The sequence below is a fragment of the Alosa alosa genome, chromosome 3 (assembly GCF_017589495.1).
Source record: "Alosa alosa isolate M-15738 ecotype Scorff River chromosome 3, AALO_Geno_1.1, whole genome shotgun sequence".
Classification (NCBI taxonomy): Eukaryota; Metazoa; Chordata; class Actinopteri; order Clupeiformes; family Clupeidae; genus Alosa; species Alosa alosa.
The window spans coordinates 31,499,282-31,560,230 of NC_063191.1; the positions used below are offsets into that span (position 1 = coordinate 31,499,282).

Sequence of the window (60,949 nt, forward strand, 5' to 3'; positions counted from 1 at the left end):
AAAACACTTCATTACTGTAGACATCAGGGCTACTGTGCGGTAGTCATTTAGACATGATGGACTTTTGTTTTTCGGTACTGGAACAATAACAGACTACTTGAGGCAAGTAGGAACTGTCTCTTGAGCCAATGATGTGTTAAAGATATAAGTGAACACAGGAGCTAACTGAGTAGCGCAGGATTTCAAAACCCTGTTAGAAATTCCATCTGGTCCAGCAGCTTTTCTACAATTAACCCTCCTAAAGGCATTGCTTACATCGACCTCAGAGACACAGAAAGGTGCATCCTCATTTGCTTCACATGCTGCAGCTAGTGCATCAGGGAGGGCTTTACTCACATTCATCATAGGAGGGGACTTTCTTTCAAAGCCAGCGATGGTTCGGAGTCCTTTCCACACTCGTGCTGGATCACCCTCCAAGGAATCAGCTTCAACTTTGTCTCTATAGCGCCGCTTAGCATCTTTAATAGCTCTACGTAAACTATATGATGCTGCTTTGTAATCCGTCATATCCCCTGAAATAAGCCCAGCATCAAGTGATGGTGCGCGACTTTAACCCTCTAGGCGCCACGGTCGAGTTTACTCGACAAGATGCGATACTGAATAAAACGGCCGATTTAGTCAAATAGGGTGTCATATTTCGTTCAACCTCCACTCCACTAGATGGCAGACATGTCATACGTCATCCCTGAGTCCAAAAAAGGTCATGCTTTAAACAAAACTTTCGAGCTACAGCGCATTGAATCAGTGCGTGCAATACCGGAGCTAGTGTGCGTGCAGGGCTCTCAAGTTTTGAAGTTTGCAAGGAGTGAGAGTGGCATTGGCAGAGTACCACGCCCCCTCCCCCCTGATCGAAGTACATGAAAGTCCTACGTCTGCTTGAACTACTCGTGGCGCCACGCCCCCTCCCCCCGATCAACAGAGACCCACCCTCCCCATGTCCCATAGACCCAGCTTCATGAGAGAGCACAAATTCCATTATTTCAAACACACTGTTTTATTTATTTTAGAACCCTATAGTAAATAATAATAAATAATAATAACATAAATTATAATAATAATTTCACCCAAATGGGCCCTTTGAACAGCAGTGACTCATTCTGCTCTAAACAAACAGAAAACAACCAAATGAGAAAAAGCACATTTAGCCCCAAAATGTTCTCTTGAACAGTGGTGGTTCTGTCCGTGTGTGTGTGTGTGTTTATGAGTGATGTTGTGTGTTGTAAGTGTTTGTGGCAGATTTTGATGACTGATACTGGGGGCTCCCATTTAAAGCACTGTGGTTCAATGTCAGCCATTTTCACAGTCATGAGGCCATCCTTAAAAATATTCTTGTTTGCAGAAACAGCCAAAAAAATTAAAAAAAAAAAAAATGGGTCGGTAGATAGGTTTTTCAAGATTCAAAGAAAAAAAAAAAGTACAATTTTGGTCATGGTGATTACGTAGGTATGAATTTAAACAAATGTGCATATTGTGACGTAACTGACTGAGTCCTCAACCCGTGCCTTCAGGCGCATCACTGCAAACCTCAATCTGATGCAGGTTATGTAGACCAGCCTTTCTCAAACGTCTTTGACCTGAGGCCCAGTCATGGCAGACTTTGGGGTCATAGGGCGCATCTACACGTACCCAACCCCACTCCCTCCAAATCAAATTGTCATTATCACAATCATTATTATGCCTACATTGTTATACATGCACTTTCACTTAAATGTTTTGTGACATGCACATCAGAGGACTGCTTTACTAATGTAAGATATAATTAGTTTCATTGCTTTTGCATGGTTGCATGATTCTTGCATAAGAAAAGAAATACTTCTCAAAACAGCAAGTATTATATGGGTGCTATTGTTTTGGGATGTTTCCCTCATGCAAGCATCATACATTGGTAGGAAATGGAGAAAAACAATACATGTTTTGTTAATGAAGTTTAATTTGAATGCCTGAATGTAAGGATTCAGGAAACACAATACCAGCTTTTTTGGCGAGCAGATAGGCGTAAATCACTGATCTGTTGATCTTGAACAGATAGAAAGAAGGCTACAATAGCTTTTGGCCACTTTATATTCAAATTTGACTATACAATACTCAGTGCTATAGCCTACAGTCAGAGGTGGAAAAAGTATGAAAATATTGTACTCAAGTAAAAGTACCAATACCTTGATGAAATATTACTCAAGTACAAGTTAAAATACCGATCTGAAAATTTACTCAAGTAAAAGTAAAAAGTAGTTCATTTAAAATGTACTTTAAAGTAAAAGTTACTTAGTTACTTTTTTGGGGGGGGGGAGATACCAGAACAACCAGTTTTACCAGAGACTTTCTAATGAGGAGATACAGCACTCAAAAAATCCTCCATAGTAATGCATGGGGTTAGTTTGTATGCGTAATATGCCAGTTGTCTACACATATCACAACCCTTCCGCGGCAAAACGTTGACATGTGAATACATTGAGCCAATCATGTGGTGTGTTGTAAAATACATTGAGCCAATCATATGGTGTGCTGTGAAGACATCGTGCCAATCATCTGTTGTGATCTCGCTGCTGGAGCAAGATTGGTGTCGTGAAGCCTTACCCACACGCATTTCTGCCGAAATAGATGCACGATAAGTGCCCAAAAAGTGTTGCAATATGGCCGCCGAGTGGAGGTACTTGCCTGATAAGGATGTTGAGAAATGGAGATCTATGTGAAAAATCACGGAGTTCTCCTTTAAGTTTGAGCAGTAGTTGATTTTCAAAGTTAGTTGCACTCATCCTTGGGTCGCTTTGCAGTGAACAGTCATCCAGCACAACTGAAAAGCCCCTCACAAGCAGCTGAGGCAGGTAGGCCAATGTTGAGTTGCAGAGAGTTTTATATTTGGAAACGAGCAGAAGGTTCAGCAGATTAAAGGGCGTCGAACTGGGGGGGGAAAGTGGGAAGTATAGGGCAATGGAGGAAAGGGCCCTTGAAAAGTGGAATACAGGGGGCACAACACTTTCATCAGTCATGTGTAATGAAGTGGAATAACACAGGGACACATGCTACACGCTAAGAAAAAGCACTAAGGCAAGGAAAGGGAAGGAACGAGCTGGAAGTAGTTAGAGAGTAGTTATCCTTTCTATCTGTGCAAATTAATATAAGCTTGGTTAGTAGCTTACATATTGATGGGCTATAAAAGGTTTTTTCATTACCAAGGTGTCACACAAGAAACATTTCATGATGGATAAAAGCAAAAAGCTCTCCCAAGACCTTTGCAACCTTATTGTTGCAAAACATATCAATGAAACTGGTTACAGATGCATTTCAAAACGTCAGAATCTTCCAGTAAGCAGCATGGGAGCCATTATCTCCAAGTGGAAGAAACATCACTGCATCATCAACCGGCACATGGCACAGGATCTCCTTGCAATATTTCTGACCAGTCAGAAGGATAGTCAATTCTAAGAGCCAAGGACCACTCGGAGAAGGCTCCAGAAAGACTTGAAGGCAGCCAATTCAATTCAATTCAATTAAACAGTTCTGGAAGTAATCTGGAACTAAAGATTAGGATTCACAAGAGGGACCCCTGGAATCTGTTTAGAACAATGGACCAAAATCACACCTAATACTGCGACTAATAGGTTTTGTCATACAGGAAATGTCTTGAAGCTGTCTTTACAAACAAAGGCTTCCACAAAGTATTGAAGAAATTTCAGTAGGCACGTTCAATACTTTTTTCCTGTGTCATTTCACTTTAATACACAAAACTCTTTATGTTTGGATTTTTTTATATGTGTGTTAATATATGTGTGGTGAAAATTTCAAATAGACTCACTGGAAGTTTAGGCTAATTACTGGAAAAAAATTAAGCGTTCAATACTCATTTCCACCATATATTTATTTTAACTGAATATTTTAACTTCCAAATTAAATGTAAAAATGAATGTCAGACGAAATGTAAAGTTTGACTGATTGGATTTTGTATACAAAACATAGTGAAAACTGTCTAAGGTCACTCTCACTCTCCCTTGCTAAAGAGCTAAATGGTTTAGTCCGCCTGCACGATTAAGGTAGTCTATCTTTTGTTTATTTAGTTGCGTAAGCTAGTAGTGGACCGCTAATTGTTGTGCTGCTGGTGCAATGTCTTTCTCCAAGAAAGCCAAGTCAAGTTACTAAAAACAAAAGCCAAAACAGAAAAAAGAGACATCAAAATGAGGGGAAACAACTGCTAATAAACTTCTTTCCAAAGAAAGGTGAGCACAAACGTCAAAACACGAAATCCCATGGTGTTTGCTTGAATATCTCCAATAATAATAATAATCATTGGTGATAAAATGAACTGAGACAACCCATTGGAATAGCGGAAAATACACTTTCATAGGTTAGGCTAATCTGATGCATCTCGTGATCCAGCTCTGTTTCAGTTAGTCTTAACTTTTTTTTTTTTTTACTCAAGTAACCGATGGGATTTTTGATGTAGCGAAGTACAATACTTCACTCAAAAAGTAATCAAGTAAAATTTAAAATACCGATTTTATAGACTACTTAAAAAATACAAAATACACAGAAAAACTACTCAATACAGTAACGTGAGTAAATGTATTTCGTTACTTTCCACCTCTGCCTACAGTGTATTATACAGTCTCTGCTCTGTTTCTATGGAAGTTCCAGTGTCGTTAAACAATTAAATAGCATTCAACAGGTTGAAGCGGGCTTTGATACCAACTTTATCGATTAGTTTCAGTTTCTCTCGGCGCAGACGCCTGCATTGAATGAACGCTCATAGCCTACCACCACTTTATTGTATGGCTCCATGTTTAATGACATCGATAGCAGAAACGTTTGTTTTCTTTTTTGTCGGTCCGCGGTATCTTGATGAACTGCGCAGCAAATTATCAGACGAAGCACCAGGCCTAATTTCACTCCACGACTCCGCTGACCAGCAGTCTCCACGTTGCGGACCCACATCAAAACAAAACGATTTCCTGATTGGTTAAAAATCCTATTTTCTGATTGGCCGATAGGTTAGTAACTGAACAGCAGCTCTCTGAACTGAATGAGCTGAACAGACAGCGTTGTGTGACACGTTTGTAAAATATAGCCCTTAGACATTTCTGTGCGGGCAAGTAATTAACTTGCCCGCACAGAAATGTCTAAGGGCTATATTTTACAAACGTGTCACATTTCGGAGTGAGAAATGCCATGTGTGGCGTGAGCGTGTGAAGTCATTGAAATGCGTGTGTCTCACGCTCAATGCGTGAGACTTGAGAGGTCTGTGTGCGTGTGAGCCACGTTATCAGAGCGATATTGTCAACGTCAGCGATTATTTGCATTAGATTATCGTCTAATGGCATCAAAAAAGTTTACCCAAAATGAAGTGTTGGGTCTTCTATTCGCGGACCCTGATTCTGAAGGGGAATATCTGCCTTCAGAAAATGACAGTGATTCGTTTAGTGAGGCTTCAGATGCGTCCCTGCCTTGCAATGTTGCAGCTGGACAAAGTGAGAGTTTAGCTTACACCAAGCACAAACGTTGAATCGTTTGCCCAATGTCAGTGGTGGGAATAATGTTTCACAGGGTCGGAGTGTTAATCGGGAAGTTAGCAGGGTGTTAGTGGTGTGGCAAACGAGGCTGGAGGTAAATGTCCATGTAGCGCTAGCTTCTGTCTTCTGACCGTGTGCCTCTCCGCAATCGCGGCGACAGTAACGTGGTGGAGCCTTTGTCTAATGCCACTGGGTATGTTAGACGAGGTCGAAGTGCTCATAGGACAGTTAGGGGGGGAACGTAGAGGCAGTGTGGGGAGTCGCAATGAGAATGACAGTAGGCCTAGTCAGAGCTGCGCAAATTCTCTCCACTCGGCGCGCGCGCTAGGCAGATCTGGCCATGCTGCTCGCAGCAGGAGCAGAGGTGGTGACACGGGGCAGGGGAGCCATTAGGCCATGCATAGTCTATCACAAGATGATAGGAAATTCCTATTAGGAATGCCGGCCCTGTATGGATAGGGATAGGGAGTCATTATCTCTACAGCAAAAGGCCTGCTACATAAAAAAAAAAAAATTTGTCAGCCATTTATTAGTAATGATTTACACTGTTGATTTGCTACCTATTTCCCTGACCATTTAGGACATACACTTACATCTACATACATATACATCTTTTTTGTGTGTTCATATCCTTGTGATGTGTGTGTCTTTGTCAGCTAAGAAAAAAACAACAAAAAAACATCAACAAAAACAACAAAAAGAAAAAAAATACTAACATTGTCTCTCGTCTTGTCTCGTCATCTCACTCCTGATCTGTGCCTTACCATGGCAAGTGAGCTTTTGAACTAAACAGGTCTTGTCTACTTGTGTTTGTGTGTCATCTGAATAATATATATGTGCCCCATACATGGAATCAGAGTGCCTACTGTATGTAGTAAATGGAAAAGGCCAGCCTACCGCTACATGCATTTGGTTTGTTTCTGCCATTTATTAGTAATTATTTACACAGTTTGTTTACTACTTACTATTTACCTGAGTATTCAGTATTGTGCAATATAGCATACAGAAGGTGAGGGACATTTTTGGGGTGAAAGAAGTGGTGCATTTTATCATTCAAACATGCAACTTTTCATGAAAATTCTATAATCCAAGATGGCCGCGACCATATGACCTCATAATATGCAAATTCGATACAAACATTTAATCTCCACATAAACTTTGGGTCATCCTTAATATTTCTCTAATTTACAGAAAGTCTCTATCTCTTATCACTTTTAAGATATAGCCTTTTGAAATGAAGATGTCAAAATCGAAGTTTCGAAAAAAAAAACCTCTGCCGCCTAAAGGGTTAATGCCGTTCTCACTTCTCTATCCACCCATGGCTTCTGGTTAGGGAAGCTTTGGATCTTTACAGTTGGGATGATGGAATCAGTTAGCATATTGATGTAACTCAATGCTACTTCCGCGAACTCATTAATGTCAGCAGAGGTCGTCTTGAACATCTCCCAGTCAACGTCTGCTAAGGGCGTCCTGTAGCCTGGCTTCCGATTGGTCAGTCCAGCGCTTGACCTCCTTCGTCACTGGGGGTTCCCTCTGACTTCTCTGTTTGTACATAGGCAGTAGGAAAACAGCGGCATGATCTGATTTTCCGAAAGCTGGTAGAGACTTAACTTTGTAACTGTTCTTGAACTGTGTGTAGCAGTGATCCAGTGTGTTCCCCGGCTCGTTTTCCTCTGTGTTTTTTCCTTCTGCGCCGAGATGCGTCTCCATGGTACCATGATGCATCTCGGAGAATCTCAGTCGGCCAGGTAGAATCGCCGATTAAAACATCACGAAACAAAAAAGGCAATTCATTTCCGATGTTTCTGAGTGTAACGCCATCATACGTACACTGTAAAAAATGACACAGTAGGAATGCATGAAAAAAAATGAGGCAACTTATTACACGTGAAAATATTAGGGAAAAATATAACCCTATTATTTTTAAGAATATAGATTTTAACAAATCATGGAAATTTACTTAAATTATTCATGTATACAAAAACAAATTGTGTAAAATATCTCAATGCAATTAAGCACATTCAAAATAAATCAAGGAAATTTCCCTGATTTTTTTTCTGGTTAATATCGCATGATAAAATCACGTGCAATATAGTTGCCTCACTTATTTTGAGCAGTTATGCATGTTTTAAATAAGTCTATTACTATACATTTTAAAGGATGTGGTGTATATACACAATTAGAGAGTCAGTATTTCATTTAACAGCATTTATTCAGTGTAAATTAAACCTGACGTTGAGAAAAAAAAAATAACAATAGCTTGGGCATTTAAAAAAAACATTTAAAAATATTCAGACGACTGACAGAGATATAACAAACATATCATCTTCATCAACATCTACACAAAATCCTCCAACTCTCCGCAAAAATGCAAGCCAAACTGAGTAATCCTGGGACAAAGGGGCCTTGGTCAGACAGGTAACCAAGGACCCAATGCTGACTATGAATGAGATCCAGAGTTCCTTTAAGAAGATGAGAAGTGTAAAGAAGGACAAACATCAGTTCAAAATTGTTTTTACACAACAATTCTACTACCAAATTTAGGTTTTTCTTGTCACGCTGCAGGCAAGTTGTGTGAGCGGCTATATGTGCACAATAATGCTTCTACTTTGTTTTTTCACATTACAAAACGTCTTGTGCAGTGTGTCAAGGTGCTCAATCTCTTATACTCCTCCATTGTTTCCTCTCCTCCTGAACTCTTCTCCAGAACCTCCTGGACCATCTATGGGTAAAAGAGAAACAATAACGGTGATACACTTGTAAAGAGAAAACTTACCTGCACCCTCTAAAAACACAGGAAATGTATTAAAGTGTAACTCAAGAGCACAAACAACCTAGGGTATATTTATGGTAGTGTGGTAGCAAAATTGTGTTAATTGGTGGAGTTTTGAGCAAGACTGCAACACAGACAGCAGCATAGGCTACAGTGAAAGTTAAGGGGGCAGCAAGCATGTTGAAAAAACAAACACTATTTTAAACCACTGGCAGTGCTCAAAATATGATTACACTTGGTAGTGTGGTGAGGGTCTCTACAGACAAACTAAAGTGTTATAAACTTTTGAAAGTGTACAGGGAGATTATAACAAGACCTGTATCTGAAGGAAGAAAATTGCCTAAATTCGTGTTCCGTTAACGCCAAATGAGCGGGCGCGTTCAATCTTGCAGCACTGGATCTGCAAGCAGATCTGGCTGAATCTAAAAAACATGCCTTACGTTCAGCCAGATCTGTAGTGCTGCAAGATTGAACGTGCCCGTTGATTTGACACTACCGGAACACGAAGCCAGGCTTCCACATTTGGAGGACAGACAAGGATTTTTCCTAGTGAGATTTTAATTTTAAATGCTCACCCATTTGGCCTTTTCTGCTGCATCCCCTATGGCAGAGGTGTTCTCTCCTGCACCAGGAGATTGATGCCCCTTGTTTGAAGAGGACCTCTCCATATCACTTCAGAAAAGTGAAGAATTTAGAGTAGAAGAACCTGCTGGCACAAATTCTGCAAAAACACAAAATTGGAATCTTAAAGGGTTGCTTTAAGAATTTAAGAAATTCAGTTTCCAATTTTAGTTAATTTAATTCAACTAAAGGGTAACAAAATCTTTTTTTACCTTACCCACTGGCCAAGTGATCTGATATCAGATGCATGCAAACATGGATTTTAAATTTATTAGCTAAGCTCACATAAAACCTTACCTTCTTCAATGAAACTTTCATAAGAAAAACCAGGCTGCAGTTTGAGGTACTTTTTTAGTCCACGGTACTGGACCTTGATGAGCATTTTGCCAACCCTGTTAAAACAAACAAAATCCATAATTATATAAACACAAGAACCACAATTGACTATCAGCAGTATATCAACTAACTTAACTAGCAAAGGACTTCCAAAATTCATCCTGACATCATTTACCATGTAGGCTACCAAATGTTTTAACCGCAGACAAACAGAAGTGTTTGTGTTCAAATATGTTAACATAATCGCTAAATAACCCAAATAAAACCAACAGACACTTAACTAATATCAATACTATTACTGAGAATGGACAATGCACCTAACCTTAACCAACAACACTAACAGTTACCTTACACCACGTGTATGCTACAAATGCCTAAAAGAATGCCCTGGTGGTCTCAGCTAACGTTATTAGTCAGTCAACAGATCCCTTAGTGCCAGACAAGCATTTGACACCACACTAGATCGCTTAGAACAGTGGAGTCCTGGCTAACTAATGTTAACCAGCTACGTTAGCATGTTAGCTATTCCCTCAGTGGCTATTAAAATTCCAACCAACCATTTTCAAATTCGTTACAAAAAGATTAAGACATCGTCGACTCCAATAATATATTAATGTCAGTTTAGAGTGTCCCAAGTATTACAAATGATTATAAACTTGGCCATTTGAAATTGATAAGGTTATAATATAACCTACCGAAGTTAAGGTTAGCTTGCTGGTTAGTTTACCAACCATCTGAGTAGCAGCTAGCTTCTACAGCTAACGTTAGCGACCTTGCTACTGTTAAGCTAACTTCACCAATATTTCCTAGTAGGTCAAAACGTTGGTATGAAAATATATACCTGTGATGTGACATTACTTAATTGTATATTTGTAGTAGGTTTCATGCTAGCTTTCACAAGTAGCAGGAACAAAATACTTTACCTTTTACTATTCCATGCTGAACTTCAATGGCGTCCGTCTTCGAGGCATTCTTTTCAAAATCTCAACTGAAGGACGTTTTTCAGATGTTCAAAATATTTGAGGAAAAGGCTGCACATTTATCAGCGAGAAATTGTGCAATTTCCCACAATTCTTTTAGGGAACATTTTCTCTGAATATATTTCTCGCAAATGTAGTTGATTTATTTGGGGGAAAACATAATAGTTATTTTTTTAAGGCGACTGCTTCAAGAAATTAAGCCATACTTGATTTTTTGTGTGTAATTTCCTTGGCACCAGGATTCATTTTGTACAGTGTAATCAGTGCAGTGGAAAAGTGGAAACAATTAGGGGTTAATAAAAGGTAAAAGAGTAAATATAAGCACAAGTTAGGTGGAGCAACCAAAAAGGCGTCCGAACGCGGCGGCGCCATGGCAACGAAAAAACGGGCAACCTATAGAGAGAGTCATAGTTTTAAATACCTTGGTGTCCACATTACTGAAGATTTAACATGGACTGTTAACACCCAATATGTTCTGAAGAAGTCCAGACAACGACTCTACTTCCTTCGTCAGCAATTCAAAGTTTCTACATCCATCATGAAGGCCTTCTACACTTCAGCGGTTGAGTGTGTTCTAACTGGTATCATCATCACCTGGTATGGGAACTCCACAGTTAGAGATTGTAGTACTCTGCAGAGAGTAGTGCGCTCAGCTGAACGTACTATAAGAACTCAACTCCCTGCTCTACAAGATATCTATTCCAGAACAGTACTCCTAAGAGCCCAAAAGATTCTGAAGGACTCTTCTCATCCTAACAATGGATTATTCCTACCGCTGAAATCAAGAAGACGCCTATGTAGTCACAAAGCCAGAACTGAGAGACTCAGGAGAAGTTTTTATCCCCAGGCCATCCGAACTCTGAACTCACACTATGCTGACTTTGCACTCATTCACTCCTCAGCACTCATGACCCCCCACACACACACACACACACACTTACATGACTTTTAGAACTTTTACATCCCTCTCCCTATGCTACAGACCTTTTATTTATTTTCTTATTTCATCACACGTCAAAACACACACACACACACATCTGACTTTCTCCAACTTTTGCACAGCTCCATAGAACCTCACATACATACAGCACTCTGCTTGCTACAGTAAGCCTCCTCTACATACTTGCTGCACACTGGCCCCCCCCTCCACTCCCCTCCCGCCCACACACACACACACATCTTCACTGTCATCACTCACATACATCATACATACAGTACTCTGCTTGCAATAGTAAGTCCCTTCACCATACTTGCAGCACACCCCCCCCTTTGCACACTGCCCTCTCCCCACATACACAGCACACTATCCCATCTCCCTTGTCATCCCCCCAACACACACACCAAGACCCCTGGCAGTTGGGTTAGCCCCTTGAGCCGTGGATCTGCCCAAGGTTTCTTCCTTAGTAAGGGAGTTTTTCCTTGCCCCTGTTGCTCTTGGGTGCTCCTTGTTGGTGCCCCCCCCCCCCCCAATCCCAATCCTCCCCCACCTTTCTTATGCAGCCCTTGCCACTACTTAATCTACTAAACCCCTCTTCTACTGCACTTTACCACCACCCCCCATAAATGCACAAATAGGCTGACACCAGACATAATTTCACTGCATTTCTTACATCCAGTAACTATATGCATGTGACAATAAACTTCCTTGTATCCTTGTTAACATGTTTAGCAAAACTGCTAAAAAACATTAGCTAAGTAGCATGGTTAGCATTGTCAACATTTTTAACAAAACTGCTAGAAAACATTAGCTAAGTTAGCTAAGTAACATGTTTAACATAGTTAACATTGTTAGCATAGTTAAAATTGTTAGCAAAACTGCTAGCAAACATTAGAGCCATTTCAACTTTATCGTCAAATATCTACCTGTACACAGCCATTAAACTATTTGAATATCAACATTCATTAAACTTTCAGTCTGTCAACAACTTTTAAACTATTTACATTAAACTTTTAAATGGTCTACTTTTAAACTATCTATCTATTAAACTATCTACATTCAACTTTAAACGGTCTACTTTTAATCTATCAACTTTTATTAAACTATGCAACCACCATGTCTATCCTAGCATCATCGAGGTAACCATCTCTGTATTATCTATTTTAACTATACATGATATTTTACATCACAACTTTTGCATTTTCATGCACTGGAACCTGATAGGACTAAGGCGATAATTCGTGAATTTATTTTATTTGTATGTCTTTCTCTCCAACTCATTTTGTATTTATCTCCAATTATCGTGATGCACAATAGCTGCACTTTAGCGTCTGTATTTGTGTCACTAATATTTTGCATGTTCTAGTGGAATATGATCTGTCTTATTCAGAGGCCACCATGAAGCACTTCCCAGGCCAGGCACTCGCTCCAGATTGCTGGGCCAGGCAATAAATGCCAAAGTGATAGAACTGAGGTTCCATAACAAAAACAAAGATTTTCAATAAAATAGAATAAAAGATAACAGAAGTGTTGTGTTTCTTCCTCTTTATACTGATACTATGGTTGATTTTTAAGTAAATACAATAGTAAAATATTTATTGATCAATGCTGAAAATATCAAACCATAGTAGAATATGAGCTATATTAGAGAAATATATGTCAACAACAACAACAACAACAACAACAACAACAAGACTGCATTTCCGGCGGGAACTGCGAAAGTGTGCTTGCCCTGGTCCGGTCACCAACGTGAGCAGACTGTGGCATACGCTATGCTGAACCTGGCTTGATCCAGGCATTGCAACAGTGCCTTTCAGTGTTGGAGCAGTGGCAATATCTCAAAAGCTCTAGGAGGGCTATTCATCTATTAGCTTGCGGGTTGAATGCGGTTCGTTGGATTTTACCTGTGGCCTGCCTTCGAATTTAGCTTCTATGACTGAGATCAAATCAATTAAATAAAATGACCGCAGTGATTGGCTGCAAAAATAAATAATGTCACGCGTCTTCATTCGCGCTTACCGTGATTCACACAGCAGCATTATTAAATTAATCTGTCACCATATGCCTATGCCTACGTTTGCAAAGAAAACATTTAAATTTTATTCACATGAAACGTTACATTTAATGTATATGTTGACAATGAGTAGGCTAGTTTTGGTTGTTGGTGGTGTTATTGCATCCCTTAGTTATGCCTACAAGGCAAGTTCCCACTTCTTTTAAGCTGTCACAGACTTAGGTGCTACTTTTAGGGCTAAAGTGCTTCGTGAATTACTGTTAGTAAAAAAATAGCAGTCCTAAAGTTACAAGTGACGAAGTTACGAGTGCAAGCATCTCATATCAAATGACCATGGCATTACGCTAAACAACATAAATCCCAATTAGCAACATAGCACAAGAAATGAATGATACTAAGGCTACGTTTATATGGTGACGATGAAAAGAGAAGACGCAGAAGTGGCGTCGCGTCTTCATTTTTTTTTATTCGCGTTTAGACGAGCATTCTCAGGGGGAAATCTTTGTTTATATGAAGACGCAAGAGTATGTGATATTCGATTGGATATGCATTCTAGACCGCTGGGTGGTGGTGTGATAGAACCCCGCACGTCACGCCAGACATTCTAATTTGACAGTTTAGCCAGAGAGGTAATCAAGGATCTTTGGTTTAGCCGTTTAGGACGGAGACGCAACCCGGTCGTCTTCAAAACTCTACACTCTGGAAGGAGTCTTCAGATTTTTCGCCTTCAAGCCCGATGGCGGGGTCGCCGTGTAAACGAAAGGCACTTATGATCAAATATTTTGTCGTCTTCCTTCGCAATCGTTCTCGTATAAACGGCCCCTAAATCTCTGCTTAGCATGCTTCTCCGCTTAGCATTCTAATAACAGAAGGGGCACATTTATGTTGACCACTACATAACTCATTATGTCTGTAACGTTAACTGTAAAAAACACTTACTTTCATAAAGGACGCACACCATCCAGCACATACACATGGAAACCGATATTTTAGGTTCTTGGCCACAAACTCAAAACGTGTCTCTCTGAAGCCCTGTTCTAGAATCTTTGCTCTAAAGGCTGCGTTGCTAGGCAACATCAAATAAACAAAATGAGAGTCTTTTCAAGGTATTAAAAGTAAATGTGTGATTACGAATGGATGTGTGTGGTTTGCAATTAGAATGAACAAGAATAATAATTATTATTTCCAATAATTTCCCATGATAAATGACATAATATTTGCACCTTCCTTACTTGTGAAGCTCACACCGTATTTCAAGTACACTAGTGAAATGTAATACAACGTTGCCACCTAGCGTTCAGATGTTAAATATGTGACATTGCTTGCTTATTCTTTCGTCTTTTAGGAAAACAATCTTTTTATCATAGTTCCCTCTTCAATGAGCGATTACCAGCTCGTTTTTGTAACAGAGATAGCTGTTTATTGTCCCTAGGTTTACAGAAACACCTATTCATATTAATACGTAGCCTATGGAGTGCTGCCGACCACTGTTCATTACGGCCCAGAATGCCTTGCATGTCTTTACAACAAAACAACACCGTAAAACCTAAATGCCCGTAAACATATGCATTTGCATACTTGTAACATTTTTAATAATACTCTCCCATCATGATATTTAACAATAATGAAACATTTAATTTGAATACCGTCAATGTGAAAATAACTGTACTACGTCAGCACTAAATAGCTAATGTTCTCCTTACCATTTCAGTTCGTAAGTCCATACTATCCCATGGCAGAGCAAGGATTTCATGATTGGGCAAGGTTGCCTGGAGACATTGAGGCTGCATTATGCATACTTGGAAGGCATTGTGATAGATGTAAAAGTACAACTGCAAATGTGGAAGGTGATAGTAACCAAATACGGGTGGGTGGTTTGCCAAATGCTGGAAACTTGGAATGTTTTCTTTTTTTATTTAGCTTATGCACCCTCACATTGGAGTCCCGAGTTCAAATACAAAATTTGGTATCGATATGTGACAGTGTTCCTGAGATATGGACGACTTCCTGTTTCGAGCTTCCGGGCCGCCCGATTTCGTTTGACTGTGACGGGCAAACGCTTTTGAAAATCAAAAATCCTTCTGGTAACTTTTGTGAGGCTTGGTCCAAGGATAATGTACATCAAGTTTCGTGGCGTTCGGACCAAATTTGTGACCTGTGAAAATTTAGTTTCGCTTTCGGTTCAATCCAATATGGCGGACGAACGACACGCCCACCTGATGTCATCTTCGCAAACAACTTACACCGGTACTGACCGGACCAAGTTGGAATGGTGTCTCAGTCTCAAAGGGCCTAGGCGCTAGAGCTGACAAAAAATTAGGGAGACGGGAAAAATGAAACTTAAGAACAAGTGCTGCTTTGCAAGCACACTTAATAATACATTTTATTTATAAAGCACCTTTCAAGACAATCGAAATATAAGAAATATATAGATCATGTGATCAGAATCTTCATCAAGGGTTATGTGATCATGCTTCTTAGTGTCATATATTTAAATATATGCATAAAATATAACGTGGCCAATATTGAATATTTACTTATATTTTGAAATATATTGATACATACATGGACATATATGCATTTAACATAGATATATTTATTTAACATAGATGTGCTTATACTGGAATATGTTCAAGCTGCATATATGTGAATGTTATTTTTCTGTATGGGTCGTCTTCCCTGCACACGAGATTGTGTCAGAGCCGTGCCACTGAAGGAAGGGCCACTCATATAGCCTACTCCCCTTAATTATTGCAAATAAACTTGGTTGCAACTTCCAAACAGTTTTTGTAAGTGCTACTTTGTTAATATTTGGGAAACTGCGAGTAAGGGGCTGCGATCACACAGCATAGGCTGCTGAAGTGCCGCCCGCAAGGGCACAGCAAATGAACTTCAGAAACAATATATTTAAGCTCACGATATTCAGACCGGCCCAAAATGTTAACGGCCCACCGGGTAATCATAGGTAAAATGAAAACCAAAATGTTCCCACACACCAGGCTTAAGCGACACTGTCGTATCCTCCAACTCCGGGCAGCCTTCGTTATCTCTCCCACTTGCCATTTCTATACGTGACTCACAGCAATCCCTATATGACGCTACCAGTGGTCATAATGAGTCACTAACTAGCTTTGCTACATGGTCCCTAAATACAGAAGGTAGAAACCAGGCTTCGAATTTCATAATTTTAGGGGCAGTTGGGCATATTTGGTGGGGGTCACAATTGTCACATGTCAGGGCACCAAGGCCAAAGGTAACTATACCGTAGTAGGCTATAAAAATTATCAAAATTGTATTTAGCCTATTCACAGCAGTAGACCTGCTATACTGTATGAAACATTACAAAACATGAAACATGACATTACATAGAACTGTAAATCATCTGATCTAATATTTACAGATATCTAGGCTAGGCCTATATTTAACATTTAAAATAAGTAATTCAACTGAGAAGAACGGGTGAATTTGGACGCACTTTCTTTCTTGCCGTGCGCGGTCACTTTCTCCACTGCGTAAAAGACTAAATTAATTTGCGCTGTGAATGCTAAGATTATGTTGACAGGTCAAAGGCTAAATAAAAATCGCTATTAGTCGGACACAAAGCAAAATATTGAAAGAAGGGGGCACTGTAAACCTCTGATTTTCAAAGGGGCATCACGGCCAACGCAAGGGGCAATGATGGCCATGGCCGATGTGGCCACCGTGAAATTCCTACCCTGGTAGAAAATTATTACATTACAGGGTTCAGAAAAAATAAGGGTATACACAAATATACTCCCATTAATGCAATAAGACATTTGATTACATTATTGGGAGTTATTACATTATCGGGAAGTTATTACATTATTGGCCATTATCTACAAGGCCTCCACGGTTTTCTGTCAAGTATATCTCAACACATACATTTTCAACACAGCTTTAGTATGCCCTGCGGATACATTAAATACCTCTAGGGTTACTGTCTGACCCTTTGTACAGACACGTGTGGAAACTCATAAGAAGCCCATTGGGCAGCCGTGGCCTACTGGTTAGCGCTTCGGACTTGTAACCGGAGGGTAGTGAAGTGCTCTTGAGCAAGGCACCGAACCCCTCACTGCTCCCCGAGCGCTGCTGTTGTTGCAGGCAGCTCACTGCGCCGGGATTAGTGTGTGCTTCACCTCACTGTGTGCTGAGTGTGTTTCACTAATTCATGGATTGGGATAAATGCAGAGGCCAAATTTCCCTCACGGGATCAAAAGAGTACTTATACGTACTTACGAAAAGCCAACAAATGAAGCATTTATTTATTTAAAAAATTTGCTGAATACAATAAACACAGATGGAAAAGAAATAGATTTGAAGACAATTTATTTACACATTTCTGTCACAACTCTTTACCTGTGGATCTACGTACAGTGTATAACAGTATGGGGAACAGTGAGATGCACTTAAACCAGATTATGGCACAGTTGTTTTACAACAGAGTCTTCCCAATAGTCCAGCCATCTGCAGCAGAGAATTTACTCCCTCTGCCACCTTCATGTGTGTGTAACCAATTTCCTGCAACATTGAAACAAACAAACAAAAAAAACATTTTGTTGACATCCTATCATTTTCTTATACAGATAAACTAAAGCACATTGCTTTAAGTATTGAAAATAACATTTTCATAAAATCCTGGATATGTACCTTTATAAATTCCAGTTTCAGATACTCTGGCATTGGAAATGTCTTACACACTCTGAAGACATTTCCGATAATGTCTTCTGGAGAGTAACCAAGAGACCAAAGCTGTTCTATGATCTAGAGGGCAGATGGGCAAGTCATTATCATTGGAAGAGACAAAAGTAAGTTATAATAAAATGGTATCTACCATCAGCTTTAAACAAAATACCTTATAAGCGTCATCAATGTTTGCATTAACACAATGCTCCAGCATACTTTTAACAAGTAGAGGGTGAGGTTCATCACAGACCTGTACAACGCAATCAATGTATTTTTTATTATTATTATTATTCACATTTTGTGACAGGAAAAATAGTTTAACATTAACAAAACAAATGAAAGGTACCTTGAAAACATTTTCACTGTTGATAAAACCAAATCCTGAATTTGTTGACTGGATATTGTTAAGTGCCTGGTCGAAGAAATAAGAACAGAAATTTCAGTTTAATATGAAAACTATAATAAGTGTAATCAAAGTAAAAACAACAACAACAACAACACGGGAGTCGTGACTTGAGAGGGACAGGATTCAGGAACTAAAGACAGGCCCATCTTCTGTCTGCCTCACGTCACGTTAACCCATGCATTAAACCACAGTTCACGTTGACAATAGAGAAAACGCTTAGCCTACTTGGTTTATGACAGAAATTAAGTTTTGTGCCAACATGCTGTAGAAACACAACTCACAACACAGCCTTTATTTGGTGCAAATCTCCTTTACTTTCTTTGGCTATAGTCCGCGACTCACATAACTAGGCTATCACCGCAAGTGCATACAAAATGTTTTTGGCAAAGCTTTGTGCCTTTGTGTTACATAACAAACATTTAGTGATGGCTATAAGCAAAGAGCTCTCCCAAGACCTTTGCAACCTTATTGTTGCAAAACATATCAATGGAACTGGTTACAGATGCACTTCAAAACTTCAGAATCATCCAGCAAGCAGTATTGGAGCCATTATCTGCAAGTTGAAGGAACATCACTGCATCATCAACTGGCCATGCACAGGATCTGCTTGCAAGATTACAATTGTTACAGAGAAAATCCATAGGTAATGCACTTTACTGCCATGGCCTCTATGCACGCTCATCCCACATGACACTATTGCTGAAGAGAAACATGGCAAAGCTCGTTGAAAGTTTGCTACACAACATTTGGACAATCCTATGAAATACTGTGAGAATGTATTCTGGTCAGGTGAGAGCAAACCTGAACTTTTCGCATGTCATACTACACACTACACACTATATTTGGAGGAGAAATGGCACTGCGCATCACCCTAAATATACCCTACCAACAGTGAGGTTTGGAGGTGGTGGCATCATGGTGTGGGCTGTTTCTCATCTCATGGTACTGGCAGACTTCATACAGGAAGGAATGATGAATGGAGTCATTTTTTGAAACCATTCAGCAAAGGAAACTCTCAATTGGTTTCAGAGAAAGGAAATCAAGCCCCTGACTTCAATCCAATTGAACAGTTTTGGAAGTTAACTAAAGATCAGATTCACAAGCCCTGGAACCCTGGAATCTTCAATATTAAAGGACTATCTGTTTAAAAGAATGGGCCAAAATCACACCAGAATACTGTGACTGATTAGTTTCGTCATACAGGAAATGCCTTGAAGCGGTCATTACGAATAAAGGCTCTTCCACAAAGTATTTAAGAAATTTCTATACTTTTTTCCTGTGTCATTTCACTTTATTACACATAACTTTACCTATGGACTTTATATATGGGTGGATTATCAGAGTTAATACTAATGTCTGGTGAAAATTTCATGCAAATAGCCTCATTGGAAGTATACTTACTGAAAAAATTTTTTGACATGTTCTATACTTATTTTCCCTGCTGTATGTATGGAATAAAACTAGACAGGTACCTCGGATTAGCATTGCTGTTTATTGTTAAAACAGCAATTTTCTGCAGCCAGAGGAGGGCATTTAGCCTACTATGAGTCTGCTCTAATTCTGAAGCAGTGGCACCGCTACAAAATTAAGAGGAAACACTGAGAAGAAAGTTAATGTTTTAAATAGGTTACACCAATACAATATATCATAGGCCTATGTAAAGTGAAACTGGACGAGCCATAATAACCTCTGACTAGTTTTATTCATTGTTAGGGGGAGGATATGTCGGCAGGATTATTTAAAAAGCAACCTCAACTACATTGTGCGTCTGCCCTGATTCTGATACCGTAGTGGTATTAATTCTGCCGTGGCGGGCCGCCATGCTAAAATCAACGTAGAGGAAACACTGCATTGGTAAGTGAACTCAATTGACTCGAACTTGATAAACTGCATCGACAATAAGTTCCAAAATGTATTGACTTCATTTCCCCCATCAGCCATACACCGCATACCAGAGATCTAGCTTGATGCCGGAGAACTTTAAACCCTTACGGTGTGTTTCCACACACCGAAATTTCGCGTCACTGTCATTGATGTTGAATGGAGACTAAATTCGCCCTGGTTGGGCGAAATGAGAGTGAATCGCAGAGGCAGGCGAAACAAAGTTGGCGAAAGTTTAACTTTATTTAAATGAGGACCATTCGAGAACCAATCAGGTCCGCGTCTTTGTCTTTGGAGGCGGGAGTTACAAAAAAGTCTGACCAAGATGGCGGAAACTACCGGAGCTGTAACACGAAAATTTGCATGTGATTAAAATGTTTCTACACTAACATTGCCACTTGTATCAACACGAATTGTGGTTTATATGCCACACAAACTTAGTCAGAGCACATACACCACTAAATAGACCACTATATATGCTAGTTTAAACACTCAAATTTTTTAGCTAGCCGACAGGCGAAATGCTAGTATTTTCGGACATTGGATTGCATTGTAAACCTAGCTAGACAGCTAGGCTACATGCTGCAACACAGGTATGAAATATACTATGTCTTATTGACCTTGTTGTTTCTATGAACATGAATTGTTGTTTATAGGCAACATCAACTTAGTCGAGGCATAAAGACCCCTGGATATCTTCATTAAGTACTTAGACGTTTGAACTAGCTGATTAGCCTAATTAGCTCGCTTGCCACCACTGGCTAGACACTGCAGTCAAAAGGTTAGCGGTTTGGCCGTCACGCCCCCCGAGGCGAAATGTCTCTGGCCGAAAATCGCGAGGTGTTTCGCTGTGTGGAAACCCATCGTTAGGTATGTTTAGCTGTTTTCTTAGTCAGAATCGCAGTCAGACTCAAAAAAAAAAAAACACACACACACACACACACACACACCGCGCACACAAGCTTTGTAAACAATAAATCGTAAATAGCAGTATCGCTAAATTCCAATCCAAACCTGTCTCATATCTCCTTGTGCTGTAAAGATGATTGCCTCCAGACCATCATTGGTGACAGTAAGTCTTTCCTTCTCCACCACCTCCATCAAACGCATCATGATCTGGTCATCCCGTAGCTTTGTGTAGCGAAGCACTGCACAACGTGACTGAATGGGCTCTGGTGAAAATAATATCAATCATCCTTGCAAGATTAGCGTATTGAAGCATGTATGGGAACAGTGAACAATACAATTCATCACTACAATAGCAAGACCAAAGGCTGACCTATAATCTTGTCTGATGCATTGCAGGCAAGAGCGAAGCGTGTAGTTTTGGAATAGATCTCCATGGTGCGCCTCAGTGCTTGCTGAGCTCCATCAGTCATGCTTTAGAAAAACAGGTGAATAAAAAAGAAAATTCCTCTACATTACAACATAAACACAAACACACTGTCTGGGCTCAATTAAAGGAAAAACACTAAAGAAATATGGTGCCATTACATCAATTACAAAAAAAAATATATATATATATATATATATATATATATATATATTACACATAAGTTAGGAATAACTGCTGCGGACTGGAGTGGTAAATTAATTAATACAAAGTGTCAGTAGAGGGCAGTAAAATCTAACAGCAATACAAACTTCAAGAGCAACTTGTAGGTTAACTTTGTCACTACATTAATGTACAAAGGTGTTCATGAATGAATAGTTTTAAGTTTGTAGTGCTCAACCAGTTTAAGTAATCCCATCAGTTTTTGTAATCCCGCCACTTTCCTGCGTTTATCTGTGGGTGGGGCAAAGTGAGCCATAGGGATATGTAATATGCCCGAGATGATTCCTTTGGTTCCCTTTGATTAGTTTTGATTTGGTTCCTTTTGATTCCTGATGGTTCCTTTTCGGTTTCTCCCGTGATGGAATTAGGAGGCTAACCGTTGGGTCGGTGCGTTTGGATGATACAGGTATCCGAAACGAACATAGATAATTTTCCAACGAATCCACGAATGAAGACGAGGCAGACGATTCACGGATTCTAACGAGAGGTAAATACTAACTCGACTTGAAACCGCTTGTTAACATTAAGCACAATACTTATTTCTTCAGGCTCGCCACATTCCACAACTCTGTTGTTCACGTCTCCGTGTTCACGTCTACTAAATACTACAGATACGCCCCCAATTAAGGTGACGTCACGGTTCAATCATTCAATTAGGCCTAGGTCAAAATAGCATTGCTGGCAGAGCAGTTCGCTACACTACCCACCTCATCTATCCAAGACCAGCGCCATTTATTCTTTATACCTTTATCGACAAGTTTGGTGTCTTCCCCCAGCTTCATAAAGTTGCACTCTATGACTTTGGCTATGTTTCGTGTTGCCAGTGTGGGAAACGCAAAAGAAATTTGCATGTGAGATCACGCGAAAGCGAACCTGATTCTTTTCCCTGCAGACACGTCGTTATGCCGTAAATCCTGTGTATTATATTATATTGTAATCCTCTGGTGTTCTACCCCCAAAATAAAATAAAAAAAATCGAGGTTTGTAACGAACCGTGGGTCAAAAATCGTGATACAAACCGAATCGTGAGGTTGGTGTATCGTTACAGCCCTAATATGTTAATAAATAAGACTTTTACAGGGGATTGTTGATAATATTCCTAGCCCGATTTGACATTTTATTCCTAAAAACATGGCAAAAATCATTTTTTTAAGGCTATTGACAGTATATTCTGATTTACAGGATAACAAAAGTAGATATCCATAAATCCCTCTAATTTTTTTCTTATCTAATGTGTGAACACAATGAAATAATAATTTTGAACCTGGCTTTATCCAAAGCTCAGATTTTGTGTTTTAAAATGTATGTAATTAAGTTACAGAATACATTTTCTTCTCATATTAAAGGGACACCAGACAAGCCTGATGCTTTTCTCTACGAAACTCCCCCTAGCGTCTGTACATGTCGATACGTGTGCGAGCCCTTGCTTGGTCTGAAGCCCTTTTCCTTTTCTTTGCATCATCAAGGGTTTTCGCTGCTTCTTCGCCGGCTCTGCCATTATACACACACGTTTGCAACAATCACTAGCGCTTCGTTAGCCTGCCTCTGTGCTGTTGATGCAGGATGTAAACCGATCCCGTTTCTCGCGATGTCTGAGACTTTGTGAGACTGAAGGTCGGCGGGTATGATTCATTTAACCATATAATCGACTTACGAAGATGATTAATGAACACGAGTTTACTATTGTTGGTTTACATCTTAGGCCTACTGTTAATTTGTTTACTACTACTACTACTACTACGCTTTATTTGTATAGCTCTCATACACAGAATGCAGCTCAAAGTGCTTTACATTTGGAGCATGTAACACAATAGTAGAGAGTCAGTCAGTCATTATCAATCACTTTCACTTTTCACTTATATGGGTAATATGACAAAAAAGAAAGTAAACCAGCTCAAATATGTTCAACATCCAGTATTTACAGAATGGTGCATAATTTGAGGTGCCTGCTATCCAGTGGCAAATTAGATGGGTAAATTTACTCCCTTCCTAAACTTTTGTTTATACTCAAATATTTTTATATTTACAGTAGGACTTTATCGCTGACCACTTTCAAACCTTTTGAAATTTTGATGTCAAAATCAAATGGTGGTGTTTTCTTAACCCTGGCGCCTAAAGTTTGCCATGCATGAGATGAAAATATTTTTATTTGGTGTGAAACAACCACACATACCTGTTTTTATGCTTTTGTATGTTTTTATAATTTGTATTAATATTTATTTTATCATTATTTTATTTATAAGCTAAGGTTGCTAGCACAGGTGTCTAAAAAGGGATAAAAACACTTGCACTTTCTGTTTGCAGTTTTGTGTGGTATTTGAAAAAACAAAAAAAACATTGCATTTTCAGAAATAGCCGGCCCTCCAATCAGATGACGTTGGCAGAAGTGGCCCCCAGCTCATTTGAGTTTGAGACCCCTGCTTTAATTTCCCCTTGAGGATCAATAAAGCATCTATCTATCTAATGTAAGTAATCAACTTGGGAAGTTTCTTAGAGATATCTGCTAGTTAAAAATGTTATTCACCTGTAGTGTCTCGCCTTTAACAAACCAGTCATTACATGCAGAAAACTTGTACATCAATACTCATTTCCAAGCCTTACCTGTCTGCTTCATCCAGGATTATAATCTTGTGACGTCCTTTGGGTAGAGTTACCTTCTGCTGAGCAAACATCTTGATCTTGTTTCTCACCACATCAATACCTCTATAAAGATTCAAGCAATTACATATCAAATATTTGTTACAAGGTTTTCCTCCAACAGAAAATCAATATCTTGAGGCAAAGAGACCCATTACCGATCATTTGATGCATTCAGCTCAAGCACAGCATCCTTCATAGCAGAGCCCAACAGTGATCTGGCCAAGCACAAAATGCTGGTTGTTTTTCCAGTACCAGGAGGTCCCTGTTACAATGACAAGTCATACAGATTGAGACTTTCACCACTAATGCATAAACATTAGGCATTTCATAATGAAGAAAATGTTGACAAAACCCAACAGAACTCACGGCAATAATAATGTTTGGAACATTGCCTTGTCTGGCAAAAACCTGAAAAAAATTAAAGCAAGTGTCAGGTTAATACTTAGTTTAAGGGTATGGTATGGTATTGGTATGTTACAGCTGGCAATAATGATATCAGGTCTATAAGGTATGGGTTCACACCGATCAAGCTTATTTTCTCGATATCGACGAGAAAAAAACTCCAGGCTACTGGGCTCTGCTCAGCTCAACTCAAATCTACACGCTGCAGTAGGATGTCATGTTAACAGTATAGTCGCAGTTAGCTACTTCCAGTGTGAATAAGCCCAACAGCAGTGTTGTGCAATACCTTTAAATGGAATGCATGAGACAAGACTACAGTAGCCTTTGAAATCTCAATATTGCGGCGCATCTGAATAGTTTTTGAAAAAATAATATGTAGCTTTTCTTCTGCTCTTCCAAGCACCTAAATTCACAAAAACGTGGTTGTAGCTTTCCAGACCCGTTTTAAATACCGTACAACATCTGGCCAGGCTGTTATTTTGTTAATCCATGTAGTAGGGCTGGCCGATATGACTGGCCGGTATGACTACAGGTCCAATCCTTGCAAATAACATCTGCATTAAAACATTCTTGGTTATTCACAGTAGCCTACTATGAACATTTCTCATAGTGAATTGTGCACGCAAAAAATTCAACACACCTAAATAAGTAGGGTACATCAATAGATTTATTTTAGCCTATTTGCAGAGCATTCATCAGGGCCTGTTATTTGGCTTTAGCACTTCTTTCCCTGCTTTCTTTGAAAGGCCTCTCTGCCTGTCCACTCTTCAGGATAAATCGTTAACTTACTTCTCTTTTTGCATGGCTTTATAGCTTTAGTTAAATGTCCAAATTCATTTTTTTTGGGGCAGCCGTGGTCTACTGGTTAGGGCTTCGGACTAGGGGTGAACGATTTTGGAAAAAAATCTAATTGCGATTTTTCTCACAAATATTGCGATTGCGATGCGATATGCGATTATTTTTAAGCTATCTTATTCAACAAAGACAAGCAATATATTACTCTATAGTATGACCAACACAAAAAGTTAAAACATAAACTGTTCTTTCCTCACATTATATATATATATATATATATATATATATATATATATATATACACACATACACACACACACACACACACACACACAGACACAGTGGGCAGTGCTTCAACTTGGCCAGCTTCACTTTCTCTGGGTCCGTGGGATCACGCGGTATCACAGCGGTATCATGGGACTTTAATTTGTATTTTTTCCAGTGAGGCGCTGCAACAACCCAAACAACCGTAGATGGCTCAAGTGAGCAGGGTGTCTCGTAAAAGAAATGGAGCCTGGAAAACCCTACACAGACTTCACTACAGACTTTAGCAGACTGGTTTAGAAATAATGTAATAGCCAGAAATATGCCTGCCCTGCCCTAATAAAGAAATATTTGGTTAACTGCGAGTGAATCCCGTTTGCAGCCGTAGAGGCATGGGACAAATTAAACATTCTGGTTTTCTCCGAGTGCAACGATGATAGACAGACATCATTTGGACAAAATATAGAGTATTAACCTCCGTTGCTCAGCCAAATGCCTTCCTGTTACGTCCCTGTTATCACGGAGTTACAGGCGATAAACGATTTTGATGGTCACAAGTTTACTTCATTAGGCACTGTTCGTTATTTATTTAAGGGGCTACCGGAGGAGTTTTGGGAGCATTAGTCCAAAAAGGCGTGACCCTCCCTCGCCAGCAATACATTTTTCTATGACCCTCCAAAGTGATTATGAAAAAATCACTGTCAACTTTTTCGGGTTTATAGCCTACTGTATTTTAACGTTTTCACATATTTGGCCATAAGCCGTTTATCATAGGCTATCACGAAACCAAACTACAAAGGCTTAACACTTTAACAGGGGGAATTAATTGGGCGCGAATCATGCTGAACGCTATTTCGCTACCTTAGAATAATAAGGTTCTATCTGCGTTTTGAGTAGGTACAACCGGACGATTGAAGCGGGACGAATGAAACATTCCGGTTTTCTCCGAGTGCAACGATGATAGACAGTCATCATTTGGACAAAACATGGAGCATATTAACCTCCGTTGCTCAGCCAAATGCCTTCCTGTTACGCCCTGGTATCGGAGTTACAAGCGATAAAAGCGATTTTTGATGGTCACAAGTTTACTTCATTAGCGTTTTTTTTTGGATTATTAAAGAGTGTTTTTCAAGGTTTGACTTCGTGCTTATTCAGTAGAGCATTTAGTGCTGTCCCCAATCCCAGACGTTCACATTGCATGTTTGTTTGTAATGGATGCAACCGCGAGATAGGCTATGCGTTTGACAATGAGTTGTTAACAGAACCAAGACATAGGCCTATAGCCCAGCAGCAATCTAGGGACTGATCGTTATTTATTGAAGGGGGCCACCGGAGGAATTTTGAGTGCTTCAGTTGGAAGTTGCATGACCCTCTCTTGCCTGCTAGAAATTGTTCAATGACCCTCCGACAGAATTGTTAAAAAAGAAATGACCCTCCCCTGCCAATTGTCTTCCGCCCGCGCCACAGCCACACACTTTGTGATAACGTTCTTAAATCAATCTTTCCGTGAGCTTGCATGCTACCAGTCCTTCCTTTTCAAATGTGTTGCCTGTTTGCACAATTTCACAAATAATCATATGTGATTAATAGTATGACAAATAATCCCTGTGCACGGGGACGAAACAATGCATGCCAACTTTTTCCGTGTTTATCACGTATTTTAACATTCCCAGCTGTCTTGCCGTTTTAATGTTTTCCCGTAGAATATCCCATATTTTAATACTCTCATAACAGCCCTGCCATCGGGCCTGTCTCGGTGTTGCCCTGTTGCTACCCCTTGCCCTTCCAACGAAACAGAGGTCTTCAAAACATCGTTTTCTTTGCTTGAAGGCGAACTTAGAGTGATGTTAACCTATTTAAGTTTAACGGGTAGCGATTGTCGTGAGAGCGCTGATTCATTGGCGCTTGCATGTTCGGCCATATGTCACGTCGCACCTGAGGCTACTCAGCTGCAAGAGAAATAATTTCCCCTGTTTGTATGTTCACTGCAAGTTGGCCTACCATAACTTACCAACTCTGCACTGTAGACTGGCTATTTATATTTTTCTGTGAAATAAGCAAATGTATTTGTTCAACTTTATGAAGCAGAATTACGCATAGGGTACTTGGAACATAATACATTTGACAAAGGACAGATGTATGTTGCTAGTGACAAAATATTAACTTTCAGTGTTTTACGATGTCTTTGTCATGGGGAAGTGTTTTTCCCCATGCATTTATTCTAGGTTACTGTCAGTGACTGCCATGAGAGAAGCGGGGTCTGTGTTGTGTTGCGTTAATTTATTTTCATTGGGCATACCGTGCCGTGCCGTGCCGTCCACAGCTCTTCAGTTCTGACAAAGCCAAAAATGCTCCTTTTGAAACAATGAGTGCAGGAAGCGCGTTTGTATGGTTATATTGCTTGACGGGGGGGGCCCCAAGCAGCTTTCAGCCATAAGGCTACTTTGAGAACATTTCAATTCACCCGACACTAATATTCAAAATGTTGAAAACTATTTTGGCATAGCCTATAAAGCAGTTTAATTAAATGGAATGTTAGTTGTAAACAAACGAGCTACTTGGTGAGGCTTGGCCTCACAGATGCTTCGTGCCTTAGATGGCAGGAAAAATCTTCAACGATAGGCCTATTAACTAACCACCCGATTCACGTTGGCTGGGGAAGGGGGCCATCAGACAATTGTGCCCAGTTAATCCGGCCCTGCCCCCAACAAATCACACCTTCCCACCTCTGACAGCTTAAAAGAAGTCAAGAGGACTCCTTACTCAGACCTATTCACAAACCTGCGGTTTTGAAATCCAATGCAGCTACAGGAGCTTCCAATCGCGAGGAAGCAATTTTGCATTGTAGGCATAACTAACATGCAATAACGCCGCCAACAACAACCAAAAAAAAAAACTAGGCTAATCATTGTCAACATGTAAATTAAATGTAACATTATTGTGAATCAAATTAAAATGTTCTCTTTTTTGCAAACGTAGGCATAGTAACAGAATAATTTAATAATGTTACAAAGATACTACATCAATCCGTATGTTTCATTAGGCTACTAGGCTATTTGTTTTGCCTTGATTCATTTAGGCTAGGCCTTTTTAATATGAATTTTAAGGCTAAAAGTAGCTCCTAACTGGCTTAATTTAGGAGCAACTCCTAAAAATAATGGTCGGTCACTCCTAACTTTAGGACTCCTAATTTTTTTCACAAAAAAGTAATTCACGAAGCATTTTAGACCTAAAAGTAGCACCTAAGTCTGGGACAGCTTAAATCGAGAGGACTCTAACTCACTAAGACCTATTAATAAATAGCTTTTTTTGTGGCATTTTACGTTGCGATGTTTTGAAATCGCAACAGGAGCTTCCAATCGCTTGAGGGAACAATTTTGCATTCATAAAAGGGATGCAATAACGCCACCAACAACAACCAAAACTACTCATTGTTAACATGTAAATGAAATGTAACGCTTCATTGTGAATCAAATTAAAATGTTCTCCTCTTTGCAAACGTAGCCTAGGGATATGGTGACAGATTAATTTAATAATGTTGCAAAGGTAGGCTACTGCATCAATCCATAGGCCTATGTTTCATTAAGCTACTAAGCTATTTGTTTTGCCTTACTCTTTATTCATTTAGGCTAGGCCTTTTTATTCAGTTATTAAATCATCTTCTGTCCTTCGCACTACTTGTGTAGCGCACGCATTCTCCGACCTGTCACCTGTCTGTCATCATCGGAAGAGAGGTGTTTGGAATTCCCGCGTTACAATCGTCAGCCAATCAAGGTGGTCACTTCAGTCAAGCTCGTGCATGAGTAATGACGTCATCCATAGCCACGAAGACTCACTCCTAGTTTAGGAGTTGTCTGAAAGGCTTTGTGAATAACTTTTAAGAGAAAACTCCAATCTAGGGCTGGGCGATATGGACCAAAACTTATATCCCGATATTTTGGGGCTGATTGGCGATATACGATATCGATACGATATTGATATTTCAAACAGAAAGAGCGAAGTGCTTCATATATTCACTCAACACAACAATTATGACAACACAGCCGGTTTTAATTATATTCATTTCAGACTGCTCTAAGAGCTGTGCAAAAAGGTGTAAACAATAACATATACCAATAGGCATACAGTTGCTCTGAGGGCTGTGCAAATAACAATATTCGGTCGACCCTGATTGGCAACAAAGGCCTACAGCTTTACAATAAAGGTAACACAAAACGCTACCGTTAAAAGCCAATATAATAAACCAATTGGCGTACAGATAGAGCTGTGCAAATAAGAATAAAGTAGGCTACACAGCACATTCCTGTTTGTAAATATTTAACTGCACAAGGAATAGGGCTGGGGGATATTGAGTGCGCTGACAGTAATCCTCCTGCCCCTGATAGGCCTACCACAGCTGTGGATAGTGTGGAATGTTCAAGTAATAACACAATCCAATGTGTGTCTCAATTGTCCCCCGCTGACCACCTCACACATTTCTCTAGATTTTGCAACAAACTTACATGACACAATGCCATAAAATATGCCAGTTTTAGGACACAGAATAATGTTTGTAATGATACCAGGTAGGCCAGGTATTGTCGAAGGTGCATGGTGAAGTGAAATTCTTACTTTGGAAAACAAACATTTGCCGATATCATCGCCGATCATCAGAATATTGCAACAGATTCTGTGTTCTGGACTGTAGGTAACTTGTTAAGCCAGTGGTTCTCAAACTTTTATTTCATTCCCCACTTTGATCAAGGGGCATGACTGATGATAGTGGAGATAGCGTGTTATCGAGGCAAGTCAGCATCTTGACGGTAGTCTATTAAAATATAAGTTTTCGATGTCCCAAACGGAGAGCCATACTTTATTGTTTTTAACGATCTCTATGCTACTCACAAAAATGTAGGCATGGGGACATGATTAAGTAGGTTATCCAACTGTCGTGTATTAAATTATTGTGATTACGAGCCAGTGGTTTTCAAACATTATGCGTGACTCGGACATCTAACTAAATGCAACAGGCTCATATCGCCCTCGCATTCGCAAAATGAGGACCAGTGTTTTGTCAAATTGCAAATAGCTATTCGTTTTAACTATTTTTTTATGATAGTAGCCTACAAAAAAGCACTTCATACTATCTTAATCTTGGAATATGGGGAGGGAAGTGGCGCGTCTGCAGTCAGCCAAATGTGAATGTAATTCTGCGGCATAAAGCAGATGTAATTGTTTATTGTACAGAAAAATAAAAATGACATGTCAAGCAGTCAATTGACTACATTGCAGTCAAGAAGTAGGGCAAATTAATTCTGAGAAACCAAAGCGTGGGTCATAGTTGTCTAAGCCTCTATTGGCGTAGCCTGTTAAAAACGCCGCCAGATAGTATTAAATCGGCAACAACATTGTTTTCTGCAGAAGCCTACCCAAGGCTACAGATTAATTCTGAACAGTTATTTCTCTACTGGCTCAATTATCACACCACTGTTTTGATTTGCGTAGTTGCGTTAACCCCAACACTGACAATAATGTAGACAGCAAATTTCGATTTCGATTTTCATTACCACCGTGTAGTCAAGCCTTAAGCCATACCCAAGTAGCCTAAATTGAGGTAATGTTTAATTATGCATGATTTATTTTGTTATTGAATTCGTAGGCTGGGATTACTCTCGGCAACAATTATGTAAGGGACGGCAGGTAGAGCGATGTACAGTGGCAGAGCGACGCACAGTGGCTGAAAGTGGTACTAAAGCTTCACGCAGCTTCACGCCGCGTAATCTTGTGAATGAAGTGGTCATTTGAAAGCGATGCCCACTGTGTATTGTGTGTGTGTGTGTGTATGTATATATATATATATATATATATATATATATATATATATATATATATTTTACACACACACACACACACACACTTATACTTACCTATACAATCTGTCACTGACATGTCTGCATATGAATGATGATTGCTTTTATCGGATAAAATGTAAGGAAACGGTGTGATGCATTTCTTAATTCGTTAACCGAACTTAATAAGTTCCGTTATTGGTTGATAAATGACATGGTTGCCTTTTCGTTTTGAGACAGGTTTGAGAATATTAAATGGTAATATTATACTAGCGTGAACATTGTGCTTTCATCGCGTTTGCACACAATCACAGTCGTTATGTCTCGTTTCGTCACTGCTGAACGAAGGTTTGCTTTATCCCAGAAGAAACCACACTCGTTTCACTTAGGCTATAAGCCTAGACTAAAACCGAGAAATCACGTGGTGGCATTTTCTATAACCTATGTCAATCTGTCGTTCTTTGAACTTTTTAAAAATGTTGGGATATGTCTGAGCTGCTTAGCCAAGTTCTATGTGTATTCCTTTTGAATGGCTTTGAAACATTTTACAAATTTCGTTCGTCCGTCTGTCCGTCGGCTTGCCTTCACTATCTGCGATGTATCCAAAATAGTTCCATATTTTAAAACTTCTACCTTTTGTTTTATCCACAAACCGAGGACTGTCAGCAAAGAACTTGTGTTTGATGTTTGCTGCGCACTCATTCACTCAGAGCTGCCTGCTTAGATAGATAGATAAATAGATAGATACTTTATTGATCCCCAAGGGGAAATTCAAGACATGCCCACTTGCCTAGATGTGTGCAAGGAGCACGGAGAGTGGGAGCAGTCCACAGCCACAGAATGCTATCATTTTAATAAACTAGCGATTCTAAAAACGTTGGATATCGTATCGTTTTTTGCATGAAGGCATTTTGATACCTTTCTAGTATCGGTACACCGTGCTGATGCAATACTAGTATGAACAGAACAGAGTGGACCAATGTTCCCTTTGATTTTTTTCAGCACAGCACTGGGCAAATATTTTTTTTTTTTTCCATGCACATACTTAAGTGTAAAACGTATTGAAAGTACTTCACTTTTGATCACTAAATTTATCATAACTTTTGAACAGATGTATGTTTCTTCAAATAAAGTTTTGGTAAATCATCCACAAAATTCACTGCATCACACATAGTTTTCTCTCTTGAAGACAAAAAAAGGCAAAAAAAGGGGGTTTTATGTGAATTAAATGAGATTGAAGATTTTCGGATATACATTAGGAGAGGATTTTCAGAGACTGCATTGTACTGCATCAAAATTGCCCTAAGTACTTTACACCATTTTATAGAACTAGTTCTTCTGAGTAGAATGATAAGTACTGTATATTTCATTGGTGGGTAGGGCTGGGCCCCGAACGTTGATGCTTTTATGACACCGACCAAAATGCTCCGATCAGGTATCGAAAAATGTATTATATTTCTAAGCCAAATTCAGATACATAAAGAAATAAATCTTAACGTCTGTTGGCTTCACTTCTGTGAAGAGATCTAAAGTGGCTGGTGATTGGCTGCATCACATAATGTTACAAAGGTCACACAGAAGGAGGGTTGAAATGAAGGATCTATGAACATTACTTTACCAAGAGAGGCTTCTACCTTTTGATTTTGAAAACTCCCTCACCTCCAATCATGACAGCTACAACATCATCCACACCACAATAAATGGTTTCTGGGTGAAATGGTGTCCTTTTGTCTCCACTGATTAGCATCTATTAGCTAATTATGTTAGCTATTTAAAAGTTTAAGGTAGTGCTGGGCGGTGTGACCAAAAATGTATACCATGGTATTTTTCAACATTCTTATGGTTTCAAGGTATATGACGGTATTTTTTTTCCCATGCATAATCAGATGTTCACAGCATTTTCTACAGGTTGAGAGGAATTGCAGTACATTGACTAAGGATGGTCTATTTTACTGTCATGATGTAGAATAACTCAACTCTAGTGGTAATGCAGTTTTGCATGGCCCCAGAAAATTATGCTGTTTACAAAGAGCCACTCATATTCACACACTCTCTTGGGTGCTCCTTGTTCATGTGGATGTGGATGTCTTGTTAGCCTGCCATGAGCTTCGGTTCGGTTCGCTAGGCAAAACATTAACAAAAAAAGTTCGTTTTGGTGCACTGATGACAGTCAGGATCATTTCTAACTAGCCAGCTAGTATTGCTCAGTGCATGTCTATAACACATGCTTTACTTGCTACCTGGATAATTTCAGCGAATATTCTTAAGGTGAGATGAGTAATAAGAACATTAAACTTCACTGTGTTCGGTGGGTTGCTAACTAACGACGTCACCTACTAGCCAGCTAGTTACAGCTGTTGAACAATCTCAATAGAAATCCCTTAACGTTTTTTTCCTTAACTAAAGAAACAATTTAAGGTATTCTGTGCAACACCCTTAAATAAACCCCTTACCTAAGGAGAAATTAAGCCTTAAGGGTCATACTTCAGGGGAAAGACTTATGGTGTTTTGTGTTTACCCTCACTATGCCTCGCAGTGGCACCATGCGTGCATGTGAAAAAAAGTCCCATCTGAAACACTGTCGCGCAGCGTTCCAAACATTGTGTAATCAAATACACCGGTATGGCGGTATATTAAAAAATCATATCATAACGAAAATATACACCGGTATACGGTGTGAACCGGTATACCGCCCAGCACTAGTTTAAGGTTTCCCTCAAGTGACAAGCATTATTATCATTATTGCATTAGAACAAATATCTCTTCTCCACAAAGTTGACAGTGTGGTTAAATCCACAGACATCACACTCTGTTTCATGGCACCTGCATTATGCTAAAGTTGCTAATTGTGGTTAAACTCATGACATGCTTCTGTCTATGGTGCTGAGGAGTTTGTTTGTATAGGCAAGTATTTTTATGTTAAGTTTCACCACAAAAGGAGAAAGTATTTTTGTTGTTGAAATTGATTTACAAACATATGGTATCGGAAAAAGTATCATTTAGGAACCAACATCAAAATCAAGGTATCGAAATTGGCGATAACGATAACCAGCCCTATTGGTGGGATTTAATATATTCAAGAAAGACGTGTTTTTGTATGAAGTGGTCTTATGTTCGGCACAGGCACAAAGGGTAGTTCGGTGCTTTTCTCAGGTACTTTATGAAGTAAGGAATAAATACGATCAACATAGACTTACCTCTAGTCTGTTAATAGTTTCTTCATTCCCCACAATCTCTTCCAATTTTAGGGGCCGGTATTTCTCTACCCTGCAACACAGTACAAACATTAACCAAGTCAGACAAGTTTTTTAAAACAACACTATGCAATAATTTGCTTCTTTTACAAATAATATTTGTAATATATTGTTGCATATTATGATTTTAAAGGCAACTAGATTTGACATCATCTTCAAACTCATTTTGATGATGTATGGTCATGTGAAGGCTAAACACAAACAACCACAAGTTCAAGTTCAAGTTACTTTATTAGTACCCAATACATGTTTGCATTAGAGTTCTCATACGGAAAAAAAACAAAGAACACAGAGGCACAAATCACGCATCATCCAACTTAAGACAATGGCAATACAGTACCGAAGAGTGACATTCCGTTTCCATGACGGCAGTGTCACTGGATCTAAACAAACTTTAAAAGTGGTTTCAATAGCATTGAATGTAGACATGTGGCATCATTTCTAGCTAATAAATTGTTTTAACTGCAGGCTATAGCCATTTAAACATGTTTTACCTGCTAGGCAGCAGTTTAGCCACATAACACTGACTCCCTGGCAGGTGTAACTAGGGTTGGGTATCGTTTGGGTTTTATCCGATACCGGTGCTAAATCGATACTTTTAAAACGGTGCTGATGCCGAAACGATGCCTGAACCGGTACTTTGTTTTTAAATTAAAATGGTCTAAAGCATGAATTGCTTTTTTATAGATAAGACAAATTTGAACATGAAATTGAACTGTTATATTCAATTTACTATCAATATCTCATTGCTCCTACACATAATACATTTAAATGTTAAAACAGCTTGCCATGGATGCACACACAATGGTAAGCTCTGCTTTCAAGTTTACCCAGTGTAGGCGGTTTGCCATAAGGTATGTTAAAGGTATGTTAAAACCGCTTGCCATAGAACCGCTTGCCATGGAACATCCATTGCCATAGAACTTCCAGAACTTTCATGGACAACGGCAGTTGCAAGCAAGCTAATCTAACAGGGACTCTACTTTCCAGTGAATTCAGTGTGTTCCCAAATGCTTCAAGAAATTTCATGTCTTCCCGCAATATTTTTGAACATATTAGGCTACATTATGTCGGTGTTGAAGTGTTTAGATTCCCAGCGATTGTAGTAGGCATGTTAACAGCAACTATGGCTATGCTAACACCAGTCAGCTGAGTTTAATTAGCGATAACGTACGGAGATGGTTCCGTAGCCTCTTTGACAGCTCAGTGACATCAGGTACGTAACCTATTTATGTTTTTGCCAGCTAACTTTTAACATGATCTTCATATTCATTGTGACGCTATATGGGCCTCATGCACATAAAAAGATTAATATCATGCCATTGTGTTGTTTAGAACACACCGTGAAATAAAGTTTTCACCTTACAACTTTGCTGATAACATTTCAAATAAATGCCAGTTAGCGCATTAGCAAGGATATTGTCTAAAGTATCCTGTTGATGTTGTTTCATAGCCTTTTGCTTGTGTGTAGTTAGGCCCACTGCTAGATTTTGACAGGAGCTCGTGATATCTTTAAAGTAAGCTACTAAGACGTTAGAGATGGCGCATGACATGCAGTGATGCCTCGTATAAAAAAAAAAAAAAAAAAAAAAAAAAAAAATCGCGATTTAAGCACCGAAATGAGGCACCGAATCCACGTTGTTATTCGATGCAGTTACTACCGTTTGCGTCGGCACCGGTGCCATATTAGAACCGTGTTTCGGTGCCCAACCCTAGGTGTAACAGAAAGAAACAAAATCCCAGTGGATATATTTCACGCCTTATCAAAGACTGGTGGCTGTTAAAAGTGACGTTTTTGCCTAAAAAATAAAGCCAAGACACGTCCGTGAACTTCAGGATTTTAACCACAGGCTGTGAAGTTAATAAATGCTGGTGTCTTTTACGTTGGAAACCCATGCTAAAACAAAACTCTCTAGTCACAAATATGATCGTGTGATTGAATATGATTGTGTGTAAATAATATATACTGCCGTATTTTCCGGACTATAAGTCCCACTTTTTTTTCATAGTTTGGCTGGTCCTGTAACTTTTAGGTGTGACTTTTATATCAAAATATATATAATTTAACATGTTTTTAAATGTCAGTCAGTATGAATTGACATGAATCCTACATGAAACATTACCGTCTACAGCCGCTAGAGGGCGCTCTAGGCTTGTGGAATGAGATCAGGAGCTTGGTGAACTTGCGACAGGTCAGACATTTTTTCGTACTTAAGCCCAAAAGTTAGAGTGGGTTTGGGGGTGTCACCACCGGGAAAATGTATGAAATATTGTTATGTTCTGCACAAGTTCTGCGCACTTTCAGTTAGAGATTAGGGCTCGCACTATGCCTAAAACAGTGTGCATACTGTAAATCCTTAAATTTACATGCCGGGATTCTATTTATAAATAAAGGCCAGCCCCCAAATAAGCCAGGGTAATAATTGCCTACTAGAGCCCGACCGATAAAGGATTTTGAAGGCCGATACCGATACAAATATTTGTTGATTTAAAAATCCGATATTCCGATATATATATATTTTTTCAGAAACGCGCAACAAAACATTTCCCTAACATTAGTTATTGAGTATATTAGAGTATTGAAACAAATATGATAATGCATAAACAAACTTGTTTATTTTTAAATAATATTGTCACAGTGGAACATCGAAATATATTCAAGTTCTGATAAATAAAATGTATAAAAATAGAAACTTAAGATATGAAACTTAGTCTTTTGAACAAAAACACAATAACAACAACCACCAAATCAAAGTTACCAGTATTGAAAGACTTGGTAAGCTTCATAAATATAACTTTGAACTAAGACTTAATAATTACAAAAAATAAGGATGACATTATCATCATCATCATCATCATTTGTATTATCATTAAACAAGATAAAGGTCACTCCTAAATGTTTGATGTGTGTAATAATTAGTCCCTATTGCCTTACAAGCTACCTTATAATTACAATGTCAGCTTGCTTATCCCTTTACCTGCACTTTTAAAATTATTTCCATCAAGCTACATCAAACCATTTTCAATCATCAGTTGCTGCCTGCCTTCTAAAACCTACTATTTAGTGATCTAAATCCATTATGTAACTTGTTAATGCTGCAGCTGAACGACACACTTGGCGTCATTGGATTTCACACACGTGTAAAAGAAAAGCTAACTTTTATGCACAAGCTACGTTTTGCACAAGCTACGTTTGATACTTTTCTCTATGTCTAAATGTTCACCTCGCAGACGCCTAACTTACATTTTACAATGCAGGGACTGTAACTACAGATATACTAGTTATAAATACAGTAATCATTACTTTATTTAGGCAGAATAAGTTCGTTGTGGTTTCCAAGCTCATTAATGTTAACGTTAGCGGTCTTCCACTGATATTCATGGCATTAGCTAGCTTTGTGGTTAGCTAGTCTATGAGCCATAATTTAGCAATGGATAACGTCATACTGCAAATTGTAAAACATACGCTTTCAAAATAACAGGCCAGGGAGAGATGATACGTCTCACATTGTCAAAAGTTAAAAGGACAGACAGTCAACTACACTGTAACAACGTAACTACTAGCTAATTCCGCTTCACTCTGGACTTATTTAACAGCAGCAAAACTGGACATTGTTTTCACGAATTTTGTCATGCTTATTTCAGTTAAGAGAACTGATGGGCTAAGCCCTCCATTTTTTTTCCGATAAGGATTGGTATTGTAGGCACCTGAAATTCTTAATCTACATAAAATGATGGTTCAAATTATACCAAATATGCTTTCGCCCTATTTATCGACACCGGCAGGTTGCACCAGACTGTCAAGGAGCTCAGTGATGGTCGTGTCCACATCTGGGAGCAGACCCCCAGGACACCATCCGCCGCTGTATTGGTGTTGTGATGGGCTACGTTGTACGACTGAAATGAATAAATATCAGAACAAGAGGCTTTTGCGCAATAGGTGAAGAATACAGAAAGATCAACGATAATGCGCCTTTAGGCTACTGTAGTGGAGTTTGTGAGACGGAAAACGTCAGGAAAACATTTTAAAGGTACCCTAATCTAATGCACTGTTGTGCATTTTAAATCAGAACTAAAGGAGGAATGTGAGGAGGCAGCTATTAACTGTAAAGAGTGCATCTACAATCGAAAATATCAATAGCATAATGTCCGGTCTATGGATGTTTGCTTCGTTGTTGACAGCGCAGGTCTTTGAGATTTCAAATGACACATTTTAGTTTTTAATCGGCCAAGCTGAAGAGCTGGTATCTAGTTTGTGCAACTATACTACATGCAAAAATGCATAGATTGAGTTATGACAAAAAACACCACTAGACTGTGGTAGTAAACGAACTAGATCCTAAAAGAAAGGTGCTAGCTTTCCTGGCTGAATGGTAGGCTATAAGCTATTAGCCTACACAACATAAATTGTGACTATGCTGGCAACCCAAATAAAATCTCCTGCGACCCACCTGTGGGTCGCGACCCAGTCTTTGGGAACCAATGACGTAGCCTACTAGCGGCGCATCATCATAAAGATACATTTAATCTGAATCACGCCCCGTTTTAGCGGAAAACAAGTTAACATTATATCATTGATTCCAATGGGAAAGACAGCTAGTAATCACACGTTGACGTTACATCTAGTTATTAATTCACAGGACATTCAACCATTTTACTAACACGGCAGTTATGAAGAATTATGTTTATGTAGCTTACTCATGTCGAAACTATGTACATTACCAACCTAATTCGTTTGCAATACCCCATGTTGAGAACAAATTTAGCATGTAACTACACTTACCATAATATCCCATGCGAAACTGTGGAACTTCAGTATAACATAGCCAATTATCTCACCTAGTTGTCGGAAATAGGCTACGTTCATATTACAAGTGATAGAATGAATGTGTGACTTATGTTTAGTTGATGTTATGACATGTAAAGTTAAGCTTGCTGAACTTAGTTATAGTCAGCCATGGGCAGTTTGACTGTGCCTATGATACATTTGTGACACTCCTGTTAGTAAACTGGAAAGAGCAAAACATAGGAACATGGTCACATTAATCCCATAAGATAACTCTTACAACAACCTCATTTTGTGCCTCTCACGTTTGTTTCAAGATTTAGTAAGTATAAGACCTTTTCGCTCCCCACTTCGATGCAGCATAGGTTTCCATTATATCAGTCATCTTTCCCCTAAAAAGGGGCGTGTACGTGCAGCACATACAACGTTCCATTCCATTCGTCAGTGTGTATTGTTTAGTTTCCGGTCTAGCTAGATCCTGTGGTGTTGTAGTTTGTAGCCCGGTGCATTAAGGGTTAACTTCTAAAAGCCAGCTGGCCAATGAGAGCGCGACCCCTGCGTCTCCACAGCAACCACAGAAAAACTTTTGAATGAAATCAAACGAAAGACACGAACCAACACAAACTAACGCGAACCAACGAGAATAATCTATCAATAAGAACTCAATAAGAAGAGAAAAGAAACCTGAACGAGAACATAAACCTGACTGGAGGGAAAACGATTGACAGGACTAACGTTAAATCGAATGGATTGAAGACATCCAGAAGACAAAACTTCAAACAGAACTGCAACTTTCTGAACTGCCTGTACTGCATCGAATGCTGGCTTCGGTCAGGTTTTTTTTATAGTGGATAAAATATCTGAATTGATGGCGAGCCTCCCAGAATCCCGAATCTGAACTTGCCTTCACACCACTGTGGTAGGACTGTAAGACTGACCCAGACTGACCTTTTGACTATTCCCTGACTTGACCCTTCCTGATAACTTCTGAACGAACTGAATTAATTAATTGTGACACATTGATTGTTTAACCCATTGATATTGATAAAACACTTTGTTGAATTGATTCACATACATACTATAATACACTGAATATTTATTGTATATATTTTTATTTTCTTGTAACATTGAAAAATCACATTGAATTAAATGTCATCATTATTCTAACCTAAACTTTAGCTTGTTGCATCCATCTACCTCCAGTAGTCTTATCTAGAAACTTCTGATTCTGGTCCAAGTAACCTATAGTAAATTGAGCCGAGTGCTACAAGTTGTTCTAACGTTATTAGTTGTTGCAACAGCATGTGAAAAAACTAAAGAGTTTCTTACACCAAACAGGAACGTTAATCTCGCGATAAATTCTGGAAATTCACAATTTCGTTGCAGTTTTTTAAAAAGAAAATAATTATGAAAAAAAAAGTCCAGTCCATACAACTTCATCTCAATTTCGAAAGAAATACTGGACTATGTTTAAAAAAAAAAAAAAAAAAAAAAAAACGGCAACGAAATTGTGAATTTCCAGAACGTGTTACTCCACACTCGCAATCGACTCCTCACGGACTTCCCCTAAAGACGCCAGCTGCAGCAGCAACATTTCCGGAAAGGTACTGGCTTGATGAAATTCATTCTGGACTCTCTATCCGACCACATAAAGACCTCGGGATACTTCGGTTTGGCTTTAGGGACCCTCTACTCACTACCACGTAAGTGTAATGTTGTTTGGAACTGTAGAAGAGGTATAAAAATAGCGTTTTGTAGCGGCGAAATGACTTGCCCTGGTCACTTCCAGGCTAACGAGTTTTGACTAAAACGGTAATATCGAACTCTCAAAACACATCCAAATGACATGATTTTGATGTCAACTCAACGTATGTACTCCCAATCATCCGTAAATTGATCTAAAGTGCATTTTACTCTGGATAATTCCTTTAAACTTTAGAATGCCCACCATTACACTGGAGATGTTAAACTTCTAAACTTTTTTTATTCTCCCACGACGATAGGCTACTTCAGGTAATTCGCTCATTAGCTCAGATCAGTGACTACCAGAGGAAACGCGGCGGAGAAAACTCAAACAAGTTAATGTTAAGACTATAGCGGTGTTACAGTTTCTCGTTGCAAAATCCAAATTTCACTGGAGCTCCATGTGCTTTTGTAGGCTACACGCAGTCTCAAAAACACTGTTTACAGCTTTTCGAGTCACTGTACGAGGTCATTTTTTTAATATAGCTATAATTTAGATACACTTATGGGGTGGGTACAATTGCGTTTTCTAAAGAATCTCCCGTCTTTGTTTTGTACAGAAATTAATATTATGTGACACATACATTAAAGGGGAAAAAAAAAAAGCCTTTATATAGCAGGCTACTTATATAAGGTCTGGAATTTAATTTAATATTGTTGTAATGGTAGGATAACTACACAGTTTACACAATAATTACACTGTGTTCTAAATATTGTATATCAATGCATTTATTGACTGTCAATTACCAAAAATCGTGGCTCTGTCTATCATCGAACAGTAGCCTATTTAATGCATTCTAATCCATTGTCAATCACTTCCGGGAACTTTTTGAAGTTTACATGAACCACGTGACCTTAACGAATTTTGAACACCCATTGTCGCAACTCTACCTTTATATGGCTCTGATTTAACCCACCGAGGGCAAGAGAAAAGTAGCCTAACAATATGTTTAACCTTGAGTTTATAGTCAGAGAGTGTAGCATATGGCCCGTGTTTGTTAGCTAACATTTTCTTTTTTTCCTTGGTCATATCGCTGCTGCAGGCCATAGCAGGCAGGCTATGCGAAAGTGAGAGAGATAAAGCCCGCCCTCTGATAGGTAGGTCTTCAAAAATAGCACAAGAGAGGCCAATCACTTGCCTATCAATCTCGCATGAAATCGACGATAGTCTCACTCCAGACTATGGGAAGTTGCCCCCCCCCGAAAAAATAACCTCTTCGGATCTACACGATTCACGTGAATGACATATTTTGATTAAAAAAACGGCGATTTTCGCCGAAAGGTGACTAGTTTGCAGATATGTATTACACAAGCGGGTAAGCCAGTTAATAGTGAATTACATTAGTCCAGCTTAGAGATGACCATGGTCTGAACAAGAAGTTGTGTGGAATCTTGTGTCAGATAAGGTCTGAGCTTCCTAATGTTGTAAAGCATAAACAGACATGATTTTGCAATAGAAGCTACATGCTCAGAGAAGTTAAGTCGGTCATCAATTACAACGCCCAAGTTACATGCCGATCTAGTTGGGGTCAGTGAAGCTGAGTCAAGCTGAATGTTAATCTGTTAGGGAATAGCTGTTTTAGCTGGAAACACAGCTTCAGCTGAAGGTGCTGATCTTTCATCCAGGCTGAAATATCCTTAAGGCATGCAGAAATCCAGTGGGAAATGCTAGTCATCAGGTGGGAAAGACAGGTAAAGTTGAGTGTCGTCTGCATAACAGTGATAGTCAAATCCATGGGAGCGAATGGTCTCACCTAAGGAAGTGGTGTAAATAGAGAAAAGCAAGGGTCCCAATACTGATCCCTGAGGCACACCTGTGGTGAGGTAATGAGACTTAGATACCTGTCCCTGCCAAGACACATTGAAAGAACGCCCTTTAAGGTAAGATTCAAACCAGTCAAGAGCTTTTCCAGAAATTCCCAGTTCAGATAGTATAGAAAGGAGAATGTCATGGTTAACAGTATCAAAGGCTGCAGATAAATCTAGTAGAAATAATTATGATTACTGAGCAGAGGGCTCTACTCTCAATGCTTCAGTCACAGACAGAAGGGCAGTTTCAGTAGAATGAATGACCACTCTTGAAACCAGACTGCATAGGGTCTAGTAGATTATTCTGATTAAGAAAGTCACAAACTTGCTCGAAGACCACTTTCTCCAAAACCTTTCACAAGAAAGGAAGAAAGGGAGACAGGTCTGTAGTTCTTCACCTCAGTTGGATTAAGTGTACTTTTCTTTAGCAGAGGTGTAACCCTAGCCTGTTTAAAAGAATAAGGAACTATTCCAGAACTGAGTGAAGCATTAAATACATGTGTGACTGCTGGTAGAACAGCGGGTGAGATAGACTGTAGAAGAGTGGACGAGACAGGATCCAATGGGCATGCTGTTGGACGACTTCGCTGAAGCAATTGAGAGAGCAATTGAGTCTAATGATGCTGTCATACACAAGGCAAAGCCCTCCTTATAGGTGCATCAAACTGAGCACTTATTTTAGCAACTTTTTCAGTGAAAAATGTTGCAAAGTCATCTGCTGACAGTGAAGTAGTTGATGGTGGTGGTGGAGGATTAAGAAGAGATTTGAAAGTAGAAAAAAAGTTTTCTACTGTCAGTGGCGCTCTCAATCTTGCTTTGATAGAATGCCTTTTTTGCAAGTGTAACAGTGGATGAAAAGGATGACAGCAAAGACTGGTAGTTACGAAGATCATTTCCATCTCTGGATTTACGCCATTTCCTCTCAGCAGCTCTAAGTTCTTTTCGTACTGAGACTATACTGGTCATCAGCCATGGATGACGAGGTTTAGAACGAGTAGGTCTTGAGGAAAGATGACATGCTGCATTCAGACAAGATGCCAGTGTAGAGCAGAGAGTCTCTGTAGCAAATATACAAATAAAAAATAAATATTTCTTCACAGACCCATTCTTGCATGCAAATTAGTCAACAAAATGATACCTATATGCAAATTAGCTCTCACAAAATAATGCAAAGAGTGTATATTTACACTAATTAAGTAACGACTTTCATAATTGCTTTGCCATGATGTTCTTGTAAAAGTGGAGTGGCACATGAACAAAACGGTTAAAAAAAAATCTAATTTGCATAATGTAACTGCAATATCCCATCTACAAGCATACTTTTGTATAATCATTTGTTATATTTGATACAATTTTAATATTATTTGCCCATAAAGCCATCAACCTATCTACTTACAGCCATATTATCAATACATTTCTTTGTTATGCATTTATATTCACTAATGTATTCAAGTATGCAAATTCTCTCATTAACTATGCGTGATATAAAAATGTCCCAAGCAGAAATGGATTCTACGCTAAAAAGTACTGTAGAATCAATTGAGAAAAGTTTGGTAGTGACCTTAAATCAGATCGTTCTGGGTTTTGCCCTGTCTATAACCTCGTAACTGACTTACCGGCTGAGTAATTCACTTTTTCCCGAAATCAATGCTAATGTGACGTAATTTACGTAAGGAGCATGCGACCAGAGCGGGTGAAAGCGTTGCACAGGAGCAAAATAACCGTATTCTCTGGATAAGAACGAAAGCATCGGACCACAACATTTCAGCAAAGTTTTGATGGATTGACAGTAGGCTATGAATGTGGCGAGTGCTGTTTATATGAAATCACATTTATCTACTAACAACTAGGACATTTCAGAAAAGTAAATGTAGACGTGGTGGCAACGAAGTAAGGGGCTACAACCCAATCTCTCGGTGCAGCTATCATAAGGGCTCTTACAGAGTCAACGCATCGCTACGCGATACGCCCCACAAGCATAACGCGATCGCTACGCCGTCGCCATTATGCGTCGATGCGTAGCAAAATGTGTCATACCAGTTTTTGATACGCGACGCACTGACGCATGCAATACTATGCCTATGTCAAGTATATGTTATATTTACAGAAGAAGGTTTGAATACAATGGCCAGAGAAGAGGGAAAATTATGCAAGCTTATCTTTCTTTTACGGTCTATGGAGCTCCACATTGTAGGTTACATGCTATTCATTGTGTATAACATGATTGTCACTTGGAGGAGACTTCAGACTTGTAGAGAACTTACATTAGTATAGTTAGCTAACCGCTGCTAACGTGCTAGCATCGTCACGTCAGAAAACCATGGGGCTGTGCACATGTGTTAAGTGTACATTTATTCACCATATATTAATAAAGTTGAAGTGGCTCTGCAATGTAGGCTATGTTTCCGTTTATTTACAGTACCATGTTCCTTACATGACATGACCCAGTGTCCTTGTAACATGCAGTCAATCTAGCACAGCGAATCACACTCACCTCCCGTCTCGTTTGTCACCCAACAAAGCTAGATATTACTTTTTATACGTGTCTCCATGTCATACTGGAGTCTTTTTGAGAATTCTAAATTAAATATGATCCGTGGCTCTCCAAAAGAGCCTCTTGGGATGTAACTTTTACAGACAGTACACCAGTGACTGCTACACCCTGTTGTGTGAGCGATGTATTGCATTTCACTTATCGGCTGCGTTGCTTGCGTCCACCGTGTAAACTATAAAAGGGAGCACGTCGCTCGCGTCACTAACGTTGCTTGCTCGCGTTGATTCTAACGGCTTGTGTCCATTATTGCGGCGCGTAGACGCTTGCAGACGCCTAGCCCTCTCTCCCGTCGCCGCTTGTGGGCGTGTATAGGCTAAAGTGTATGGTGTAACGTTTTATTTTTTGTAATTACACAATGCCAGCTAACGTAGGCTACTAAAGTGGAGGTAGCCTACTACTGTTAACATATTTTATTGAAACACTCACAAATATCACTGACATGTTCCTCCAAAGCACATTCTGTCTTGGTTCAAAATAAGCCAACAAGGTCTTTTTGATATGGTGCAGTGGCGAACTTGTTCTAAACTTAACTTCTTCGCCACTATATAGCTTAATATATTTTCATAAATACATGATTATCAGGCGGAACAAATATTTCTGGCAGGCTATTGTTCCGGACCGGAAGACTAGAGCAAAGGACAGAACTTGTTTACCGAAGATGTACTTTCATTGGCTAACCGCCTCGCGTTAACCGCTCTCATTTGCATAAAGTTCAGCCGAGCCCAACTTCTTGACGCGCCGCCTCTGTCCGAATGGCCACGCCGCCTTCCCAAGGTGCATTGCGGAAGCATAAACCACGCCTTGCCGCTCTCCATAGGAAATCAATGGGCTATGTGCGGCGCGGTGGGCTTTGCCGCGATAATGGACACGAGCCGTAAGAGCCCTAAGAGTTACACGAGTCAGACTACGTGCATGTTACATACGTCCCCTGAGCCTGCACAGAGAGCCTCGTCGACCAATAGGAAACTGTTGAAATTTGCTTCACCAGTCTCAACTGACGTCTACGTCTATGACTCTGTCCATATCTCTTACTGTCAAAACATACAGTCGGCAACTAGTCATAATGGTGGTTACAGCCCCCAGTTGCCGTGGTTACCGTGGCTGAAAAGCCACCGAGGGGGAAAACATTCATTTCAATGGCATGTAATCTATTGGAGGTTCACCGGCTTGAGTACAGAAAGCACCTATAAAAAATATTAAATCTTTTAGCAAACATCACTAAGCGGCACAAACACGTTTCAACTGAGAGTTATCTGTGTGTGTCAAGGAGGTTAAGGGTAACATTAAGTTCCCTCATTTTGCTAATTCAGTTGAACGGCCAGAACTGTCTCGAAAGTGTACTCATTGTAGAACTGCTTTCAATGGCGGACTGTGTAGCTTCGGTTTAGCAAGCTAACCTTTTTCCTTAACATCACATACCGTAAGTTGCATCTGAATTTATTCTCACATGAATGCACATTCCCTACAATGGCGTGGGAATAGTTTTAACAAAGTAATGTGTACCAGTTGGTTATGTTACACTGACAATATAAAGTTAGCCAGTTAGCAACCTAATGATGCTACCATTGAATATAGCTTCCAGAGAAATTTGTCATCAACATTGGGCAATCGAGGGTGAATTAAGTTGGTAGTTTTGGTTCCTTTTTGTAGGCGAACTTCAGAGGTCTGTTGGGAAGCATACAGGAAGGGGCGGAATGTGTGTAGTAAACTAAGTCCATGCATTTCTATGGATGCTGTGTCTCCCCATTATAAATTCTCTGGGCTACAATACAAAAACCAAGTCAAAAGCTGGGCCAAATATCCAGTCAAGAAAATCTGGTTGTGTACAGGTGACTGCTGCAATACTATCAATAATAGTTTTCTCTGTATGGAAATACTGCATTGTTCTACTACTGGCTCACAAAAACTTTGTTCTCTTAACGTAGATTCATACACCAAAGCTATGGAAAAATGTCAGCGGCTGATGGACACTTCTAGCATTGAGGCGGAAGAAGATGCGAGCGTCCACAAAAGGCAGTGCAGGGTCACGTGATGGTAAGACCTCTTAAATACAGACTACATTATTATTATTATATTTTTATATATATATATATATATATATTATTATTATTATTTACACAATTCAAATATTCTTTTTGCAATCAGTGCAGATTGTATGGTCTTTTAGGCCATCCTTAAAAATATTTTCGTTTGCCGTAACCCGACCGACCCTGTCAATTTAGAACCGACCCAAATATTTATTTTTTTCCCCTTTTAGTCCGACCGACTTGCGGGTTGTAAACTTGCGTTAATACCGACCGATTGTTTTTTACTCTAAACAACCAATACAAGCGCAATAAAATAATATTTCTTTTAGTAGGCCCAAGTATTGTGAATATAAATTGCCTACATGCAAGCGTGGCTCACTTAAAAAAACCTGTGGCGTCATCTCTACACCATTGGTTTCGCGATGTCACACTATGGCCTACGCCGTTTCATTCACACAAACTGATAAGCTGCTGGTCCGCTGGAGTCGTGGAGTGAAATTAGGCCCGGTGCTTCATCTGATAATTTGCTGCGCAGTTGATCAAGAAACTGCGGATCGATGAAAAAAAAAAGAAAGCGTTTCTGCTATCGATGTCATTAAACATGGAACCCTACAATTAAGTGGTGGTATGAGCATTCATTCAATCTTGGCGTCTCTTGCTTGAGAGAAAATGAAACTAATCGATAGCGTTGGTATCAAAGCTCGCTTCAACCTGTTGGAAGGCTATTTATTTATTTAACTGAAACTTAATAGAACGGCGTTGTTTTTGGAACTTCCTTAGAAACAGAGCAGAGACTGTATAATACACTGTATAGCATTGAGTATTGTATAGTCAAATTTCAATATAACGTGGCCAAGAGCTATTGTAGCCTTCTTTCTGGGTACATGTAGATGAGCCTTATGACCCAAAAAGTCTGCCATGACCGGGCCTCAGGTCAAAGAAGTTTGAGAAAGGCTGGTCTATATAACCTGCATCAGAATGAGGTTTGCAATGGTAGCCTGAAAACGCGGGTTGAAGACCCAGTCAGTTACGATCACGATATGCACATTTGTGTAAATTCATTCCTCGTAATCACCATGACCAAATTGTACTTTTTTTTTACTTTGAATCTTGAAAAAAAAAAAATATTGACCTACCTACCGACCCATTTTTAATTTTTTTTGGCTGTTACTGCAAACAAAAATATTTTTAAGGATGGCCTTATTTCAGATGAATCCGTTCCGCAAGCAAGAAAGCATTCCAGGATGGTGCGTGTGCCTGGAAGCCCTGTCTGTAAGTTAACATTTATACATGTATTTAAGAAACCAGTTGAGTCATATTTCCTACCATGGAACTACTGACATTCATGTTGATTATCCTGGTGCATATCATGTGGCTGTTCTGATGTATTTGTCTCTTCCTGCCTTTTTTTAGGTCAGCAGATGTCACTGCCTCCACCACCTGCATGTGAGTTTTTCTTTTTAGCGATTGTTTAATGTAACAGCATAGGTTTATCTTTTGCAAATGTCGTGCAAGAAACCTACCATAAATGAACTGACCAATATTCATATTTACTTTCTTTTTAGATGAGTCAACACCACACATTGCCGTCACATATTGCCGTCATCCTGCTCGACAGTCACTGAGCTGCAGGAGAGGAGGAACAAAATGCCCTCCCTCCAGGACTTGTACTCTGGGACCTAAGCGGGCAGAGACCATCACCAAAGACTCCACATATCCTGCACACACACTCTTTAACTTCCTCCCCTCTGGCAGGCGCTACAGATCCCTGCACACAAAAACAACCAGACACAAGAACAACTCCAGACCATACTAAGTCTGTACCGAGTCACATAGGCCTTTTATTGACACACACTGTTGAACTTCAAATTGAGTGGCAAATATAACCAAGAACTAACGTTCCCGGAACATTCAGCAAACTTCCCATGGGAACCAAAACTTACTCAAAAACTAACCTTCGGGGAACGTTTGGGAACCAAACACTGGGAACCATAAATTGTTAGCTGGGTGTATGTATGAGTTTAACAGGTGCGATAAAACCTAAAAAAAACCCATGTTATAATACCGGATCTCCTTATATGGGCAAAGATAAGCATGCACAATCTTGAAATTGAGCTAGTAAATAGAACGGATAATGCGTCCGATACAACTGGCTGGCTGAAACAAAAGTACATTCAAATATGCTTTGCAAACTTGTTAGGGTAACTTATCATTGAGTTGTGCGTTTGCCCGGCTTAAGGACGCCAACTTCACACATTTAATTTTCATTCCCAAAATCCCATTTAAACTGTATTCTATTTCAAGACTTTTTTTTAGTCTGCGGTATAAATTTGAGGATAACATTATGGCAGAGCAAACGCTGGAGGAAGAAAAACAACCACTTACACCAGGGAACTAGGATGGTGTAAATTAACGTTAGCGTTAGTGAAACATCGCAAAAGCTTACGCGTTTAATGTTGGTTGTAACTTACCACGGCAATTCATACGCATCAGCCAATCCTTTGGACACGATGTTGTGTTTCTTTGAGGTTATGTCCACATCCATTTCTGTTCTAACATGGTCATTTCTTTCGACAGCCATTTGACTAGTGTTTCTTTTATGACCGACAGAAACTCCCGCCGTTTCCCTCTGCACACTAAAAAAAAACTTCTTATTAGTAGTGTGAAACTAGCGACAGTAAAGAAAATTCCAATATGGCCGCCATTCGCGACTCCTTCAAAATAAAAGTCAGAACATAGTCATTACTTTTCCAATGAAAAAGTAATGAATATGTTTAAAAATTATTAATTTAAAACTGTATTGTGTTACCAAAGGGAAAGTAAAGTTCCTTTACTTTCCCTTTGGTAGACCTTTAAACCTTAAAATGCTATATTTTTTCTACACCAATATAATTAAACTGTGTGGCTGATAAAAAATAAATAAAGTTGTGCATATTTAAAAGGGGAATGAAATTGAATCCTTATAACATGTACTTTCAGAATATATATAGATGTTTATAACAAATTCACCTTTGTAGGTACCAGGCCATACTAACTCTGTACCGAGTCATATACTATGTCTGCCATTGATATACACTTCTGAACTTCAAATTGTGTGGCTGTGAAAACAATAAGTTGTGCATATATAAAAGTGGGGTGAAATGAAATCATTATAACATGTACTTTCAGAATATAGATATTTATACCAAGTTCGCCTTTGTAGGTACCAGGCCATACTAACTCTGTACCGAGTCATATAATATAGGCCTGTCATTGGCACACTGTTGAACTTCAAATTGTGTGGCTGTGAAAACAATAAGTTGTGCATATGTAAAAGGGGGGTGAAATGGAATCCTTATAACATGTACTTTCAGAATATATATAGATATTTATACCAAGTTCGCCTTTGTAGGTACCAGGCCATACTAAGTGTGTACAGTGGTCAGTGGTGTGGACAGTGGTGTGTGTGATGCTGTGGACAGTGGTGTGAACAGTGGTGTGTGTGATCGTGTGGTCAGTGGTGTGTGTGCTGAGGTGGTCAGTGATGTGGTCAGTGGTGTGTGTGCTGGTGTGGACAGTGGTGTGTGTGCTGGTGTGGACAGTGGTGTGTGTGATGGTGTGGTCAGTGGTGTGTGTGATGGTGTGGACAGTGGTGTAGCCAGTGGTGTGTGTGTTGGAGTGGACAGTGGTGTGTGTGCTGAGGTGGTCAGTGGTGTGTGTGCTGGTCATAGGCGTGCATACATAGACACTAGGTGGTGCTAAAGCACTAGGAAGTTTGCCCTTTATCAACGAAAATGCCCTTTTGAAAGTTTTTTTTTTTTTTTTTTTTAATTATTAATATTATTAAGATTTTACTGAGGTCGGTTTTGAAATGATCTTTTGAAAACCTGAGCCATTAAAAACGACTGAAACAATGCCCCGAAATGAGCCACCTCCTTGCGCACACCCGACCAGCCTAGCTCTCTTCCTTTGTCGCGTGAACTTCGTGGCGATCCGCGCCCAGCGCAGCAGTTCAGTAAGCGTCTTCAGATAGCAGGCATGGTGGCTGACAGGCTGCTTCTCCGTGTCCCATCAGCCAGGTAACATACAGATCAAGCAAATTTTACAGTTTGCCCTCCCTAAGCCCAATGCAATAATTTTGTTGTGCAGTAAAATGTCTCATTCAGCCCCAAACAAGCATTTTTGCCGACTGTTCACCTGATAAACTAGTTAGATGAAGCTAGATAAAGTTTTACGCTGTAGCCCAAATCAATGACAGATAATGTGACGACCACATACAAATAATTTGGTAGATTTTGCAAATTTATGTGTTAAGAAAAGAACGTTTTCTGTTGTATATGTTTTGTTAGGCAACATGTATTGACACATTCATTTGTGACAGAAGAAGCGGGAAGTCCCCATTACCTGTGAAAAATGCCCATCTGCATTCATGTAATGACAACAGTCAGTAGCCCACTATAACTCCCTCTCGTACTGTTAGGTCTCTTTATTGTCTTACAGATCAAGTAAAATCATTACAGTTTGCCCTCTAAGCCCAACGTGTAATCATTTTGTTGTGCAGTAAAATGTCTCATACAGCATCAAACAACTAAGCATTTTTAGCCGACTGGTCACCTGATAAAGTTTTTACGCTGTAGCCCAAGTCAATGACAGATAGCGAGGGGCGACCACATAGGCTACAAATCATTTTGGTAGAGTTTGCAATTGCAAATCTATGTGTTAAGACGAACGTTTTCTGTTGTATAGGTTTTGTTAGGCAACATAAATGAACACATTTTGGTCTCTTTATTGTCTTAATTGTATATTGATTTAATAATTGCAGATCAAATCAAATCAAATTTCATTCAACGTGTGCGTGTAATTTTTATTTTTATAATTAAGTGTTCCACGTGCACAAAATGTCTGTGCACGCACTGGTGCTGGTGTGGTCAGTGGTGTGGACAGAGGTGTGTGTGCTGAGGTGGTCAGTGATGTGGTCAGTGGTGTGGACAGTGGTGTGTGTGTTGGGGTGGACAGTGGTGTGTGTGTTGGGGTGGTCAGTGATGTGGTCAGTGGTGTGGACAGTGGTGTGGCCAGTGGTGTGTGTGTTGGGGTGGACAGTGGTGTGGACAGAGGTGTGTGTGCTGGTGTGGTCAGTGATGTGGTCAGTGGTGTGTGTGCTAAGGTGGTCAGTGATGTGGTCAGTGGTGTGTGTGCTGGTGTGGTCAGTGGTGTGGACAGAGGTGGACAGAGGTGTGTGGGCTGAGGTGGTCAGTGGTGTGGTCAGTGGTGTGGACAGTGGTGTGTGTGATGGTGTGGACAGTGGTGTGTGTGCTGCTGTGGACAGTGGTGTGGACAGTGGTGTGTGTGATGGTGTGGTCAGTGGTGTGGTCAGTAGTGTGTGTGCTGAGGTGGTCAGTGGTGTGTGTGCTGGTGTGGACAATGGTCTGGACAGTGGTGTGTGTGTTGGGGTGGACAGTGGTGTGTGTGATGGTGTGGACAGTGGTGTGTGTGCTGCTGTGGACAGTGGTGTGGACAGTGGTGTGTGTGATGGTGTGGTCAGTGGTGTGGTCAGTAGTGTGTGTGCTGAGGTGGTCAGTGATGTGGTCAGTGGTGTGTGTGCTGGTGTGGACAATGGTCTGGACAGTGGTGTGTGTGTTGGGGTGGACAGTGGTGTGTGTGATGGTGTGGTCAGTGGTGTGTGTGCTGAGGTGGTCAGTGATGTGGTCAGTGGTGTGTGTGCTGGTGTGGACAATGGTGTGGACAGTGGTGCGTGTGCTGGTGTGGTCAGTGATGTGGTCAGTGGTGTGTGTGCTGAGGTGGTCAGTGATGTGGTCAGTGGTGTGTGTGCTGGTGTGGTCAGTGGTGTGGACAGAGGTGTGTGTGCTGAGGTGGTCAGTGATGTGGTCAGTGGTGTGGACAGATGTGTGTGTGATGGTGTGCTACATATGCACAACTTATTGTTTTCACAGCCACACAATTTGAAGTTCAACAGTGTGTCAATGGCAGACATAGTATATGACTCGGTACAGAGTTTGTATGGCCTGGTACCTACAAAGGCGAACTTGGTATAAACATCTATATATATTCTGAAAGTACATGTTATAAGGATTCCATTTCACCCCTCTTTTACATATGCACAACTTATTGTTTTCACAGCCACACAATTTGAAGTTCAACAGTGTGTGTCAATTACAGGCCTAGTATGTGACTCGGTACAGACTTAGTATGGCCTGGTACTACAAAGGCAAACTTAGTATATTCTGAAAGTATACATAATATAAAGAGTCCACCCCTTTAAAAAAAAAATATGCACAACTTTGTATCCATAGCCACACGATTTGTAGTTCAATAGTAGGCTATGTAATAATGACAGGCGTATATGACTTGATACAGAGTTAGTATGGCCTGATACCTACAAAGGCGAATTTGGTATAGATATCTTTATATATTCTGAAAGTACATGTTATAAGGATTCCATTTCACCCCCCTTTTACATATGCACAACTTATTGTTTTCACAGCCACACAATTTGAAGTTCAACAGTGTGTGTCAATAGAAGGCCTAGTGACTTGGTACAGACTTGGTATTGCCTGGTACTACAAAGGCGAACTTGGTATAAATATCTATGTGTATTCTGAAAGTATATGTTATAAGGAGTCCATTTTACCCCATTTTAAATATGCACAACTTATTGTTTCCATAGCCACACAATTTAAAGTTCAATATTGTGTATAGTATGACAGGCCTAGGGTAGGCTATATGAGTCCGTACAGAGTTAGTATGGCATATACCTATAAAGACGAATTTGGCATAAATATCTATTCTGAAAGTACAAGGCTCAGGGCTGTACGTTAACTTTTTTTGCAAGTAGCACTGGTGCTACAGGGGTTAAAAGTTTTGTAGCACCAGCCACAAATTCTGTAGCATCGATATAAAACCTCTAAAATATCTAAAAACAATCACAAATAGGGCAGTTCATCACAGTTCATCAATTGTGGTTGGGATCTAGGCCTACTGCAACTGGATTGATAAAAGCTCATGTAGTTGCAAACATCTCACCTGGCTACATTGTGTTTGAGATGAACAAAAGCTATCAGCATGATATGTTATTTGGTTGTTGTGTTTTTGTAAAAACAAAAAAACAATCCCTGACAGTTCCATGCAGTTAGACTTTTCAATGGGTATCAGGAAGACAGGTCATGCCATTGATTTTTTGTTATTTTTTCTTATTCATGCATTGGAAGTCAGTTCATTTATTTTTGAATAAGTAGAAGATATGCTGAAGATTTTATTCCACTAAGATTTAATTCACGTTTAGTTCATATTTCTAAGATTTTAGATTAGAGTAACCCTACATTCAACCTTATTGTCATTGCACGAGGGAAATACTGTAATTACATCTAACCAGTGGTGCAAATGAGTAGGCTAACTGACATGTCAAACAGTGCACCCATGAAATGCATCCCTTGACTGTTCAGTACACATAGGCTACAGTATGTAGCTTACTAAAGATAGCTGAAGGTCTGTGGCTAACGCAGTTAGTAATTAAAGTGTCGTGAAAGTTTTTTCGGAACCGATCTTGTATAGGTTATTAAGCACTACTAAGCGAGACCGTTGCGCATGAAGTGGGCTCATATTTGACAAATAGAAGCGAACGTCCCGGACTTTTTTCTTCTAAGTTTTAGATCTGAATGGTGTTGTTTGGATACAAAGTTGTTCGTTTAAAACTGAACTAAAAATGCAAAGCAACAAGGCGATTGCCACAAACTTCTACCTCTGCTTGCCTAATCTTATCACCTCAGCCCGTCCCTGTCGGAAGATACTTTCGCTTTAGGCTAAACATAGCTATCACTTGTTCCATTCGCGAGGATAATTTGCAAGGTGTTGTTTGATTTGGAGTTGGATTGTTTGGATACTAGGCCTACAAACAAGTAGACATACTTTTTAATCGCGTAGACTGCAACTCAGTTGAAATCAAAGTAGCCTACATCAATTCCCCGCTCACAGAAGTAGTCTATACGCACTTCAAACAAACAAACAAACGTTTCACCGGGAGCCTACACCGGGCACGTAACGAAGAGCTCCGTTCGCGACGCGCAAAAACAGAAGAGGGGTCTATTTTTTTTTTTAACGTAGCCTACGCGCCTCTATCACATCTGGTGTAGCCAGTTGCACTGATCACAGTAGAAGGTAATTGATGTAGCCTCCCTGTCAGTCTCACGCATGCATTGTATTGCCATAAGCAAAACATACTGTAGCACCAGTGCTACGTTGGTAAATCATCCATCGCACAAACTATTTTTTTGTAGCTGTACAGCCCTGCAAGGAGTCCATTTTAGCCTACCACCCTAAGTTTGAAATAAGTGTTATTTGATAATAGTGCTATTTTAGGTCTTGTTAATGAAAAAGGTAATCCTTCCATAATTATATTAATGCAAAGTATAATCGTATAAAAAACATTAACTTTAAATCAATGTATAGTACATTATTATCCCCTTTTTCTATGTTTGTTTTTGTTCCCCTCTCTTTTAATAGTAGCCTACATCAGGAGATGGAGACGTTTATCCAGAGAATGTCAGTAGACGGGCTCTGGTTTGTCTTGCCTTGCATTGAGAAAGGTGTTGCGTGAGATCACTTCCGTTCAATTTCAAGGATGTTAGCAAGACAATTCTACTACAATTACAACATTTGCACATGCATTTACATAGGCTAAGTTTCAGCAACATGTTTACATTTCGTGTAAACCTTTGAAAAATACTCTGAACACCGAATTTTAACCTACTTTATCTGATCGTTCGTCTGTACCTTTATTTTGACGCTTTTCGCCGCCATATTGCCCGCTATTGTCGCGTACTGTCGCCAAGGGGGCAGGCGAATTCCCGGAAGTAGAAGCGTCGATGTAGCGGTGGTTATCAACTCTCTGCTAACCCCATAGAACGCCCATTCATTTAGGATTTTTTGAACTCCCGTAACTTCATATAACATATAATATGTGCCGATATTTTAGCTTCTGTGTTATCTACAAAAAAAAAAAGCGAAACAAGACTCGACTACCTCGTACGTAACGTTAGGTTCCCGTAAGAAGAATGTTTAGCATGTCCAGTAGAAGGGAAGCTAACCGTATTGTTTAGATAAGAAGCGTAGTCCAGCCAGCACGGAAACTCGTGAACAAAGTTATGTAGCCTACAATAGCATTGTATGTTAAGGTAAAGCAAAGAGGCAAGTAAACCTAATGAAAAACAGTAGTTTTACCGTTAGGTAGTCTAACAATAATCATTTCAGAGGTTTTCGATGGATTGACCGTAGGTCAGAAAAGTGGAAAGAAGATTAGCTTCAAGGCTAGCTTCTATAACTTTTTTGTTTTGTTTTACCATGACTGACTGTTTTTGAAGATGATCATGTGTGGTAGTTTCAACATTAACACGACTCGATATCACTTGTGAGGATGATATTAATAATAATACATAAATAAATGTTTAACTTTGATGACTTTGAAGGCGAAGGAAGTGTGAGAAGAATTTCTGTGTATCTATCATATGAGTTACAAGATTCAGTTCGATGGCTAACGTCACGAAGTTAAGTGCGAGTCTGCGCAGTACTGGGGGGACCAACTGAAAAATGACTCAGTGCCCTCCCATGGAGAACGACGGAGTCTGTTCGTCCATTTCTTTTACTGTCTATGACTGTCGCTTACTGTCGCTAGCTCCACGGAACTCTTCTTATTGTTGTTGTTGTTCTTCTTCCTTTTAAATGGCGGTTGACAAACAAGCATTACCGCCACCTACCGAAATGGAGTGTGATGTCTGGATATTGTATAATAATGATAATAGTTAAAGAGAAGAAAAAAAAGGAAAGGAATTACTCTATATTCTTCTAATCAGACCAGTTTCCTCCAAGAAGTGATACAAAAACCTAAAACAAACTTCACCTGAATTTTTCTGAAGAATTGCTTTTATTCTTGGTTCACTTTCTATCTCCAGCTCCTGGATGAGTTGCTGTCTGTCCTGGTTAAACTTATTACAGTATTCTATAACATGCTCTACAGTCTCAGCAGCATCACATATGCTACACTTTCCATCAGCATGCTTTTTTAAAAGAAATGAAGTACTGCCCAAACCAGTATGCCCAAACCTCATCCTAGAGATAATGTTTCCTCATGAGTAGCCTACAGTAGATCTAGTAATTTGTCTTGCACCGCCCACAAAACTTTGAATACTGTACTTTCAGAATATAGATATTTATACCAAATTCGCCTTTGTAAGTACCAGGCCATACTAAGTCTGTACCGAGTCACATAGGCCTTTTATTGACACACACTGTTGAACTTCAAATTGTGTTGCTATGAAAACAATAAGTTGTGCATACTTAAAAGGGTGGTGAAATGGAATCCTCATAACATGTATTTTCAGAATATATATAGATATTTATACCAAATTCCCCTTTGTGAGTACCAGGCCATACTAACTCTGTACCGAGTCACATAAAAGCCGTATCATTGACACATAGTGTTCAACTTCAAATTGTGTGGCTGTGAAAACAATAAGTTATGCATAAAAGGCGGGGGGGATCATACATTTTGGCAATAAATTATACACCTTTGGAAAGCCTGTTTTGTTCCCTTTCAACATGCACTTGTGGGATGAGCAGCAGAGCTGAGTATGTGGGTTGCGCCCATGAAAATTTCCCAAATCTTCTCTGCCAATGCCAAACAGCTTATCCAGCCATTGACTCGTTTGGTGTTTGGATGATTGAAGTTTGAAGAAACAAGACATATTGGCAATTTAACAATTTATTAATTTCACAAACAGGAGCTCAGTAGCGTGTGGAAGAACCATACACAGCCACAACAGCCTGGCACCTCCTCCTCATGCTGGTCACCAGCCTAGTCACACACTGCTGTGGGATGGCATCCCATTCTTCAACCATCATTTGTCGCAAGTCAGCCATTGTGGTTGTGTTTGTCACTCTGGCACGAACAGCACGCCCAAGCTGATCCCACAAGTGTTCAATGGGGTTGAGGCCAGGACTGCTGGCAGGCCATTCCTCTCCACTCCCACATTCTGGAGGTAGTCTCTGATAAACCCTGTCCTGTGGGGGCGAGCATTGTCATCTTGGAGGATAGATTAGATAGATTGCCACTGGTTGCTGAATCTCATCTCTATATCTCTCTGCATTTAGATTGCCTTCAATGATGACAAGCCTCATTTTTCCAGTGAGGGAGATGCCACCCCATACCATCACACTGCTTCCACCAAAAGATGTTGCTCTATCGGTGCAGCAATCAGCATAGCGTTCTCCGCGTCTTCTCCACACTTGGACCGTACGATCCAACTGCCGTAGGCAGAATCTGGATTCATCACTGAGCATAACGTTCCTCCACATGTTCAGGTTTCAGTGCACGTATTGCCGAGACCAGCGCAAACGGGCCTGACGGTGAAATGCATGGATTCCAGTTTCTTCCAGTAGCAGCAACTGGAATCCATGCATTTCCACTGAATTATTTTTGGAATCTGATCCCTTATCATACCTGTTCATTCTTACTTTCGTTGCTTTCGACTTATCGTGACTAAATTCAAGATGGCTGCAAACGCTAAACCGTGAAGATACTGTCTGTATAAATCGTCTTGTAAGTAAACTACCAGTGCTTTTCAAAGTTCTCAATGTCTCGTTTTAAATGTCAGGGCCCTCGGAAGTCTACCAATGAAGTGTGGAGATACATTGAGCCTCGTAAACGGGTGTAAAACAGTGATTTATTTGCATGGCTAGCCCGATGCCAAAGCACCACTATTGAAAAAGGTGTTGGTAGCATCGGCTAACTAGCCAGATTTTTTTTGGAGTGCAGGGGACAAGCCGAGATGGGCTATGAGACATCACGTTCACACTTTCGGTATCATGTTTCAATACACTTTAGGTCAATATCACACCGGAATTCTCCTTTAAAGTGGAAATGAAGCAGTCAAATAAAACAGATGTCTATAGCACTAGTTAAATATTTAAATATACCATAAATACAAATAAAGTCAGAAATATGACCCGTTATTCAGAATAAAGCACAAACAAGTTGCATTAATTTCAGCTGTGCGCCGCCATCTTTGTTTTCAGAAAATGATGACATCACAAGAATGGTTGGTACAACATTCTATGCTGTTCTGTGGCTGTTATAGCCTCACAGTTAGATTACTGCCTCAACAAAATGGATATGGACGAATGGGATAGACCCACCAATGAGGACAGGCATCCAATTGCCTATGCTTTTGAGCCAGTAAGAGCAGTGGGAGTTTTAGTGCCTACCACAGAGCCTGACTATGGAGGAGAAATAGATGATCGAGAGAGAGGTGTATCTGAGAGCACAGAAAACAAGCGGTGGTGCTTATGTGGGGGTTGTGTGTCCCTATGTTCACTGACATGGCACACATGGAGAGTGTCTGCTGCCAGGAAATTAACCTGGGACATCTCATCCAAAATAACAGATATATCACGTCCAATCCTACATGCCAAATGCTGTCATTAGAGCGAGACGTTGGAGGTCGCAATGCAGTCGCTGAGGGACATCCGAGCCGAAACACTGGAACGCCCAATAAACTGCAGTTAACCAACTAACACACTCTTGATAGGTTGTGCGGACTACACTGATCACCTGAGACTACACTAATTTTTACACCCATACTCAGTTGTTCTGCAATGTATTATCATGGTAGAAGCTGCGATACAGTACTAGCATAGCATAACATAACAAGCACATACTGTAACTAGCATAGCATGAACCCTAAAATATATGGTTGCTACAAGCGGCACATCCGTGCATTTATTTACTTAAAGTGAACAGCTTGTTATTTTATGTCAGCTTACATAAACAAATAAAAACTCAGACGCCTAGCCTAGTCTCCATAAACAACGTAGACGTAGACCTACCCACAAAACCATGCCTGTCACAGTCACAGACCTACAGTAGGCTACACAAGTCAGACAGGCTAGTGTACCCACAACATGTTCTCACCAGGTTCGCAAGTCTCTGCAAATAGTTTCCACTACTTCTTGAGTGAAACAAATGCAATCATCGATACTACTCAATCACAAAAAGAAACCTCTTACTCACACATGAGTTCGCTCCCCCGAGTTTATTCACCAATTCATCAACGATGCAACTGCATTTTCAGGTCGCGGTAATCCACAAGTTG

The 60,949-nt window shown here is 39.8% G+C and overlaps 1 protein-coding gene and 1 long non-coding RNA gene across 2 annotated transcripts; both read right to left on the reverse strand.

The window, feature by feature from the left end:
* Positions 1-7,647: 7,647 nt before the first annotated feature.
* On the reverse strand, positions 7,648-10,560 carry LOC125292434. The gene is made up of 4 exons (XR_007193189.1): positions 10,155-10,560; positions 9,193-9,287; positions 8,850-8,995; positions 7,648-8,223 (listed from the first exon to the last, which is right to left on the reverse strand). It is a non-coding gene; the product is annotated as an uncharacterized LOC125292434 (long non-coding RNA).
* Positions 10,561-17,492: 6,932 nt separating this feature from the next.
* rfc2 (replication factor C (activator 1) 2) lies at positions 17,493-50,480 on the reverse strand. The gene is made up of 11 exons (XM_048239970.1): positions 50,282-50,480; positions 34,835-34,904; positions 24,715-24,756; positions 24,504-24,610; positions 24,310-24,411; positions 21,433-21,533; positions 21,168-21,325; positions 18,213-18,278; positions 18,036-18,116; positions 17,831-17,944; positions 17,493-17,701 (listed from the first exon to the last, which is right to left on the reverse strand). Exons 1-11 carry the CDS (start codon positions 50,389-50,391, stop codon positions 17,600-17,602), a joined length of 1,053 nt encoding a protein of 350 aa, XP_048095927.1. The 5' UTR covers positions 50,392-50,480; the 3' UTR covers positions 17,493-17,599.
* Positions 50,481-60,949: the final 10,469 nt, after the last annotated feature.

Bases quoted from the DNA above. Each gene is read 5' to 3' on its own strand.
- rfc2 (XM_048239970.1), bottom strand. From the start codon at position 50,391: ATGGCTGTCGAAAGAAATGACCATGTTAGAACAGAAATGGATGTGGAC. The intron at 18,117-18,212 runs GTACCTTTCATT...TGCGTTGTACAG, and splicing joins ACAGTGAAAATGTTTTCAAG to GTCTGTGATGAACCTCACCC. The intron at 17,945-18,035 runs GTATTTTGTTTA...TCTGCCCTCTAG, and splicing joins ACATTGATGACGCTTATAAG to ATCATAGAACAGCTTTGGTC.